The sequence below is a fragment of the Ambystoma mexicanum genome, chromosome 1p (assembly GCF_040938575.1).
Source record: "Ambystoma mexicanum isolate Mex_15411 chromosome 1p, UKY_AmexF1_1, whole genome shotgun sequence".
NCBI lineage: Eukaryota > Metazoa > Chordata > Amphibia > Caudata > Ambystomatidae > Ambystoma > Ambystoma mexicanum.
In genome coordinates, this window is record NC_090921.1 from 855,228,200 (window position 1) to 855,300,288 (window position 72,089).

The following is a 72,089-nucleotide window of genomic DNA, read 5'->3' on the forward strand; positions in this document are numbered from 1 at the left end:
ATTCACAATAACCTATGTGACAATCTGTTTTCTCCAATCCACAGTTTTTGACCCACACAACACACCACTGAAGGGCTCTTTTCAGAGCCACCACTTACTCCCAGCGTACACTTCATTGTGTTTTCTCCCCTTGTACCCTCCTTTTTTTTCCCCTACGATTGTCCGCAAACTTATCCACAACTTCGCCAGGGGTCTACAACGGTGTCTTCATAGTTCTATTGTTGAACTGAAAAAGGTGGCTCTGAAAAGAGCCTTTTCTGTAATTTTTGTTGTTTTCACGTTTCTTGGTTCTCAGAACACGACACACTAGGAGAGGAGGTCAAAGGAGGGTAGTGAAGGGACACCAGCCACGGGGATAAGAAAGGGTAAGTGGACAGAGAAAGATAAAGGGTGAGCTTCACTTAGGTAAGGAGCATATCTTCTGGTGCTCCGTGACCGTAGCCTCAAAAGCACTTTGAAAACTCTCCCCCCTGCAGAGTACTACGTCACAATACATACACACTATTGTCACCTTTGAAAGGTAAGGGTCAACAGTTTTGCAAATGGCTTGTGAGGCAGCTGGAGGGAGGCGCTCCCCCACAGGAGTGTCTCTTGTGGTGGGAGGATCGGACTCGGAGGATGCTGTGGAGGAACTCAATCGACTACACCCTTCACATGGCACCACCTTGTGAATGTCCGCAGAGTGGAACGAAGTGAGGTGTCGCTTCATGGTTGTTGTACCAAATCTATACGCACCAGGTCTCCTGCGACTCAGCACCACCTCTCACTGGTTACAACTTACCAGGTTCACACGTGCTTTTGGTACGTTCCCATAAATGGAAAACAACCGCCACACCCACGACTCCTGGCGAATGCTCCTAGTGCGGAGTTCTTCCACTTCATTCTCTTCCTCCTCTTCTTCCTCGCTCTCTACATCCACACCCGTACATCTCTCTGGAGGCCCTTGGCGAGTTGGTGGTGGCGGGTTTGGGGGTGGTGCAGAGGCTAATGAAGCAAGAGCAGCCATGGAAGCCATGCCGATGACTTTCCTTTTGGTCAATACAGCAGTAAAGGCAATACACCTCAATCTGCTATAGCTAGAAGGACAATGAAGATGAGCTCCGGGGTGTGGCTGTTTATAGGGGTGTAGGGTTGTGCCTTGTGACCGTCTTCATCCCTCCAAAGCGGTATGAAATTTTTACACAACAAGTCCTAAGGTAAGCAATTGTCTGGGATATGTGAAATGATATTTTTACACTCTACAACATTTTGCCTTGTGTCTACACATTCCTTTGTACTGCTGCGGAAGCACACAAACTGCGTAAATTAGTCCATATGCTCAGCGTGGGTGCGGTCATATTATGAAGTCCTGAACACATCCGCGACAGAAATGGGAGTCTGCTGCACAGCAAATGCAGAGTAACAAACGTGCGCATGCGCGCAAGTGTCCTACGGACAGTGTTCGGGTTCTCAAAGTAATTCAAAGTGCGACACTAGTGAGACGGACAGTTAGGGACAGGCACGCTGTTCGCTATACTTATGGTTGTACTGCTCGTGTGCATACATGATATGCTCACTATACATACAGGTCCAGTGTCCTTAGAACAACTCCGTTTTGTTTCACTACGAACTTGCCAGCCATGGCACCTGTTCTACGGATAACCCCATTTTGACTGCAGACGATACGGACAGGTATACTGTCCTTAACACACTCCCGTTTTGCTCATTTACAACCATCCCGGACACCTGGTATGTTCTATGAACATGTTTCATCTTGTTTGTAAGCGACACAGCCAGATATAATGTCCTTAGAACGCCCCTTTCTGTTTATGTGTGAACAACTTGAACAGATGTTTCGGTCAAACAACAACTCCATCTTACTTGACATTAGTAAAGGCAGGTGTACTGCCTTTAGAACACCCACATTCCATTCCTTGTGGATAGGTCGAACAGGCGCACTGTCCGCGCACATTTTAAGTCTTTTTTAAAAAAAAAGTCCACACAACTCTATAACTACAACTACTATACAAAAACATTCCAAACCCACACACACACACACAATTCAATCTAAAGAAATAGCGAGGTAAGAAGATACTCACACAAATATAGGGGAATTAGGATTCAACATGGGGTGGTTATGAGGAGAAGATTTCTGAGGGGAAAAAGGGATGGATATTTTATCAAAATGTCTATTTTCTTCTTGAAGGTTTGGGGATGGTTCACTAGGGAATGGAGAAGTGGGGCAGGTACAGGTGGGACAATGGTAACAAACTTTTCCTCTTACACAGTCCTCCACAAACTCCCTCAAAACTTTCAAAGTTGTCTTTCAGTACATCCATTTTCTGTTCAATCATTTTCATCCTGTTTTCTTTTGTCTCGTTTGTCTGCCTTTCTTCTTTTCTTTCCTTGTCTGTACCAAAAAAATAGACATATATTAAATGTCTATAAAAAAATGATCAGTATTTTGCTTACGCAGAGCAGTGTGTACCATTATTGTCGTTGTCTTCCAACATTTCCCCATGCAGAAAATTCTCCTCCAGCCACTCCAAAGTACTAGCCATTTCTGTGTCAAAACAACAGAAAGAAATTATTATTTCTGTACCACATACTAAAAAAATTACACACACTTACAAAAAAATGACCTTCACTCACTATTTTGATGTAATTTCCCTTCGTCCTACTGCGTCCGTCCACTGTCGGTCCAGGCTCCAGAGTTTCTGTGAAGTGATTACAATGGAGGCACCCTTTCTTTTAATGGTACCATCCATTTCATTCTACATGGTTATTAAATGTGTCCTTTTTATTTCACACCTTTAGGTTTCCATATTTACTTATTACTACTTATAATGTCTTTATGTCCTTCTTCTACGTGGCAGATTTTTGATGTAAGACAATAGTACATTTTCAGAGAGCCCCTGCACCTTTGGATAATGTTCATCCCGTCCGCCCCTGTCCGCAAACAGGCGCTCAGTCCTTCCCTTTGTAATATCAATAGGGAGGGGGTTCTGTATGTTCTATATTAAATGTATATCAAGTATGTACATTATACTACATATCTCCCACAATCACATGATGACAGTGTATATTCAGCACAACAACTTCATTGACACAATGTTATGATTAAGTTCCCCTTCCAAAAACATGTAAAATTCACTACAAAAAAAACTTTGTTGAGGGGACGTTATGGTTAAGTTGCCCTACCAAAAACCTGTGCACTTCACTAAAAAAAATGTTTTCGCCCTCCCCATTATGGTTCAAATTAAAACCAAAAAACCCCTGAAATTCGCCAGTTATGGTAAACTAAGCCCTCATACCTGCCATCACCACTGTGCACTGCTAACACTAACACCCAGAACATGAAAGATGGCATCACAAATGTTTTCATTCCCTGCCACATATATATGTACATTCAGTAAAAAAACTTTGTTAAGGGATATTATACTTCACAGTGAAATCAAAAAACACTGCACATTCCCCCATTATGGTAAGCTCAGCAACCATAACTCGCAGCATCTAGGTGCATTGCTAACACTAACACCCTGGACATCAAATATGACATGACAAATATCATTTGTAACCACCATTTTGCAAGACGTGGCAGTGGACAACGTGCCCAAAAAGACTATTTAAGGAGACACTTGTCTTGTTCTGTAAAAATAACAAATATCAGCACGATGGGTAATACATCCGATACATCTTTCAGAAAAGCCTCCTCGAAATAAAACAATGGATTATCTTCTTTCGGATAACCAGGGAGAGGGCATCCATGGGTTTTTTATGACGATGTTTACATTCACCTTCAGGGGATATCAGCATATCAAATGCAACTGTCAGAGAACATCCAAGATGTTTTTTTTTTTTTACCTTTAGGTAGGAAAAGAATGTGGATTTGCCACAGTAATGATTACGGGTTGCCAAATGTGCAAAATAATGTCCTGGAACAGTAGAGATGTTCTGCCATCCGAGCACCAATTAAAACCAGTGATAGCTGTTACAATGGTAGACGAGTATTACCCATGCACATTTTATTCTGACACTCATCATGCTAATGAGCAGATCAGGTGTTTAAACCACTCTGCCATGCACACTATTTATATACATATATCCTTTGTGTATAATCTATACGTCCAGGTGATCGCATCTGCCAAGTGAAGCGCGAACAGGGAAGTGATTGTCTCACGTTGATCAATGCCTCTCTTCGTAATTCATATTTTTAGAAAAAGTAACAAGGGATCGATGTCAGGAGTATTAAAAACACAAAGCTGTGCTTGTTAGCAGACAGTATGTTTAATAAATCAACCATGTATACCCTGTATGGAAAGAGAGAGAAAGAAATGGATGGCGAGAGGCAAATTATGTTCATCGCGTTTATTTTTTATCATCTGAATGTCATTCAACCTCGCATCTACAGTGCTTTGAATTAGATGGAAGTGATGTATGGACATCCGAACTTTACTATGAGAATTCCATGTTGGTGTAACATAATAGAGATCTGTTAAAACAAACAAAAAAACACAGTAATGGAAAGATCCAAAATTAACAATGTAAAAAAAAAAAATAATCCTTGTGGTTACATGTAAAAAGTTTATCGTGTGGGCCATGGATACCTGTTCCAGTTGCTGACGACCCACCACGCACTCCACAGCCACAGTTTTGGCTCAGGCCTTTGGCTGTCTTCTGGCATAGAGTGGGAGGTGGCTTACACGGGCAGAGGAGATAAGAGCAATGCTGCGTACCCCGTACTAGTGCACTAAAGCTTGTATCCCCATTTAAAGATGGTGCTCTGCTAGAGCCAGTATTTACACAGAACTTTGGAATCACATTAGTACCCGGCAGGAGACAATCAGAATGCAACAAGCATTCTGATTGGCTCTCGCCGGGTCATTACCCGGCCGAGAATCCTTCGATTCTCGGCCGGGATTCCAGCCGCCTTGTCCACGGCGGGGGGCGTGGCAGCCCCTCAGCCAATGTGGAGGCTCGAAGCAGGGCCATCCACGCTCCGAGCCTCCCCGCAGCTGAGAGGCTGCCTTCGCCCCCCGCCGGGGACTCACGGGTAAGCTTTTTCTTTTTGTTTTTTTTTCTCCTCCCTCCCACCCCACTTACCTTTTTGCTTGTGCGTCCCCGCAGTGGAATGATAGCACGCTCCAGCAGTGTGGAGACTCGGAGCGGGGCATCCCTGCTCCGTACCTCCACACGGCTGGAGGCTTCCATCGTCCCCCAGCGGGGACGCAGGTATGTTTTATTTTGTTTTCTTCCCCTCCCTCCCTTCCACCCTCCCAATCCCACTTACCTTCTGCTTCTTTTTTTTTCGCTTCGCTCGGGCCTACAACTCGCCCCGGGGGCATAACCTGGGGCGGTATTGGCCCACCACCTCGTGGCTTATTGCCACAATAATGTTGATGATTAGACGAGATGTGCAGAGCAGTCTCCCAAACCCCCAGATCAACTACGAACAGCAAAGCACTGATATCTGACCCAGTAGCTAAAAAAAAGGATTGCAGTGGCGTTGTGCACTACCCCTGCAGCCTATCTCTGAGACTATCGCAAGTGGACCCTGGTAATCTGTCAGCAGTTTGTAGTATGTAGCCAAGCAACATAAAACACTCTTCCACCAGCGGCCACCACCACCCTCCATCAGAACACCAGCTGACTGACAGAGGAATGCTCACATGATCTGGGCACGTGATAGAATGTCAGGTTATTTTATTTTAATGTTTAAAGGGAGGACCTATCTCTAGAGCAGCAGAGCGCTGTGCACAGTGTAGGTAGCCAGCCTGTGGGCTGACATCTTTTAACAGTAGTGCAGTACTGTGAGTTGAGGTCTGTGCATTGGTATGTGCGTCCATTGGAATAGGCTATAGAGTAAGCCATTTCATGGCATCTAACCCATGTGTCCATAAAGGGGACATTTAATGTCAATAGTCTCTGGTGAGTTTGAGCCTGTTGGAGACTTTGGGGTAAGTAGGTCTTCGTATGCTATGAATGGAGTACCATTAATGTGGGAGTGGAGTTGCAGAATTAATTCCCCTTAAACAGCAGTAGCTTTGCACCCTGTATGAGGAACATACTGCAACTTTAATGGGTCATTTAAACACCCCCGTTTAACAATACAGATATGATGGCCCTGCATGATTTATTAAAAGATAACCATGTGGACCAAATAGCAGTGATTGAATCTTGATATCCCCCCAAATAGCCTAGTTATTCTTAATTAAGTTTTGCCTTCTTTGTTCTCTGAATTTAGTAAGAAGTGATTAGGTAGAATGGGTGAGGAAGGGGGCGCTTTTTCTCTGATGTCTTTCAGATTCTGAGCTTTAATCTAGAGTATTACCCTGCTCCGAACACTGAACTCATTACATCTGGTGCTGATTTTCCAGCAACTGTGCCACGTATTTATGTATTTATTTATTTTTTACATGTGTCTAGCGCAATGGGCATTGTGGCGCTGTTACTTGTAGGAAGCTTAGTTACAATGGGGTCAGAATTCACGCATTTTACATTATAAGTATTATACATATTATGCATTAAAGGTCACCAGTACAGTAGAACAGTTGCAGTAGCAGAACGTTTGCAGATTCTCAGGGATGAGGCAAATAGTCACATCGGCCAGTTAGAGTTGATCAAACACACAGGGCGGTTTTCATAGCTTTGCGGAAGGCAGTGAGTGAGGGTACAGCCCGCAGGGCAGTGGGAAGGACGTTCCAGTGTAGGGAGGCAAGGTAAGGGAAGCTAGCGCCCCCCGCCCTGGCTCTTTTTACCCTCTTTTATCTATCGAAAACTCAAATATTACTCCAGTTTTACTTTTAATTTTCAAGAGTTGTTGAGGATCTGCAATTGCTGGGCTAAAGAGTTGTACTTTAAGGTGATTTTAACTAATACGTTATTCACAAGGTTGTGTCTCCCTGCTGGATATGTAGGATTTTAAGCAACGTTCTTCTTGACCTATCCAAAAGACTAATCATTTATCACACCTGCCTTTAGATCTTGGATTTGAAATATCTTACGCTAGTGCCTGTCTTCTGGTGAGACCTTATGATAATAAAATGTGTATGTGTTACTTGCCATACAAGTGAGATAAACAACATTTTAATACTTTTACCATCAACCTGTTATGATGCTGCCCAAACCATTAGGAATTAGCACAGGCTTGGATCAGCTGACACCTTAATATAAGTGTTGGAATATGTCATGAAAGAGAAATCCAATTCCTGGTTTTGTGCAGATCCGTTAACCTGAACAGGGAAGCTCTCAATGCTTGTGGAGGAAATCCTGCTCCCAGACGTTAGAGTGTAAATGTTGTATGCTGCAGTATAGGCATGGGAAAAGTTTTGACATGTATAGTTGTGCATTTCAACTAAGAGGTAGGAACGACAGCACTGTGCTCCGGGGGTAGGAAGGATGAAAGCACCAGCAGAGAACAGGAAGGAATGAGAGCTCTGGGGGAAAGGGGTGATAGCACCACAGAACATCCAAAAATCCAAAATGATGGATGCCAGGTCAGCAAGAGTAGTCAGGAGCAATTAACAACATTTAAAGGAAGAAATCACAATGCAAGGGGGAAGGAATGACATCAATAGGGGGAAGGAATGACAGTGAAACGGGTAAGGAAAACCACGGCACAGGGGAAGGAATGACAGCACCAGATGTAAGGGAATGCCAATGCAAGGGGAGAGAACAGTGCAAGGTGGAAGCAGCACCAGTGTAAAGGGGGAGGTGCATGACAGTGCAAGCGATAAAGGTGAGTGGGGGCGGGAATAACAACAGAGTGGGTGACGGAGTGACAGGACAAGGGGTAAGGAATGAGTGCATCCGAGAAAAGAAATGGAAATGCAATGGGGCGGTAATACAGCACAGGGGGGATGTAATGAACGTGTGAGGAAGAAGGAATTACATTACGGGGGGATACATTGTTGCACAGAGAAGGATGAGTGACAATCCAGGAGGGCAGGAATGACATTGCAAGTGGGAAGGAATGACAATTCAAATGCGATAAGAATGACAGTGCAATTGGTGGAATGGCAGTGCAAGAGGGATGAGTGACAGTGTTAAATAAACAGATACATAGAAAGAGCATAGTGCACAATCTTCCTGATGGCTATGATCACAATATATGATGAAACAGACACTGTAAATCACATATTTGTATATATGCCAACCTGGTCCAGTTAAACTTGTTTTCATCCAGATTGGGCCCATATACATATGGGAGCAATGGGCCTCATTACGAGTTTGGAGGTAGCCATGATGCTTTTAGCGGCATAGCTACCTCCAAACTCAGGTCCGGGTGCCGCAAAAGGAGACTTACTGGGCCATTCCGACCTTGGAGGGCCCGGTAATTCTCTTTCACGGGACCTTTCCCCGGTACGTCCCCATTCCCATTTGATCTCCCATAGGGCTGAATGGGAATGGGGATGGAGAGGATGCTAACAATGGGCCCGTTAATGATGGGCCCATTGTTAGCATCCTGGTCTGCTAGTGGGTCCCGCTCTGCACGTCTGGTCTGACCAGGCGTGAAGAGCGGGACCCGCTGCATACCTCGTAATGTGGTGGCCCGGAATGAACGGTGCAGCTCCCTTACCGGCACTGTTCATTCCGCAGCCGCCTACGTTGTAATGAGGCCAATGTCTCTGTAATACAAATACAATGATACGCACAATATATGCCAAGCTCATTCTCTCTAATGTACAGGATCATGAGGCCAGTTTCTACAAAGTATGACAGCATTGCCCAGCAAAGCTCTTTTTATGCTTTCTGTGCCCAAATGCTAGTATTCAGAGCAGGGTGGAGATAAGTGAAAACACCCTGAGCAGAAGAACAAATGAAAAGCACAATCATTGTGCGGGTGTGGTGCCCACAGGTTTGGAAAACACACCCATGTATTTTACATACTCTCACATGTGCACATATACACACACCCAAATTGACTCAAACACTCATTCAAACTCTTGCACGTGCACATTTTCACAACAATCACACACAAACTCATGTAACACATGCAAACTAACAGACACGCACACACACATTCACAGCACACACGAACACACATGCTTCCTTTTATTATGAAACGTAGCACTATTTGTGAATCATGTGTGGATTGCTGTAGAGCCTTGTTTCTCTAAGCTTACTCTAGCCTCCTCGACCACAATCTTCAGAGGCTTAAAGCATGTTTAGTCCCTTTCTGGTTGGTATGCTATTAGAAGGCTCAGTGATTTGCTAAACTTGTTCACCACTATCGACCCCTCCTATCCTGCAAGAATTGTAAAAGATATTATCATCTCAGTGGCTGAGGTAGCAATCTTATTAATGGCCCAGCAACAGGGCATGATACCTCCTAGTCATGAAGAGGGCTTGGTCTACGCACTATTACTAATGTTTAAGTTACGGCCTGTACTTCCTGAACACTTTAGGCCTATTTCAAACCTCCCCTTTAATTTTAGGGTTCTAGAAGTTGAGTAAACATATCTTCTATCCAACTACTTAGAAAGGCAGGAGGACCTCTTCACAAACTGTTAGTCTATGTTTCACCCTGAAAGGATAATGGAAGGAAGTGTCCTTCTGATATTTCAGCTTGGGGTAGTTTAGCTGCATTTATTTTGTCAAAGCTACCCGTAGCGTTTGACACTGTGGACCATGATTTTCTGATCTTCTTTGTGGTGGCCAGCATGGTGATCAAATGGGCATTGTTGCACTGAATTTGATCTTTCATGAGGTAAAAGTCTGAGAGTGTGTTTAAACAGGTAGGTCAGCCACATGGTCCCCTGTGAAGTACTGCAGTGTTCCTCTCTCTCTCTCTCTCTCTCTCTCTCTCTCTCTCTCTCTCTCTCTCTCTCCCTCTCTCTCTCTCTGTGTCTCTGTCTCTGTCTCTCTCTCTCTCTCTCTCTGTCTCCCCCTCTCTCTCTCTCTCTCTCTCTCTCTCTTTCTCTCTCTCTTGCTCTCTCGCTCTCTTTCTCCCTCTATGCAACGGCTATGTGATTGGGTACTCCCTAATTTTTGGTGACGGGGGGTCAGATCTGTAGGAAGGGAGAGTCTACGAAGAGAAAAAATGCATAACAGACTGACTACCCCTCTGTAGAAGTCCTATATGGACACAGAATTCAGTACAGAGAAACGGCTTACATATTTGGCAGTATAAACACCTTTTGGGAAAAATTATTTAGACTGCAGAATTTAGCAAAATCATAAATATCTTTAATGACAATTCATAAAAACATCTTAAAACACATTATTAGCATCTATTCGCACCAGTCATACCTTTCATTCCACTCATACTTTTTACAAAAAAGGGGTTCTACAACTTGAATTTTCTTCAAGCATAGTAATTATTCTTAATATGCGTGACATAGGAAAAGAGCATTTGGTTTTCCTTTTAGGTCGACATATGTTTCGGCCCCTGATGGTGTACCACCGTTGTCTGCGGTGGTCAATGAAACAAGTGTTGGGCCATCTTCAGGACATTCATTTTTTCTTAGAAGATTAATTTTGTTCCCCAGTCACATAAAGTGCCAGATCTAAAACATACATTATACATATATTATAATGTGAAAAAGTGTTTCCCAATTTGATTGTTTAAAGGTGACAGCCAGTTTGTTTTATCCTGGACCAATGCACTGTACCCACCTGTGACCCACACTGTGTGGTTAAGACTACTGAGCTGGGACTGCTGGGTATATAATTTATCATCCAGTGTCCAGAACCCTACATCAAAGGGAACAGAAAAACAGTAGGGACCTAGTGAGTTGCCTCTTCATTATTTTTATATAAATGTATAAAGGATTCCTAATCACTAAGGAATTTACGGAGAACACCCGTGTATAGGTATGTCTTCGATGCCACTTTTGGTTCAGTAAAGGTGGATGGTGGATGGCTTCCCTAATCAAAGCGTCTATCCATTGCTGGTATCTGTAATGATACCTGTTGACGAACGGAAAGAATATTACTATTGCCCTTAGCATGTCAGTATGTTTCAAAGCAAAGTCACACTTAACGCATGCTTATTTGAACAGTGTATAATGCTGTCTTACTCAATCTAACTTAGCCAAATAATGGTTAATGTTTTGTTTAATTTTGCATAGAGAACCCCGATTGCCATGTGGGTTATCTAGCTGCCTGTTTCCGTGCAGAGATGCTAAGTAATTATTCTGGCTGGTAACTTAGCCTCGGCGTGTTTATCAGACTATTTGTTGCAGCATGTGATTTGTTGAAATTTTATGGCCAACTAGACTGACATCACATCGCTATGCGACCCGACAGTCCTTATTTAGGTGACTACACGGCTTGTTATGTGTGAGTAGCAATATTATATTGCAGCGTTCTTTTTAAGTGGAACGCGCGTGTGAGATAACAACACGGCTTGTTTTGTAGCGTTCTCAATGGGTAAAAGCGAGAGGGTATGGGCTTACCTATTTTGGAGTTCTGAACTTGCTTGCGTCTTTCTCGCTACATTCGGCGGAACGGCAGCAGTAACGTCCGTGCATGCAACGGTTTGTTTTCAACAAAGAGATCCTTTTAAGGGGTCACCTGATGTCTGAACAAGAAAGCCAGAAACTCCAAAAGAGCCACATGGTGCTGGCCACAGCCCAGGAGGTCCCTTTAAAAAAGAAACAAAAAAGTTCTGTTTGCTGCTTTTTAGAGGTAGCAAGGGGGCCAGAGGGGTAGCAGGGGAGACCTCAGGGGTCGCAGTTGCAACCTCTGGCGACCCCAAATGACATCCCTGCAAGTTATCTGACCCATGTAGAGTATTGATCGAACACATCGACTTGACTGAAACCTGCTGACTGCGTCTGCAGGCATAGTTCTAGCTTACGCATTTGGTATAACAAGTTGGGACGAATTGGGCATAGCTACAGGTCATGCCGTGAGAAAAAGTGACACTCGGCATAGCCACAGTCTATGCCCACAGGCCACTTACTTTGGATAGTTGACATGGTTCATGTGGCAAGTGTTGGGCCACAGAGCAATATTGCAACTGCATTTGCCTGGGCTCAAGACTAAAAGGGACATCATGGGCAAATTAGCAATGTGACATTGTCACAGGCCATACCACCTGGCCACAGTTTGTGTTTGGGGTGCAGCCCATGGCCGATTATCATGCCTCAAGAGACAAGACAAAGACTGGTGCCCAAGGGTGTTTCATGTTATGTTTTGTAATTATTTTGTCATTAATATGTATACTGCACACCACTGCCATGTGCATGGTCTGCAGTCGATCTGGTGGATGTGATAGCGAAAAGGGATTTGGTTAGTGGGGAGAGAGAAAATATGCAAGGTAACTTTACTGTTGTGTTGATGCATGCATATCAGATATACCCTGTGCTCTGGATGCAGCTGTGTTTCTAAGTGTCTTGTGATGAGCGCATAGATTCATTTCTGCCTAAAGAGGACACTTGGGTGCCTGTGACGTAAGGATGCATTGGTCGGGAATGTGGTATGCAAGGTTATTTTGGAAGTGTAGCATTCTGTTGTTTGATGTCTCTTTGGAGGGTTCTGCTTTTGCCTCCAAATGGCATAGATTCACAGGGGCTCTTTATACATATTCAATAAACAGATACATTATATTCAATTGCTGTGTGTGAATAGCTTAGTTGCTATGTCTATAAAGTTTTTGATATTGGAGGTTGCACGTATTGGAGGCTAGTTGTAGTTGATGACCTGTTAGGCAACTTGGAGCATCCATCTGGTGTGGCCAAGGTAACATTACAGAAGGTGTGCCTCTTGGGCGACATCTCATTCATTGCACCCTTTGAATAAGGTATTCAAGAGGACATGACCTAAGGTACACTTGAGAGGGGTGGCATCTCTGTCAGTGGACAGTGGTCTGTGGCTAGTCAAGGCTGAGAGGGGGAGAACACATTGAGGAGCATGAAGCACCGGGTACCAAGTAGGTAGTCTGGGAGCAGAGTTTGAATGTCAAGTCAGAGTAGGAGTTCCAGAGAGAGCAGAGTCCAAGTGGGGTCGCACAGAACAACTCTACATACTAAGAGACCAAAGTGCAGCGTTTATTAGGCCATCAGGCAAATTACATTCATTATTTTATTTATTTTATTTATTTAACATTTATAGAGCACACCAAACCCGTGGGTATCTGGGCACTGGAAAACAGGTAATGCGGTACAGTCAACAATAGAAAACATAAGTTTGGCATATATTATATTGAGCATATTTACAGACATAGGATTATTAACAGATGCATAGGATCCGTGAGTATGATAATCAGTGATATTTACATGTGTAATCATATTCACATAAGTAGCATATTTACAGACACAGGATAATTTACAGATGCACAGGATCCGTAAGTATAATAATCAGTGTATTTACATGTGCAATCTATTCACATAAGCGGTGTACTGATGAAGTAGAGTGGAAGTATTTAGATAGGCAGATTGTATAGTAAATATACTGTAGGTATTGCAGCATCGAGGGCTACACATTGGAAGTGAAGAACCAGGCCTTGAGTTTTCTGCGAAATGAGGTGTGAGAGGGGTCGGCTCTGATGTATAGAGGTAGGGCGTTCCAACCTTTGGCTGCCACAACTGGGAAGTTTGAATTTTGGCACTCTGTGAAGGAATGCTGATGCAGAGTGTATGGGTTTGATGGTTTGGGTTGGAGTAAGCAGATTCGTAAGATATTTAGGAGCAATGTTGGTGAGGCATTTGTGGGCAATGGCTAAGGTTTTGAATTTAATCGGGTCTTGAACTGGAAGCCAACGCACTTTGCGTCTGATTTCAGAGATATGTTCTGTTCTTGGTATGTTCAGTGCTACCAGCAAGGCTTTGTTTTGAGTCGTTTGGTTGCTGTGCCCACCAGGAGGTTATTACAATAGTCAAGTTTTGACAAAATGAGGGTTCTAGCTAAGGTTAGGCACCTGTCTGCTGATAAGTAGGGTCTGCAAGCGTTGATGAGTTTGGCAGTGTAGGCTGCTGATGAGATTATGGAATTAACTTGCCTGCAGAAGGTTAAGGAGGAATCTAGATACACGCCTATCATTTTAACTTCTTTAGAGACGGTAATGGTGTTCCCATCAATAATGAAGTGTTTGTTGTCGTTCAGACAAAGTTCATTTTGTGCCATCCAGGATTGTATCAGCTGGTAAATGTTGTTGAGGATGGAAGAGTCTGTATCGTAGTCTCTGGTTAGGTGTAAGAGAATTTGTGTGTCGTCCACATAGTTTGTATAAGACACTCCATGTCCATCAAGGCAGTCGAATAGCAGCTTGGTGAATATGTTGTAGGGCATTGGGGATATGCAAGATCCTTGAGGTACCCCGCAAGGAACGGGGGCAGAGGCAGCGTTAGCTAAGCTTGAAAAAACTGTCATCATACGAGCTGAAAGGAATGATTTTATCCAGGCGATAGCATTAGGTGAGAAGTGTGCAGCGCTGTCCAGGTGATGACATAGTATTTTGTGATTTACTAAGTCAAATGCTGCAGAGAGGTCCAGGAGAAGTAGTATGGCTAATTTTCCGTTGTCAATTATACTGTACATTGGGAATCAGATAGCAAAAACAAATGAAAACCACTGTGCAGCACTAATTGCATTGGTAACTGGGTGGCCACGTCACAGGGTGACACCAGGGAGCAAAACCCCAATATGGGTAAAATTGCAGCAGGACACCCAGAAGAAAAATCACAGGGGAACACATGGGGGCAAATCCCATACGGTATAATTACAGTGGGGCACCACGGTGCACTGAAGTATGAGATAGAATGTAGAATGTTGAGCACATTTGTGTGAGATGCACATATTCAAGCCCTATGTAGCAAGGTATTACATGGCCTGGCAAATGTATTACGAGGCTTTACAAAGTATGACATCATAGAAAAGCATGCAAAGGACTACCATGGCAAAGCAGTCTGGTCTCTGCCCCATACTTCTACAACTGGCATTTGCAGATAACCCTGATTTCATGTTCTCACTATGCCACTGTCAATACGCCTCTTTGTCTCCCTCTCTCTGTCTCTATCTCTGCCTCTCTCTCACACTCTTTCAGTCTCTCTCTCTCTCTCTCTCTCTCTCTGTCTCTCTCTCTCTCTCTCTCTCTCTCTCTCTTTCTGTCTATCAAATAGATATATTGTCTACATTGTGTACCCATGACTTGGGAATTGGCTGATGATGGGAGGGCACATTCTGGTGACTTCACTCATTACCATAACCAGAGTGCAAAGGGTTACGGGAGGTGGGAACAATAGGCGCAGCCTGAGATAAGTACAACCCAGGCCGCCATATATACCCTTCCTGTGTATTTTGGTTGCGGGTGCCATCTCAAACCTCAGTCTAGCTAAGGTGCTGTGCTTGGTGGACGTTTGGTCAGTGGGCAATGACCATTGGGCATTGTGCATCATTAGTTAGGCATTCATCAGGCCATCAGGACAGTGGCTAGCATCGTTGGTTGTTTCTCTCAGATGTGTACGTCAGTGCCTCCAAAGGCCTCATTTCCATCTCTCATAGGGTATTCTTTCAGTGGGCAAAAAGGTCTGCTCGTAAAAGCCTTCTGGTTCCTTTATCTGGCTTTGAGCAGGATCCATACATTTCCATTTCATAGAGATGCCGGAAAAATGCAGGCAATTCTTCAGGGAAAGCTCGATGACATGAGGAGCTGGCAAGTTAAAAGGTGGAGTGTGGGTTTCTCAAAGTGCCAAAGACAGTTGGGCGCACCAACCACTTCACCTAAAGGGTGATTCAGAGGCTGCAGCAAGGGGATGAATAACATGCTGAAAGTGAACACATGTAGATTGTGGGTAGGAGTGCGGTGGGGATAAGAAATAACCATTGGAAATGTCCAAATGTCACGCCTAATCAGCACACAAGCTATCTATGAAGTGCCTGAAGTATTGCCGAAGGTCATCTCTCAGGCCAAGTATCCACTGTAGATGAACAATATTGGGGATCAGGACAAGGCTGGTCCATGGGCAAAGTCCATGTTCCAGGTACTATAATTACAGAGCATGATCACGGACATTAACTTGGGACATAATGGGTGGGTAGGATGGGCCTGGGACATGGGCAAATACCTTGCTCTGAGCAAAGTGCCCATTGGGGATTCCTGCAGCTCATTGGGCTCATGGGGATTTTGTAGGAGCGCCAGACATTGCCAGTGCCCATACACTGTGCATGGCTTCCTCTTGGCATGGTAGAAAGCCATGCACCATTTGAACTGTTCATAGTACATGTCCTTTAGCTATGCCAATTGTCCACTTATGCCAATGGTAGAAGCACTGGTCCTTGCTGTGCAAAGTGGCCAGTGGACATGGCTACAGCCATGCTAAGTGGGCACATTGGGTGGTTTGGTATGCCCAATGGTTGGTTAAAGTCCATGTCCCAAAGTGGTCAAAGAGCATGGCCAAAGGCTGTGCCCCATCAAATGCCACGTGACTTTAGGGTGATGGGGGTGGGGGGGCTGATGGAGTGTGAAAAGAGGCTATCGAGTTTAGCTGCAGATCTCTCTCTCTGTCTCTCTCTCTCTCCCTCTCTCTCTTTCTCTCTTTCTCTCTCTCTCTTTCTCTCTCTCTCTCTCTCTTGCTTTCTCTGTCTCTCTGTCTCTGTCTCTCTCTCTCTCTCTCTTTGTATATCTCTCTCTCTTATGCCCCTCATTGATGACGCCATTTGTGTTGTCAGAGCAGTGCAAGGTTTGGACATGAGTAATTCCTTTGTAGTATACCATAACCATCAATTGTTGATGTTAATTAAATGTTGAACTTGAACCCTAAAATCTCTTTAACACATTTTTCTCGTTGAATATTACAGGTTGTTTAGGGCACATTAACCAAAGCATCCCTTAATAACGTTTATGTCACCGAATTGCAGAGATAACTAACCATAACATTGCTTTAGCAAAGTGTTTAACTAAACTTGACAGGTTTTATTTGGTCAAACTAATCATTAAATCCCTTTACCAAACTGCCTTCTGACATATTTGAACAATTTCTGAACTAAAAAACACTGTAACATATATAACTATAAAATTAGTCTGCTAATAACTTTTCACTCACTGGAATTTCCCCCAAAAAATATGAAATTCAGCAGTAGTGGAAAGTGTCAACAATCTTCACTCACTGGAATTTCCCCCAAAAAATATGAAATTCAGCAGTAGTGGAAAGTGTCAACAATCTTAACTCAGGGGTCCCCCTCAGATGTCATCCCTGATGTCATATGTTATCACATTGTTGATTCAAGCCGTGATCTCGTGTATATGCTCATGGGCTGAGCAACAAAGGAGGACGCTGTATTATGATTGGCGTCAAACCCCACAGCTACGGATTTTCATGGATTGTTTTGTGATACATTAGTTTATTCTAACACTCGGAATTACATTTTTCTTCTCTGAATTTCAAGTTTTGTTTTCATGCTATATGTTCCCAATGACCACTGGTCTTGGCATTCATCCATGGTCCGTGACCACGGCCAATGTTCACTCTGGTCCAATTAGCAATAAAGTAAGTAACCTGGCACCAGTTTCCACAGCTTTGGACATGGCCACTGCCTTCTTCTACAAATGAACCAGATCCCAGCGGCCCTGATCTTTGGCCATTGCCACTGTCCATGTTGCACAATTAGGATACAAGACTGTGGCCTATATTCCTCTCACTAATACTTAATTAGATTTTACCAGCTATGGACTATCGCCATGGCCAGTGGTCACTCTCCACGTTGCCACAATTAGTTTAAAATATGTTTAGTAATGGCCATTGCCTTGTTTAATTTCCATGATAGTATGCAGAAACATATCCACAAACAATCTGACTCCACCCTCAATTGCCTCAGTTATCATTCCAATGGGAATACAGCATCAACCGATTACCATTGTATTCTGAAAATTCCCAAAAATTAAAAAATCTCACCCGTTCCTACTGCCACTTACCATGTGCACACCTGTTTCTTTTGAGATGCACCCACGTCCTCCCAATATGTACATCCCACTGACGTTCTCTTCTTATCCCCTTTCCCCTATTTCCTGTGACACACCTTTTTTTCTAATCACATCTTGCAATGTACTCATGGGAAACATCTGGGAATTCTAAAGGATTTCCCCAGTAAGAGGAAAATGTTTTACAGCACAAAGGGCTCTCCAGCCTCCCTAAAGTGTTCAGCTCGACATTTGTTCCCCTTCAACCTCCCCAACTCTATCCTGTTGTGAAACCATCCCTTTCCCTGCTCCAACCATAATTTTTAACCCTTTCCTTTTTTGGTTTTCCACATGATTATTGCAACGATCGCTCGCATCGAACAAAAAAAAAAACATGGAAACACTTTAGTGTTGTACAGCTACATGGGAGTTATATAAACGCTGTTTTTGACCCCATTTTCTGTCAAATGTATTAAACACTCTTAAACCAATTTACATCAAATTAAAACACCTAGTATCTGCAAGGCTTTTTACCTAATGACAAGTTTGGTGGTATCTTGCCTGTAAATCCGCTGAGATACCAACAAACAGATTTAGTGTTATCGCCACTTGCTCCAGCAGAATTACAGACTACATTTGGCGGTATGGCTGTGTTAGTCCTCATTAATGGAGTCCACAGGACTCCATGGGTATTTTGGCAGAATTACCACCAGTTGTAATTCCACTGGCAGTAATTCTGCCAGCACCTTCACATTTCCACAGAGGTTTTTCCTCCACCGTACCTCCAAATCCATGGTTTGGCAGTGTGGTAATACGGTGGTAAAGCAGTGTTAACTGTTAAAATATGAAATGTTGTGCTAGTGGTATGCAGAGGTATAATATATATATATATATATATATATATATATATATATATATATATATATATATATATATATATAGTACACTGGTGCCTACAGTCATGTTGAGATTTTGGATATTGTGCTATTAACAGTATGCTAGTGGCTTTATGCCTATTCATATTTATTTAGCATTAGACAGATGTGAATGTTGCTTACCCATTAATTGAAGCTATGCAGCATAAAAAGCACATTAACTGATCCAATTGTTTACTGTGCAAACCTGTATGTTATAATTGTAAGGAGATTAGATGCTACTGCTTACATTTGTATTAACATTTTTCATGTAGTACTATTTATACCATGCTAGTGCCTACATATGTATTTACCTTTGTTGCCTTCTCTGAATGGTTGATGGTTCACCTATACTAAAGAAGACATGTTACAATATAAAATGGTGTACTATTTACTGTAAACACCTGTGTGTTTTAATTTTGAGGATATTTAATGCTACTGCTTACCTTCATAATAACATTTTATATATATTCTTATGTATAGCACACTAGTGCCCAGAGAGATATTTCCATATTAGGTATAGTGCTATTAATAATAAACTAGTAGCTACCTGTGTTATTTTTTTTTAAATGTGTATGCAGCATTGAAGACATTGTATGTACCTTTCTCATCTTCTCTAAATGTTGATGTTTCACCTATAGAAACAAGACATGTTGCAATATAATTTACTGTATACACCCATATGTTTTACTTGTGAGTACATTTATTGTTACTGCTTACATTCATATTAACATTTTGGATATATTGGTATGTACAGTATGCTGGTGCCTAGAGTAGTATTTACATATTAGGTATAGTGCTATTAATGATACGCCAATAGCTGCTTCTATATTATTAGTCATTACATGGTGCTATTAATACTATGCCAGTGCCTACATTTGTATTGACATTTTGTATATCATGCCATCATCATTATGCAAATGGCTGCCCTCGTATTGATGACATTACATGCCACTGTTTATAATTGTATTCATATTTTCTATTAACATTCATAGTACGGTAGTGCCTACATTCAAATATACATTTTGTACATAGTGCTGTTAATACTTCGCTAGTGCCTCCATTTGTGATAACATTTTTTACATCAGTATCCAAGTGGTTACATTTGTATTGATGACATTAGATGCTAATGCGTACATGTGTATTTACATTTTCTATCTAGCACTATTTATAGAATGGTAGTTCCTATATTCTCATTGTAAATTTGCTGATATTAATCATATGTCTGTGCCTTACTGTTATATTGCATTAAGAAATAAGTAAGTACAATTGTACTTTTTATTATTGACAATGTACACATTTAAACAATAGTTGCATTCAGTTGTAAAAGCCTAGTTACACATTTATTTTAAAGTATAAAATTGTAAAATGACAAGTTTAACATTATTTTAAAAGTTAACACATTTATAAAGCATACTTACTTTGCATCTGCACTGGTAACTGTCTTCAATTGAGGTGATTTATATCCATAATAGGCGTGGTCAAATAAGTTGCACGTTTGGGTGAAATGGCAAGTGCCTTTGTTGTAATGTAAGTACAGCGTATGGATTGTTTCATGTACTTCACTCATGTGCAATTGGTTATTATTTGCAAGTGCTGCTTCTTAAAGAAGAAGTTGTGTTTGTATTGAAGATGCATTTTTCTGAAAATGGAACCCAAGGTAGGTTAGTATGCAAAAGTATGTATTTGTGAATTTTGTGTTGTAAAAGTTTGCCACGCAAATATTTGCCATCATTTGCAATGTAAGTATATTTAGAATTACGCCTGCATGCATATTTGTCGTGCTGGTGCATTATTCAAGTCACGTGATTATAAATATAGCTGCATCACTAGTATAGTGTACATGCACACAATGTTTGCAGATGGACTTGTGCATACTGTATATCAGGCATTAGTGCATGTATGTTGCTTTGTATGTAAGATAAATTATTGTAGTTTACATTTTGAATGCTTGTATGCATATGTTTATGTATGCAATTATTACTGTATTATGTATGTATTTTTATATGTGTTTTTAAATCTAGGTAAAACAGTGTTAATTGTTGTAGAGTCGTGGGTCCATTTGCTGGAGCGTTACATTCGGTAAGTGCTGACTGTTTCACCATTTGATGACATCATAGTGGAATAGCTTGGTTTTCGAGGTGCAAATGGCAAGAAATGCTAGATAAACATTTTTGTTATTGTGGCAGTGTTGTCAAACTGCCTGATTTCATGCCGCTGGTAACGTTCTTAGCTACAAAGTTGTACCCGAAATATGTTCTAACATTAAAACGGATCTGCTATGACTAGCAGGTTTTTTTCCTCCAGTAACATTTTTTTATGTGTTTGCCAGCATGCAAAGTGTGGATGCAGGGAAGTGCAAATCAATAAAAAATGTATTATGGTTGCACAGCTGTAAATAGGTGTATATTTACATTTTTAGTTGAATATGGAGTGCATTTTATTTTTCACAGATGCATGCAGTACATTTGATGGATGAGGGGAATATCGTTTTTAGCCAATATTTTTCAAGCCCTACATTATGATTCTTTTTTAAGTATATATCTTTTTGCTAAGAAATTGTTATGTTTTTCATTGGCTAAATGATATACTGCCTTGCATATCTGTGTTTTGTTGCTTGAGTGTATGTGTCAATGTGTACACTCTGGAGTCTGAGTGTATGTTGTAATGCCTTTGCGGTGGGGATTCTGTATTTCTTGCTTGAGTGTATGTTAGACTCTTTTCAGTGTGGATGGATGTCTATGTTGAGGGCGAATTGTGTATTTATTGCTTGAGTTTCTCAGGAGGATAGTTCAGTGGCAACGTGCTCACCTTGAAAACAAGATGACGCGGAGCAAAACAGGTTCAATCGACGGGTCCACGCTTAGAAACCTCTTGGTATTAAGTGTGTTATAAATAACCAATTGTAATTATGCTGGACTGTGTACGCAGTGTGGGTGGGTGAGAACATTGTGCATGCAGAGTCGTATGATATATGCGCATTCAGCACATATAAATATATTTCAAACATTTATATCTGAAAATGGTTGATTTTCAAAATTCTTTATCGGTGCACCAATTCAAACTAAAGTGTAGGTATCTGCAAACAAGTAGTTAAATTGAAGTTGCCAATCTAGAGATATTTGGGGCAACCATTATTTTTGTCTCCATGTTAAAAGTTGTTCAAAACATAATCAAAGTAAAACATTTTTAAACTGTCAAGCCTTTATTGTAGCACAGGCGGCTGTCTCAATGTGTTACTTAGGAATGTTTTCAGATTTTTTCATGCAAGCATTCAAAAGTTATTGAGAAAAGTAATTTTATGAAACACCATAGAGACTTCACTATAACCTTAACAATGCCTTGGGCCTTCCCCTTACAAGAAAGTGTGCAAGACAAACTAGGATTGGACTTTAAAAAAATGTGATGAACACCAGAAAAAAAAAACTGACAGATGAAATGTTCCAATTAAATATGCTGGCAAAGTATAAAAGGTGCTCGCCTATTAAACCAAAGAATCTGTTGTGAAAACTGTCTTGGAAAACAAAATCCCAAATCGAAACCACTGCTCGCCGTCTTGTGAGTAAGTGTCTGCACTGGGTACATGTCGACCTGAGTGAAATCCGAGTAGCCAAATACTTAAGCAAGTTTGACAACCTCATAAAAGAGAGGGGTTGCATCCGCCCTCTGAAAAAAAAAGTTATGCTGTCCATCCACACCTGGCATTTACTTGTGCCCTGAAAAGTAGCCACAATCAGGGGAAAATAACGGCACCAGTGTCAAGGATTGCAAACAGTCTTGCCACATCATGGGCAAATACTCATGACTTACTTGCCCTCTCATCATTTCCCCTCCCCGCGCCCATGTCTGGCTTTCAACAATACTCTGCTTTATAAAGATAAATTAAAAAGTACACATACAATAGTATCACTCAAATATGTAAATACTGATAGAACTCTGTTAGGCAGAAAGTGTACAATAGTGGCATTATTCCCACCATCTTGACTGGGAGACAACTAATACCAGGATGCAATTCAGCAAAAGGCAAACAAATGTTCTCTGAGTGCAAAGCTTTGAAGGGCTGACAGTAGCACTATTAAAAAAAGCATGCAAATGCTGTGTGTTATACGGTATCTAAAACTATGAAAACACAGAACATTTGTTGGGGGACTGCCTCCCATCCATGCAGTGACCGGGACAAACTTGCTTAGCTTCAATGCGAGGAAGGATCTGGCCCCCTCATGCCATGTTGCTCTAATTGGCTTTGTAACTTGGATTAATTTGTTAGGCATCATAGCGTCAGGGTGCTGGCCCTTTCTACGCCTTAAAGCTATGCAGGCTCATTCCTGGTTACTGCATGGATGGGATACCCACTGTAAAAATACAAATATTATTCTATTTTAATTTTAAATAAAAGAGTGCACGCTTTGAGAACTCACAAATTGTTTAAGCAATGTGCAGTGAGATTACATTATTTCTAAAGGATCACACACTTTAGTTAAGAAGTGTGCTACAAGCCACTTGTTTTATGGCTGATCTCTTGGTGACTGTTGTGATGCATCCCACGACCCCAAATAACGGCATTGTAGCAGCACGAAAAAGCAAACAAAATGACCCGCTGCAAGAATAACATATGCCGAAGTACTTTTGCCCCGTAGCGAAAATCAAAAGTTGGCATCCATGAACAGTAAGAGAACATATATCTTAAAGTCAAATATACAAATGTAGTTCATTGGAGCATCTCCTTAGAAGAAAGTGTGCAAGACAAAATAGCATTGGAATTTTAAAAAAGTAAAGAACACCAGAAGAATAACCAGAGAGAGGAAATGTTCCAATAAATATGCTGGAAAAGTATAAAAGGTGCTGAGCTTTTAAACCCAGCAATCTGTCGTGAAATATTTCTTCGAAAACAAAATCCCAAATCGAAACCAGTGCTTGTGATCTTGTGGGTAAGTGTCTGCACTGGGAACATGACAACCTGAATAAAATCCTGGTAGCCAAACACTTGAGCAAGCTTGACAACCTCATAAAACCCGAAGGGGTTGCGTCCGCCCTGTGAAAAAAAGGTTACGCTGTCCCCCCACATCTGGCATTTACTTGTGCCCTGAAGAGCAGTCACAATAAGGGTAAAAGAACTACACCAGTGTCCAGGATTGCAAACTCTGTTACCACATCTTTTTTAAATACTCATGATTTATTTGCCCTCTCTCATCATTTCCCCTCCTCACCCCCATGTCTGTCTTTCAACCATACTCTGCTTTGTAAAGATAACTTGAAAAGTACTCATATCATAGTGTCACTCAAATATATAAATCCTTATAGAACTATGTTAGGCAAAAACTGTACAATTGTGGCATTATCCCCCCCGTCTTGACAGGGAGACTACAAATACCAGAATGCAATTCCACAAAATATAAAACAATATTCTCTGAGTTCAAATCTTTCAAGGACTAACAGTAGCACAGTTTAAAAAGAGATTGGGATGCTCATTCACTCTCCCATGCATGCAGTAACCGTGTACTGACCATGCTTAGCTTCAAAGCGGAACTGACCGTGCTTATCTTTAAAGCAAGGAAAGGGCCAGCCCCCTCAAGCATGTGGTCTTGTAACTTCTTCTCGTTTATTAGTTAACATGGCCTAAAGAGGCTGGCCCCTTTCTAACTTTGAAGTTAAGCAGTGTCTGTCCAGTTTATGGCATGGATGGGAGACCGGGATTGCTTTTGAGGCAGTGGTTTCAACAAAAACTATAACCACAGGTATGGAAACCACACATACCCTCAGTTTACAAATATTTGTGGATGTGTTCATGTTTTGTTGGGCGTTTCTTGGGAATTGTGAATTGAGATGAGTGTGACAGGCAAAAGGTGTATGTTTTTTGAGGTATTTACTAAGTGAACGCAGATCTTGAGAGATGTGTGGGGAGTGTTGTACGTTAAACAATGTTGTTGGTGGTGTAAGTGTGGTGCGTGATGCAGGTATATGTGTTTATGCATGCATTGACAGCAGGGAAGTTTGGCCAAAGTGTTTTGATGCACGGGAATGACATTTGTGGGTGTTGTCGACTTCAATTTTCCTTGAAGCTTTCCCTTACTCTAACGTTTGTACCACAGACGGGAGTTATTGGGGGTATATTTAGTCATGTGCACATTTTCTTAGTGAATCAGGCTTGACTTGTGTCAGTTTTTGTGCATGATGTGGATTATCATGCATTTCCATGTCTTGGCTTCATTACATTTGCGTTTTGACACATGTCCATGTGTTGCGGTACATTCTCATGTGGGTGAGATGAAGTCATTGTAATGGGGTGGGTGTACCCTCCCATACCGTCCTGGAGTTTCGAGGTTATTCCATTTTAGCTCTCTCCCCCTGCTCTCTCATGCCAGGTGGTACAGGTGTGCAGTGTGCATCAGCATTTGTGGTTCGCCGACAGCATTCACTGTCAATGCCCTCAACGGCAGCATTGTAGTGTCATTATGGAATTGTGTTCTCTCTGTTTGCATGAGTTGATACTTGCTGATGTTCAGCTTGTTGTGACCTGCAGTAACCATGCCCCAAGTCGTCTGTGACTTCCATGGTTCTTCCTTGGTGATACACTTCTGGAATCCACGCTCATCTTACCCATGTGCCCCCTCCCAACCACTCTTACAGGGATGATGTGTCTGTTGTCCCACTCTGTACTTGGTGGGACCACTGCATCTCGTTGGATGCTTGGATTTACCTCACCTGGCCATGTTCCATTGTATCTGCATCCAAAGGTCCAGATGTGCAGTGTCCTTTGGGTCCATTATGCACCTCTGGCTTGTGGGTGTCTGCCGGGGATGTCATATACTTCACTTTGCACACGGCATGACAGGTTGGCCAATTTGTTCATGTTAGTCCTCTGGTGTGACTTATTGGTTACGGCACTGGGAGGTCTATGTACTCTGTTTGAGTGCACTGTAGTTGTGTGTGGGGGGTCAGGTGTGTGTTTTTTGTTGCCAATATGTGTGTGTTTTGTATTTTTATTTTCTTTTTTCTGATGGTTGTATTGGCTGCACATTTGATGTGAGAGTATGTGTGTTTGATCTGTTATGTAGTGTGTTACAGGGCATGTGTTGGGTTTGTCCCGTTTCCTCTCTGGTGGCTGTGTGCTGATTGTGAATGTTGTTTTGTATTTTCTGGTATTTTTTGCAGAGATATTGATTTTCATGTGTTTTTGGGGATGTTTTGCCTTTTCCACTTTGTGTAAGTTCCGCCTTTGAGAGGAGTTCCATTTGCCAAACGTTCCTTTTCTTGACTTCCACTTTTCTTTGTTTTGGTTGTAAGTACATTTCGTCCATTTTTGTAAGTTGCCTCCACGTAAATTGCAACTTATTTTGGGAGTAGGTTGGACCCACGACTCGTATTTTACTTGGTAAATCTGGGCCATGCGTGTGAACTACCTGAAAAAAACAAAAAACTTTTACTTTTCTGATTGAAAATAAAATACTTTAATGGAAACATGAAGGTGGAAGACAAAAAGTGAGTAAACAATATTATAATTGTAGATTATTCAAAATAGATGCTGTATCACCATTTTACATTCTATACACTTTCCAATTATGAAGTAATCCAGAGACAATACACTGGATGTTATAATTAATTCTATATTTATGTTTAGAGCCCATGAACAAATATTGGCAAACAACTGTAAGGAGACAACAAACACTATGGGGCGATTCATGGAACAAATGTGCGCCGAAAAAAGTGGCGCAAGCTGGCGCAAGCAGGCACAAGCGTGAAAAAGGAAGCGCATGCGTGGCATTCATGGAAGTCTCTGTGCGTGTTTTTCTCGGGATGTTCACCAAACTCGTGCGTGACGCACATGGGCGCACACGTCATTGCAACATCCCGAACGCCGTGCGCGACGCGCACAGGGAAAGTGTACAACGTCCGCGCACATACCAAAAAGGGGGCGGGACACGGGGCGTAACGCATGGAATGGAGAACAACACGTGAAAAAGAAGGCGTAACTGGGGAAGTACCGCAGGGAAATACACGGAACGCCCACACGCACGCAAACAACTCGTATTCATGGACTTGAATACGGGAAACCCGCGCACGCTAAAAGATGCGCACAGGCGTCAACATGTCTGCCACAGGAAGGCAGGCGGAAGCGTCCCTGCGCACAGTATAAAAGCGTGCACAAACAACAAACACGTACATACCGCTACGATGAATGCCCCATTTGTCGCAGCACTGATCGTGGGACAGCGCAGGAGGAGGAGAGTAGCCAGGGCCCGCATTTTTTCCCCCGGACAAGCCTTTTTGGGATGCCTGATGACCAGGTCTACGGCAGGTATAGGTTTCCACCTCGTATCATCCTAGACCTGGTCAGGGAGTGGGAAGATAATATCACCCAACCTCTGCTCCCAAACATTGAGCCCCTTGGAGAAGGTGCTCAATGTCCTGCATTTTTTGCCCACTGGGTCATTTCGGCGGACTACTGCCATAGTGGGGGGGGGTCTCACAGGCCACGCAGTCACGCTGCCTACACCAGATGTTGGCAATCATGACTGCGCGCCCCTCAGTCCGCAGGCACATATACATGCCCAGAACACCCACAGAAAGGCAAGCTGTTGTCCAGGACTTTTACAGGGTGGCACACTTCCCCAAAGTGCTTGGTGCCATAGATTGCACCCATGTGGCCCTACGTCCACCTAGGGCCACTGAGCACATCTACCAAAACCGCAAGCACTGGCATTCCATCAACGTGCAGGTGGTATGCGATGCCAAGGGAATCATCACCTCTGTCTATGCAAACTACCCTGGCTCCACCCATGATAGTTTCATATACAGAATGTCCGCCCTGAGCCGGGCCCTGGAAGCTGGGCAGCATGGCGACACAGGCTCTTAGGTGAGTACAAATGCCCATCACACACAGACAAATACACAAACCCCAATAATCACAACCATTATCACCTCTCCAGGGGACAGTGCCTATCCTCTGAGCAACCACATGATGACGCCATTCCGGAAACCCACCACACCACCCCAGGTAAGATACAACGCTGCCCATATTGCAACCAGGGCCTTAGTGGAGTGCACATTCGGAGTGCTCAAGTCACGCTTCCGCTCCCTTGACCGCTCTGGCGGGCAGCTACTCTATGCACCCCAAGTAGTGTGCAGGATCATTGTGGCAGCATGTGTCCTGCACAATGTTGCAACACGGCAGGGCGTACCGGTGGACAGGAGGTGCCCCCACATCCCCAACCACAGGCACAGGCACTGCCCATGGGAGGGGATAGGGCAACTGGTGAGGCAGCCCGGACCCAGCTTGTGTCCACATTTTTCACCTAAACTCCCACCCCCGCAGAGTGCACACAGGCCTGGCACATACCAGGTGACAATCGATGATGACAAAGAGACAGTCAGCTGTCACATCCTTACCACCCTGAGAATGTTGCCATGGAAGTGCCACATTGTGTGCATCCCTAGCTACTTTAACCTAACCAATCCTGTGTGACCAAAAGGTACACATGCAAGGTGTGTATCACACAGACTTGCAAAACAGGCCATGACAATCACTGGCATGTCACACAAAGCCACCAAAACCTCAACATGACACGGCAAGCAATAGCAAAACACCAACACAATAACAATAATGTACACATTGACATGTGAAAAATGCAAAGTGGCGTCAGACAATGATGCCTGACATGGAATCAGATGAAATGACTGACCAACAACCTCCCACACAAAGCAAGACATACCCAAATGCATACCAACAGTTGTAGCTTGAACATAACAATGAATGCCTGTTCACGTGCACATTGTGCACAGCAAAATAAACACTGCATAATACGTGTGCTGTGTCCATCTCCTGCAACACACTGCTCAGCACACAGCATAGTGACGAGTCATTGTGTGTGATGCACACCCTGAGCATCACATGAAAATGACAAACTAAATAAAAAAACAAATCACGCATGTGCAGGATCCACAAATGGTCATAGATCATGTGCTGCAGGGACACAGTGGTCCCCAGAAGGCTAACTGTGTGCACATGTGGACATGGAAGGGTGGTTGTACATGTTGTGGATCATAGTGTGAGTGTGCGTGTGTCAGTAAGGACATGCACTCAATACATGCATGTGCAATCAAGTGACCATCAGTGTCCTTATCACATGTGAACATTGCCCATGTGTACACCCCAGCATGTCAAATCACAACTATACCCTCACACCTGAAAGGTAAACACAACACATGAACAGCCATTGATCAGCAGAATACATCATGTACATAGGATACCACAATTACAATGTCAGGGTGCCCATCACACTGTGGGGCAAGGCAACTGTCCAACAACAAAATATTCCCCCCCCTCACATATCACCATGACCCACTGAACAACTGCGCATGGGGTATGTAGCATTCATCCTTGAAGTTCACCTGGCCACAGGATCACCTTCCCCTTTGTCTCCATCTTCCACCTTGCGTGTAAATGTGTCCAGCAACCTCAGAGGCCACCTTGACTTGCAAAAACAACAAATCAAAGACAACTCAAAGCAGGCCAACACATAAGCCAAGCAAAAAGCCTGCAGGCAGCAAAACAAACCAGAAGAGCCTCCAGTAGATGACTTGAAGTAGCAGTACGTCACAAAGCCCAAGTACTAGCACAATGATGAACAACCAAGGTAGCACAGTAAAACAATGTCACAACAGGATGTGTACCATGTGTGGTCTATAATATCGAATGATGCACCACAAAATGATGTGTACTGTCACAGCTCCCGTGTACAGGTGCAGGAGTGGCACAAACCAACCACCACCACTGTGGTCTGGGTGCCTGCAAGGTCAAACTCACACAGGCCTCTGAGACCTTGGTGGGGAAGGAGGGTCAGGGATATGTAGTCGGGACAGGCATTGGTATACTGGATAACCGGAATGATGGGCATGAGAGGAGAGTAGGATTGACAAGGGAAAGTAGGGAATGTACAAAAACATAATAATCACGTTAACACATACACAATCAGACCAAACGTGTACATCATGCACATAGTACCAAATTACTCAAATTGAAGTCAAAGAGAAACTTATCTCTGGGGTGAGTGGTGGCCTCCTGCCTGCGCACTCTCAGGTCCGGTAACATGACCAGTTCAATGCTGCAAAGAGAGCCAGAGTCACTATCTGTGCGTGCCCATAATACACACACACACCACCATGCATGCCCCAAAGTAACAAGATACTCTACAAACTATCTGGTGTGGTGCTTCGTACCCATACGTAAGATTCCCCCCATGATGGTACATACACAGTCAATGCAGTAAGTAAAGCGCCGGTGGGTGCGTGGCAAATGTAAGACCAATGTGTCAAGATTCACACAACATCCAATGTACCCTGGGTAAGCATCCAGATGCATTTAGCAAGGTACGACTTCAGTACAAGTCGTGTTCCAGCACAACCTAAATAAAGTAGGTAGTGCATGTGGCAATTCAAACCTGTAAATGAAATGCACTGCACACGAATCTGTCCCTCGCTGTCTGTCCCTTTGAGCTGCTTCTTTCCCTGTCTTGGAACGCTACATGGCTAATACAACTGCCTCAATGGACCATGTTGGACCGGAAGATATGTGCCTCTGCCCCTGCATGTGCCCCTGACAACTTTCCCATTAACTACCCATTACTCCACCAACGCATCTTAGCTGTACTGTGCGCTTCAACACCAATGTCTGTCCAAGCTCACCATCAGTGGTGCTACTTAGCATGCATGTGCAACTGTCCTGGTGGACGGTTGGCTGTGGTGTGGCCCTCTTCTGCTGCTCACCTTTCCTGGAGTTCCTTGAAACATGTCAGCTTCTGTATGATGTATGAGCGCCATCCCTGTGGTTCTGCCTGCGTACACATGTGCATGTATGCTCCACCGAACGTGGCCAGCTTCCAGACATCCAATGGGCCATGTCTGCTGGGAAAGGTGGTCTGGAGGCTCATCCCCCTGCAGAAAGGGCAGAAAACACATGATTAATGCATGACATTTCCCTGTGTCTGTCTCCTCAGGCATGTCATGAGTGGACCTTGTCAGAGACGTACATCCGAAATCACTCCATCAGTGCAACTTTCCCAGCCAAAGTGTGTCAGCCACTGTCTACAGGATGAATTGCATGAAGCGCATGAACAGCAAAGATATGAAACACACTACACAATGTATAGCAATTAATGCACACATGAATCATGAAACCACCCATCTAGCATAGGAAGAACTGCAATCAAAATCACCCCTATCATCCCCACTAGGGGTGTCAACACAAGTAGTACAGCAGCAGACAAGCCACAGATATGACAGTCCTAAGCCCTTGTGTAATAGGCTGTTACACCGAACCATCCTTGCGAGCCGATAGATAAGGGAAGCAGGAGTGGCATATGTGAGTCAGGACTACAAGCTGCAAACACATTCACGAGACAAGCTTGAAGGGACCAGCTGGAACAGACAGTGGATGCTTTCAAAAGCCACAAAGCACCACACCTTCACATGAAAACACAACAGACAAGCAATTTTAAACTATATTAACTAATTATAATACACGTACCCCGCTCGCACAGGCCCAATCGTGTGTAGAACTTCCCGCGCACTCCCGAAATACAGGTATCCTGCTCGCACAGGGCCAATCGCATGTAAAACTTCCTGCGCGCCCCACAAAATACACGTACCCCAATCACATATAAAACTTCCCGCACACCCCTGAAATACATGCACCCCGCTCACACAGAGCCAATCGTGTGTAAAACTTCCCGCACACCCCCGAAATACACGTACCCCGCTCGCACAGGCCCAATCGCATGTAAAACTTCCTGCGCGCCCCCAAAATACACGTACCCCGCTCGCACAGGGCCAATCACGTGTAAAACTTCCCGTGCACCTTTCGAAATACACGTACCTGGCTTGCACAGGGCCAATCGCGTGTAAAACTTCCCACGCACCCCCGAAATACACATACCCCACTCGCACAGGCCCAATCGCATGTAAAACTTCCTGAGCAGCCCTGAAATACACATACCCCACTCGCACAGGGCCAATCGCGTGTAAAACTTCCCGCGCACCCCCGAAATACACATACCCCGCTCGCACAGGGCCAATCGCGTGGAAAACTTCCTGCACCCCCGAAATACACGTACCCCGCTCGCACAGAGCCAATCGCGTGTAAAACTTCCCGCACACCCCCGAAATACACGTACCCCGCTCGCACAGGCCCAATCGCATGTAAAACTTCCTGCGCACCCCCGAAATACACGTACCCCGCTCGCATAGGGCCAATCACGTGTAAAACTTCCCGTGCACCTCCGAAATACACGTACCTGGCTTGCACAGGGCCAATCGCGTGTAAAACTTCCCACACACCCCCGAAATACACATACCCCACTCGCACAGGCCCAATCGCGTGTAAAACTTCCTGCGCAGCCCTGAAATACACGTACCCCACTCGCACATGGCCAATCGCGTGTAAAACTTCCCGCGCACCCCCGAAATACACGTACCCCGCTCGCACAGGGCCAATCGCGTGTAAAACTTCCTGCACCCCCGAAATACACGTGCCCCGCTCGCACAGAGCCAATCGCGTGTAAATCTTCCCGCGCAGCCCCGAAATACACATACCCCGCTCGCACAGAGCCAATCGCATGTAAAACTTCCCGTGCATCCCCGAAATACACATACCCCGCTCACACAGAGCCAATCGCGTGTAAAACTTCCCGCGCACCTCTGAAATACACGTACCCCACTCGCACAGGCCCAATCGCGTGTAACACTTCCCATGCAGCGGGGTACGTGTATTCGGAGGGGTGCGCAGCGATTTTTACGGACGTTTTCATGGTTGGAGGGCTGTATGCTGGTCCACTGGGCTGTGCGCCATGTACGGGATTTGTGCACTTTTCATGGCGCACGCTGAGGGGTTCGGAGCGTAACTGGCACTGCTGCAGGGTCGCTGCGCTACTCTGCGCCACGGCTGGTTATGGATGTTGAAATCCATGAATACACTGTGCGCGGAAATGGATTTTGGCGCACGTGGCTGGCGCAGACTGCCGCACACGCACACTGTGCGCCAGCCGCGTGCGCCACTTGTGCGCTGAATTCTATGAATTACCCCCTATATACATTAATTTATTTGGATAGTTCAAATTCATCAACATAGGTTTACATATTTAATTATATATGTTTTTATTTAGATAATTTACAGGGTAATCATTTTCATTAAAATCTAACAAATATACTAGGATAAATAACTGAGCCAGCACCATGCACTGCTCATGTTGTCTCTCTTTTAATTCCCTTTGGAAATTGTGATTTTTATTTAATTTATAAATTGACCACGCTGTACTTTTTGTGTTGACACATTCAAATAAGACGTTTCCAAACTACCCAATATGCCAGTAACAAAACGTTTTAGAAAACAGACACCCGGATTAAAGTTAGCGGGCAAACCCTAATAGCACTAATTCATTTTGCATACTTTTGGGCGCATTCAAAAGAAACCATTGAAATGATTTGCAGCATATATGTGGAAGCATGTTTTTGTGACCATATGGCCATTCCATATGAAAGTTTCACTCATATGCATCCAGAATTTTGGGCCATAGATAAAACAGAACATTTGTCTGTGGAATAAAGGAGAAATGTAAAATGTGTAGACTCCCCCTCTAACTTTGCCTTTGCTTTGATGAAATCACATAATGCATTTAATAATTTAGAGTAAGGTCTTTATTATTTTGGAAAATGTCATGTAAATTCATCTAACAACGCTAATCTTAAAAGTAACCCAAAATGAGCTCTTCCCTATGGTGAGTCTATATTATTGACGACCGTTCTTGCCTGCCCTGGGGATTCCACTTTTCCCAGAAACACTGAGACATCCATTTGGCCCATTGGGCAAGCCCTGCAGATAGCCAGTGGCTACTTGGACCAGGTTAGGGTCTATGGTTCTGCCCTCGGAAATGCCAACACACCTTATGGGTGTAGTGGGTAAGACCGGCAGCAATGCCCAGTGCCTGCTTTGTCTCCAAAAGAGTCTTCACCCCTCCCTGTCATACCTCACTTTGACTCCCATAAAAAAAAAAAAAAAAAAAACTTAGCTCACATTAAACCGCTACTTTGCAACACTTGCTTTAAACATTAGGTTACTTTCAACCATGCTAGAGTTAAAGTAAGTCTTGTGAAATAGTGTTGAGGTGTGAGAGGAAGATGCATTTGTAATGTGATGGATTGTGCATTAGGCAAATACTTTGTCTGGGCAGTGGTCTATTGCTGGCATTCCCAACATTTTGACTTCGCCTTTAAATTAGTTTAAATCTTGTTTTTGCCACTGAGTAGATATACAGATATTTTGATTTGTTTTATTTAAGTACTGTTGACTTTTTCTTTGAATGCTGCAATTAATTAACTATTCCATCAACAGGGAATGACACTACTTGAGACAAGAAGGTCTTATGTGGAGACTTCGCCTCATATAATATTTGGCAAATGGATCTACCGTATTATTGACCAACGTTTCATTATCGGGCCGTTGATTGGATGAGATACCAATAAGACAAACGAACCTCTATGATACATGTGGTAATAGGTGGGGCAGTTCATGTGCTAATATATATGACTAATAATTAGCTGATAAGTCAGAGCAATAAAAACAGTCACATATAGGAATGTATTGGAAGCTCACCTAATGAAGCTATTGTCAGAATGAAGCGACATCTTTTGCTGAAATGAAAATTTGTGTTTGAATGGGCATTCTGGATGCCATTTCCCACTGGAATCGTATGATGTATAATGGAGCACTGTTGTGCTGACAGTTATGCTCTGCACTCTTGAGAGGTCATTGACTAATTCAAGCTCATATGTTTGCATTTTTTTGCTAAAGATAGCATTTCTAGTAGAACCCGCTCCAGTCAAGCACGAATATAAATATTCTGAATTTGTACGGATAATGCTCAAAAGTTGTTACCGGGGTTCATGAAAAAGTATTCATCATTAACCTATGAAAGTTGCTATTTCATCCTATGGTAGGGGGAATTACAAACTGATGTTAGCCCTCGTGATGTTATGCTATACTCTCAGGAGAAATGTGATATACCGTGCTTAACATTATTAATCAAAAATTAAATGAAATCAAAATTGTAAAAATGTTAAATGTATTTTGCCTGTGAGGTGAGTGGGTGGTGATAGACATTGCACCAGTTCGCTCATCAGTATTTATTTGATTCCTGTTTTGACAGCAAATCGAAGTGATTTTCATTAATGACATATTGTAGAAATACTACCAACCTAAACCCAGATGCACAACAACGTTTTGTACATCGTCCTGTACATTCACAAGCATGAAACACATCAGAATGTTGCAGGTAGCCTTATTATTAAAGACTGAAGCCCATGTGCACCTCCATTTGAGAATTCAGTTTTCATTACTGGCACACTATTTGGTTTTGGGGTCTACTGGGTTATCCTGGGCACACATTTGGTCATATTATACAACTCCCATACATTGGCTTTGTATCCTGGGTGACCACCAAGCTTACATCCATTACGGTGCTGCAATGTACCTCTACGAGAATGTGAGTTCCTGGAGTTCCAGGTAAGCTGGCCTGGAGGATATAGAAGAAAGGAAATATATTGCTTGGCAGATCAATAAATGGCGTTGCCTACTCTCCTTTGTCCTTGAGGGGTTATCACAACAATTGGGTCGTTCAATAGAAACAAGTAGGACACATTGGGTGGTTTGGGCCAAAGTAGTATAAACAAGTCATGGTAAGTTGCATTTCAGAACCATTCCTTTGTAAACAGGACATACACAGGATTCGGTTGAAGTTGAGGTTGAAAACTGGAATCGGACAAGAGATATTTTTGTGACTGCAAGGGGAGGAGAAAATCACAGTGACCAACTTGCATGACACACATGCATAAGACATTTCTTGTAAGAGTGACGAAGAGAAGATCACAGAATAATTTGATACACATTAGAGGGCACTTGTGTTTGCTGGAATGTAAGTATTTGCTGTCAGAATGTCAATGTAATATTTGATGTAACTCAGTATATCATCTTTTTTATGACAAGGCTATGTGTTGCTTCTAAAGGAAAAGGGTTTCCATTGTTGGCACAAAGATTAATACAATTAGTTACAGAAAAACAATGTATCATTTTTTTTGATTGCTCGCATTACTCTTTGCTTGCAAAGAAAATACCTTTCAGTTCTTTGAAGGAGGATGTTTTATTTGGTGCCTGTAACAGTGTATTCCATCTTTTTGAGATCTAACAAAAGACTTGTGGTTTGCAAAGAAAAACATCTTTCAAAAGAGGGGCTTATACCCAGTTGTTGTAATTGATTAGCTGATGATAGAATATGTAGTGGAAAATAGTTTTCGAATGTAGTGGAGGCATCTTTTTTATGACGAGACGAAATCCTACCTGCTTGCATAATAATTACTTGCACTTCTTTGGTGGAATGTGAGATTATATTCATATTCTGCAAATGAGCGGGTCGTCTGTTTATATGAGAAAAAAAAATGTATGCATGCGCACTGGACGGACACTAGCTCACAGCAGTATACAGCTCCTCAAGGAAACTGCAGCTGTAGATTTTCTGCTTATTGAACGCAAGGAAAAGGCGTAGTGAGAAAAGCACGCACCCAGAGAAGAATAGTGGAGGTTATCAGGAGCGGTGTTCCCGCGGAGCCCAAGGAAAACGAAGCGGAGCGGAGTGGACAGAGTGTTTCCTGTGTTCCCTGGAGGTCCGTGGAGGTCCGTCGGAAATCTCGCCCATAGAAGGAGGAAGGAGGCGTAAAAGAATCGAACGGGTAAGAACAGCTGCGCGTGCGAGCCCCCCCCCCTAGTCCTCCACGTCCATTACCAGCAACTCTACCCTGAGTCGCTACGAGTGAGCCCAGATAAAAGGACTCGAAGGACTCGAAGTGCGCAAAGTGTGCCCCTTGCCCCTTGCGCGACAGGACCGAGTCAGAAGTAGTAAGGATGAGAACGGGGGACACAACTCCCCCGAACATGCGAGCAAACGCAAAACGAGAGAGAGTAACGCGAAATCCGCCGACGGAGGGTGCTCACACCACTCTAACAGCGATGCAGGGGAAGCCAGCAACCGTCGGGAGAGAAGAGAAAAGAGTGAGAGAAATGAGAGCAGAAGTTTTTCATGTATCAAGCTCACTCTCAACGCACCACTGTGCTGATCCGCTGAGATCAAGAAATGAGAGGAATGACGACTCACCATTAACCCGAGAGGACAATGTCTCAATCTTAACCATCGAAGAGTCGAGCACTGTTATTGACCGCGACCGTGAAGGAACAAGCGAATCAGAATACCAAGAGGATGACGACGACTCAGTGGAGGGGGACACCAGTTGCCCGGAGGATTGGATACATGAAAGCGAAGGACGGGGAGGAGACACAAAAGCACAGACTCCCCTCGCCTCCCCTAATGCTTCAACACAAACTGAAGAAATTAAGGACACGATGAGATCTGAAAGAGACGTGATGCAAACACAATTGGAAGAGGAGAGAATGATGGGGGGCGAGACTGAAGATCTGTACTGCTATGATACATGCCGACCCTGTCGCCACAACATCTAATGTTAGAATTCAACGTACCAGGTCCATGAGTGAAATACATACAACAAGGACAGAGAGAGGAAGGTCCATGAAAGCCACCCTGAATCTTACACACATGGACGTCCAGACTAGCAGCAGTGCCCATCCCGAAAAAGTAAAGGGGAGTGCGGACCCAACGAAACAAGATTTACAAGTCAACAAGCAGAAGAGAGATCTGAAGGAAATAACTCGTGTGCCAGCAGAAGAGAGAGCAGCAGAAACGCTCGAGTTAACAAACGAGACATCTACGGGGGGTGCGAGAAGACAAAGCGTGTCCCCATCAGATTGCGCAGATGGTACTTACGAGGCCACACTTAAATCAACACACACTGGCTCTTCTTTAAAGCTACTGGCATGGACAAGAGTGGCTACCATGCATAACAAAGATTGCAAAGCTTCAAATTCACAAACTCAAAAGGAAAAAGATCACGCTTTAGGAAACAGCGAAAAAAGTACATCGAAGTTAAGCGAGGAAAATAGTACCGCTACAACCGAAGGAGATCCCACGGAGACGAAGGCATGCGACGCGAGACGGAAAGAAAGATTCATAATGGAAAGAGCTGCCGAGACACCATGTAGAAGGGACTCAATAGAGCTCGCTGACCAGGTGCTGAGAGGCCTAGTTGAAATGAACTCCAATCTAGCGAAACGACGAAGGAACTCAGAAACACACTCATGTGGAAGAACAACCCCACAAGCAGAGTGGCAAAGATCGAAGGAAAAGAGCCTACACGACGTGATGATACTAGAAGCAAATACTCCCTCCTTCGAGTCTAGAAACGAAGAGATTGCAGTATCACAAAAAAGATGCAGAAGAAAACTAAGCTCTGATCTAGAACTCGAAGGCGGACATAAAAGATTTAAAAGTAACACGAGACGGAGTCTGACCCCTACACCAAAAAGAGTAAGGGAACAAATACAGAGCCAGGTACCACCTGAGTCGGAAGGCGAAGCAGAGTCTCTCCATTCAAAAAAGAAAAGACAACAATATGAGACAACTCCGATGGCTACGCACACTTCGGATGAAGTCACAACACTGGTCGAGACGATAATTGGAAGGCTGAGCCCCGTCTTAATGTCCGCGACGACGATAGCGGTAGCTCCGCTGCTGAAACTCTATGAAAATCTAAATGAGAGCCTTCGCGACCAAACAACATTAGTCGCCCTGTTGAACTCGAAAATTGTAAAGCTCGAAATAGATATGACGGACATGACGGCACAAGTCGTGGAAACTAGAAGAGGCAATGACATATCTCTAACAGCGCTAAGAGAGTCCGTAAAAGCAACAATCGAAGATAAAAGACTCTTGGCAGAAGTGACGAAACAAGCCCTGACTCTATTACAAAAAGATCGTGAACATAGAGCAGAGGCAAACGAGAACCGACTCCCAGCAAAAATCCAATTGAACCCAGACATAACACATGATATGACCACAATTGACAGCAATGTCACAGCGCTGACAAATGAGGAAACAACAAAATTAAAATCTGCACCGACAAGAACAACGAAGCACAAAAGCAGTTGCTCTGTGACGGACTTGGAAACACCAAGTGTGATGAGTGATAGCCCAGAGAAACCAAAAAAGACAAAGGATCCTATGGATGGAGTAAGCGAAAGAGGCAACATAGAGAAAAACAATAAGAAAAAGGAACCCACCAAAGAGAGTAAAGATGGAGGCAAAAATATGAACGAAATCTCCCTCAAAACTGCAACAAAAAAAAAGAGGCCCCAAGAAATGGATATAATTGAGATTATACAGACTGAAAACGAGGAAGAAGGGTGTCAGAGTGTAGCTGTAGACAACGCTAGGACGAATACGAAAGGAAAAGAAATGAGACAGACGTTGTCAATTAACAAAGTCAACACCATAGCTGAAAAGAAGAACGAAGTGGAATGGTTTGACATCTTTGAGCCTAGAAACTCAAATAAGAGGTCCAGCTTAAGTCTTAAAAACAATCCTGCCATTTTAAAGCAGAGCAATCAGAAAAAGAAATCCAAAAATCAGCAAGGGCAGAAAGCCAAAAATTCACGAAGCGCTGCAAACTTCTTCCGAAACATCAAAGCGCTAACCATTACAGTAAACAACACTGAGCCAACGGGCACGAATAACAAAAAAAGCAGCCCAGACTCGAGTGAGGTCAGTACAATAACGGCCATAGAAGAATTACCTAAAGGTAAGACTAGACAGATCGAGAAAACCAAGGATGAAAGAAAAACAAAAACACCAGTGACGATCGAGGAGGAAAGCGAAGACGACGAAAATCTATTAAACATGTCAACCTACAGTTTACAGGCTGATGAAGAAGTCGATGAAAACAACGCCAGTGAGACAATTGACGAGTGTGAACCGATAATCCAACAAGACAAAAGGAGAGGAGAGCCAACTTTGACATGTAAGACACCTACAGAACCCGAACAAGAGGGAGCGACAGGGAAAGTAGGCAAAAGAGTCTTCCAATGGCCGGTGACCCCAAAAAAAGTAGACACAATATCAAAGAACAAAGAGCCCAAAGAGGAAAACGGCAAACATTTCTGCACGTTGGAGGAGAAACGTAAAAGGAGCACACAACAACAAAAAAAAACGTTTGTGGCGAGTAAACCATGTGGGGCATCACCTAATCCAACATTTAAAGACACGAAGTGCCAAAAGAAGAGTGAATTACAACCAATTACAGCACTATTGCCGAAAAACCAAAAAAAAACAGATAAAGCAATCGAGCACAGTTGGAAATCGCCGAAAGAGGAGAACTCCACACGATACAGAATACTAGTAGAAAAAATTGACCACAAACAGAATGACCCCGCTTTAAACAGATACTCGATACTGCAGATATTCCAAAAGATCCCGACGCTAAGAACTCTAAAGAGTCCACAAATTGATAGGGTGGAAATCATAGCAGACTCAAACCAGAAATTTGTATTGCTCCATATTGCTGAGAAAAAAGTTGCCGAAAGGATAATGATGGGTGAGAGACAATTGTTGAACGCTGGCTATCAAGTGTATGAGGTTGACAATGCACTAGGAGGAAACGACTGTGACAATGAAAATGAAAAAGGTGCTCAGCTGACAACCAAAAAAGAAGCGCAAATGAAAAGCCAACAGGAGAAAAACATAGCAAATGAAGCACAGGAAAACAAAATGGAAGAAAACGAGGAAGGTAGCGGCATACAACCCTCGCTGGAAGAGATAAAGCAGAAAAAAATTAGAATAACAGTGGTGAACTTCCAGGATCCAAAGAGGACAAGATGCAAAAACACACCGACCACTGAAGAAGACTCCCAATCATGGAGATGGATAGCAAAATCCTTAAATGAGGCACCTATGAGCTAATGCCAAAAGGGAAAACTGGTAATAACCTCCTGGAACACGAGGGGGTTTAACCACCTACTGAACTCAACACCAGAGGCCTTGAGAAATGCCGACATTGTCTGTATGCAAGAAACATGGCTATCTTGCATACCTTACATAGAAGGCTATGAAATAGCTTTCAATCCGGCGATCTGCAATGGAAAAGGTCGCCCAATGTCAGGACAACTAACTCTAATTAAAAGGAAAAGAGGTATAAGAATTAAAGAAACGTGGAATCTATCATCCCACTTACAAAAAACAAGTATTGAAGCAGTGTGTTCGTCAAAAACTAACAACCAGACAATCTATGTTTTAAATGTGTACTGGAACACAACAGCGAATTCACATCGACAATTTGAGGATGACATCTTAGACGCAATCGACAGCACACTAGAAGGTGACCCAAACGCACTACTAATACTGTGTGGAGATCTCAATATGAAGCTGATTGAGACCGCGAAAGCTAAGGTATTAGTAAATCATAGAGAAAAAACAAATTGCGAACGTTGGTTCAACGAAATGTCCCTGAGAAACCTAGTAATGCTGAACGGAGCGATAAATGGTGACACCCCAGCTAAACCAACCTGGAAACGAGGAACACAAAAATCAATACTAGACTACATCTTTGTCTCTGACAACATATTCCAGGAAATCGACTCCTTCCAGGTAGTCTTGACTAACCACAGCGACCACAACATAGTAGTAGCTGAATGGAACAAGAACATCTCTGAGGAGCGGAAGCAATGGAGACAAGATCCCTCTGTGGTGCCTGGCCGAAACAGATTGCGCTTGAAACGACGCGATATTGAGACAATCACCGAACTAGTAGGGAGATCGCACGAACAGAATCTTCCGACGGCAACAGAATACCAACAATTGCTCGAAATCTATAAAGTCAAAAAGAAAACGTTGTCGTTGAGACTAGAACACAGAAAGCATCAGTTTGATCCGGAAGTCGCACGAAAAAAAAGAGAATTAAGGAAATTAATACGGAAATGCAGGGCACATCAGGCAACCGACATGGAAACTCAGATAAAAAAGGCGAAAAACAAGTACAATAACTGGAACAAACAACGTAGAGTAACAGCAGAACAAAGAGATGCAGAGTCAATGCTGATGGCATTAAATCGAAAGAACACTAGAGGATTTTGGGACATTATTAATAACACACAGAACTCCGACAAGGCACTGCTAGCAAGCATGGTGCAAGAAAAAGAGTGGGTAAAACACTACACAACGTTATTTCAAAGGAGAAAAACATCAGAGACATCAATTAAAGGCACTAGACAGCCGTGGGAAATTGAGATGGAAAAAGATGAAATTCGAGTGACCATCAAAAGATGTAACAATTCCCGTGCGGCGGGACCTGATGGCCTGTCAAATGCAGACCTAAAAGAAAACATCGACGAATGGTCAAATTTTTGTTATACACTGTTCAAAGCAATAAAAAAAGAAGGAAAAATCCCAGGGACATGGAAAGCCGGGATTATAGTTCCAATTTACAAGAAGGGCGCCCGTACTGACCCCGCCAACTATCGCCCAATAGCCCTACTCGATGTTGTGGGAAAAGTGTTCGCATCGATGTTATTAACCCAGTTGAAGAAGTGGATCCAACAAAACAAAGTATATGACGAACGCCAGTCAGGCTTTGTCAAAGGTACAGGCTGTAGTATAAACCTGCTGATACTGAACCTGTTAAAAATTGACGCCATAAGATCAGGAAGAAAAATATATCTCGCCTTTATCGACATGGCGAACGCATTTGATGGTGTGGATAGAGAAATCCTATGGGAAAAACTTAAAGAAAGAGGATGTAATGAGAGCCTCATTCATGCCATCAAAGATCTATACTCTGACACCTATATACAGGTGAGATTAGATCGTGAAGGAAATCTCACCAACCCCATACCAACAGAGAGGGGCGTGAAACAAGGGTGCCCGCTAGGAGCGACCCTGTTTAACTTCTACATATCGGAAGTTGGAACAGCATTATCTTCAGTGGTCGCATTCCCGCCACTCATAAACGGAGTCCCAATAAATCACATCATGTATGCGGATGACATGGTAATTATAGACCAGACTCCCATAGGGCTTCAAAGAAAACTCACAGCTCTAAGAACCTTTGTCGAAGAGTTAGGCATTGAGATTAATGTGGCTAAATCGGAGATCCTAGTATTGGAAAACCAAAGGGGAAGACTCACAAATAAAAAAAAAACAACATGGTCCATAGGAACAAACAAATTAAACAAAGTGCCGCACACAAGATACTTGGGGACAATAATCAACTCGAGTATAAATGACACCCCAATGACAAAAAAACTCTTAAACAGCTGCAAATTATTAACAGCACAAGCCACCATTCTACAGCAAAAATATGGCAAATTCTCCTATGAAGCGGTAAGAAGATTCTACCAAAGTAAAGTATGCCCAATTCTCACGTATGGTGCCGAGAACATGTTCGGGTGCGACCACAAAATATGGGCCCGTTGTGAAAGCATCTTCTGGAAAAAGATTCTCCAGATCCCACTAAGCACACCTACAGCGTGCGTACTGTTTGAGTTGGGACTCTCCACTCTTAACGCGAGAATCACCTGGAACAAATTAGCGCTATTCAGAAAAACCTATGAAGCAGCAAACTTACCCCCCGCCAAATTCCTGACCGAAGACAAAGGACAACGAAAATCAGCATTAGGGGAGTGGAAACACCAATGTAAAGAAATCTTGGCGCAGTTGGGTTCAGATGAAAACACCCTATGGCAGAATCCAGAGCTAGTAAAACGAAAACTACTAGACAGAGACTGGATAGAAACCTACGAAAAAAGAGCTTCGCACAAAAGTATGCTGAATACTCCACCGGAAGCAAAAAGACGCAACACAATAGCGAAATACCTAATGCTATCACCATGCAAACGACTGCGAAGACTATACTTGAAATTTCGCTTAAACATCTATGAAACGAAAGAGATTCTAATAAATCGAAGGAAGATCGCGGCAAGAAATTCGAAATGCAGGTTATGCGCAGAAGAAGATGAAAACCTAAAGCACCTAGTCCTGCACTGTCCTGAACTCAAAGTTCAACGAGAAATATGCTTAAAGAAAGAGAGATGTCGAGTCTTGTCATATGGTACGGAGGAATGGTGGACACACCTCCACATCGGAGAAAGTAAATCCCTGCTGTTCTCAATGATGCGATTCCTCGACCAAATGCAAACGCGGCTAGAGGAAATCTCTCCACACGATAAGGACAAATTAACCACAAACGAATGATTAGACGATTAGTGGAGACACGGATCAAGGAAGTCATCAACTCTACATTCAGAGTTCTGAAAACGGAAGGCACAAAGCGTACAGAACGAAAAGAGAACTAGAAAAATCGCCAGAATATAGAGACATCATTGTGTAGGCGAGATAAGTAAAGGGGAAAAATGTCTTCCAGTGCAAGGTACACTCTTGCTTTTAGAGGCAATTGTTATATTTTAAAAAGTGTTTTGCGATTTTGTAAGAAGTAAGTGTTTAAAAAAAAAAAAAAAAGTTTTCAAAAAGTTTGTAAAAACTGAATGAAAAATAAAAAAAAAAAAAAAAAAAAAAAAATGTATGACAGATACAAGTATTAGAAGTCTGTGGAGGCAGGGGATATCATTTTTTAGGTGGCCATACCTGAGTGGGCCATCTTTTTCTGTGACAAGAGAAAACACATGTTGCTCATGAAGAAAAAATATTAGAATTATGTGGCAGGAGTAGGGGATTATGTGGCTGTAATATCTTCGATATTTCTGGAGGCAGGAGGAAATTATCAATATCTTGTAACCGAGATGACAATTATATTTTGTGACAACATATAATGAAATGCTTGTAAATCAAAAGTGTTCAGTTTTGTTGGTGGCAGCAGGGGCGAGATTACATTTGGCATCTGAAAATGAGGAAGCCATATTTTTGTGATGAAACAAAGTAGTCTTTGCTTGCAAAATCTCTCTCATTCTTTTAAAGAAAATGAGATTTGATAGATTTTTTACGTATCGTAGAGGAAGACATGACAATGAATAAATTAATAGATTGTATGCCTCATCATAATGAGTACCAATTACAGCCACTCCTATTATATCCATCCAGCAATTATATGGCAGTGCTGCAAATTGAACTTTGAAGAACAACTTACATATAGCTCAATGTTGAACAAATAACATAAATGAAAAAAAAATCTTCGTTACAAAAAGGCATTTCCAGATATTGGCATTCACATTAAATAAGAGAGAAGGATTGTAGAGCTAAAGGTTTGTGATGCAGGTCTAGATAATCGTTTTGCTGAACAAACTGAATGAATAATCTCTAGGTTTCAAGATATTGAGGCATCTCGTTCCCTAGCATGATTGTTATTTTATTCATGGCTTCTTTGTACCACATGCATGACCATCAGTCCAGAAAGAGTGCAGTGGAATATCATAACCTGAGCTATGACTAACAAGTGTGTTATCTGTTTCACATCCTTTGCATTTTTTAAAAAATTGGCCTTCCTGGTTTTCATTACCTAGAAGTAGTACTACTGGGTCAAGTGGCAGCTCAATATCCATCACCCTATTAATGTCTGAAAGGATCTCCTTACTAAATATTTAAATCAGTGTGCAACTCCACCAGATATTGAGAATTGCATCAATATGGCATTCTCTTTCAACTGTACACATGTTCAAGACCTTGCAGCTCTCCTCTAGATACAATACCAGGAGATGTCATCTGTATCGTTTCCCAGATCCTCTTCCCATTTAGATATGTGAGAATGATTCATATGGATAGTATTTCAGATCTTTGTAAAGCAGAGCTTCTCTGGGCTGGAGGATCCCCTATAAAAAGGTCTCAAACATCTTGTGTCCCTACCACAGGCTTGTTTGGTTTTGCTGCTATTGTTCCAATGTCCAATCTGGAGGTATGTAAATTTAGCAGCTTCAGGTAGTGTTAATGCTTAACTACATTGATCAAGTGTGAGGAAAACTCCCACTATGCATAATTGTCCTATTCTATCCAGCCCACCCTCCTGCTAATGCCAGAATCTTGTTGAGTGAAGACAGGGGAGAACATTTAAATTTCCCAGTACTGAAGGGAGTGGTGATGAATGAGAGATGGTATGCAATGTCATTACCACCTTATTGCTGTGTTGTAGGGCTACTTTTAGTGACTGAGAGCAAGCTGGTTATTGCAGTTCTCAACCTCAGAGGGGGCCACCCACACTTCCCCAATGGATGGACTAGCCGACTTTGCTCTAATTCCGCCCAAATCTTTGTGAGAGGGTTTCTTTGCAATGAAAGATGGGCACTAATTGGCCCACAAACAGATAGCCCCCTATGTGCAGGACTCCCATTGCAACATTTCACTTAAATGACATCATCATTTTTTTGGGAGAACCTTGGTGTCCCTTTGGCACAAATGAATTGGAACATTTGAGATTGCACTCCTTGTAAGATCTTCTTCGGGAATATTATAGCCTGAAAGATATATAATAGCCTAGGAGGCAACGTCATCTTCAGCAGAGTAATCCTGCCCAGCCATGATTTCTCTTCATTTACCCACAAATCCAGGTCCTTCTTAATTCTGCATGGCAGGTTCGGGATGTTATGTTTTGGAAGAGATTGTGATGAGTTTCACCAGGTTAATCTCCAAGTATTTTAATGTATTTTCCTTCAAAAGGAATTCAAATCTATTCTTAGATTGCCAACTGTCTCCTTGAATTACGAAATGTTTAATATATGTGTTTTCATATAATTAACCTAAAATCCGGCAATTCAGCAAAGGTCCTGCAGGTTAGACACTATGTTCGGTAGAGTGCTGCATACAAAATAAGTGGTTGTCTGCAAATAAAGCTATTTTATGCTGTGAAGGCCCTATGCCAATTCCCTGGACAGTAAGAGTGACAAATCCATTTGCCAGGGGTTCCATAGAAACGGTAAATAGTAGCAGGGTCAATCGGCATCCGTGCCTTGTTCTGCGTTCCAATGGAATATTGTCGCACAATACCCCATACATTTTTTTTATATGAGTTGTGGGATGGACTTAATCTGTCAATATGTAACTCATAAAATTGGGACCAAAGCCAAAATAAGTTAGTGCTTTTTTATATGAATTTACAATCACTATGATCAAATGTTTTTTCAGCGTTAATCGAAAGGAGGGCCAACGATTTCCTACAAGTTTTAGCATAACCAATGACATTGATCGCTCTGTGGTTGTTTTCAAATTTTTGATGTGTAGAAATGAATTCCGTCTGATCTGAGTCTATACAAATCAGTCATTTTGCCATCTTTCTCTGATTTTGCAAATAGTATCAAATTTCACTCTCCTATAGATGGGGGTCACTGTCCATGTAGTAATGGAGCTATTATAGAGTTCCACCCGATATAGGGTTAGTGAAGAATTGAATTGTTTATAAAATACGGTTGACAGACCATCAAGTCTCTGGGGTCTATTAGCTGGAAGATCATGGATTACCCAGGTGACTTCTTCTGGGGTTATGGGCTCTTCTAGATTTGCCCTGTCTGCGGAGGAAAGAGAGGGCAAGCCAGACCCCCAGAGGTAACACTCCTGTTCTGCTTCAACCGGTTGCTCCACCAAATTAAGTGTTGAGTAATACCATGAGAGTATTCCCAGATTAGCAGGTTTCACGGACCAAACAGTGAATGGAGGATAGCAGAGGGGCAACACACTGGTCTTGGAATCCCAGATCCACGCTTAGAAACCAAGTTTAGGTAGGGTATTAGGTGAGTTATAAAAAACCAATAAAATATCTATATTTTTTAAATATTTAAAAAGCATGACCCTCCCCATCCTGAATCTCGATTATTGTGTTTCTAGTTTGGTCTGTTTTTAAATCATAAGGTAATGGTCTGGTGGCTTTGTTAGATGTACTGAAATAAAACGACTTTGTTTTAAGTAATATTTGTGAAATTTCACACAATGCCCTGCATCCAGATCTAATGGTTTTAAGTGATCTCTGTAGTGTATGGGATCCCATAATGTTATAAAGGGATTCTAAAAGTTTAATTTGCTTTTCAGTTCCCACTCATTTAGCTGTTAAGATATGATTTCGATTGGACACCCAACAGATAAGCCCCTCCTTTAGTAGGTTTTGAGTGCCTCCCATCAGGTTTCTATCGAGGTGTCCATGGGAGAATTTTCCTCAAAGAATAGGCATAGGGTAATTTTGAACCTTATTGACTCTGAAATAGCCTGATCTCACAGCAGGGAGTTATTGATCCTCCATTGCTTGGAATTTAATTTGTTGCCACTCGAGGCAAACATCTATGGTGACTGCACATAGTCTGGGACCAATGTGAGCTTAATTGAAGAGGAATCTACATAAGGTAGTAATAATTATGAGATAAAAAAATTATATAGCATGAGACGCTTTGGTGCATGTGTGTGTGATATGTGTACTCTTTGGTATCTGGATGCTGATGTCTCCAAATGATAATCAAGTGTAAATACTCTGTCACTCTAAGAAGAGTCATAGATAACTATTTTTGCTCATCACAAAAACAACATACACTCAGTTAGACACAAAGAATTACAAAATATATGATTTCAAGAAACACATATTTTGTCTCACCAAAGAATATTGTGGTTGGATTTGCAGCCACTGAATGTCATATTCTATCCTGCTCCAAATAATACTTGGATGTACTATTATTACACTGATAAATGCCACTTCCATTTGCAAATTGATCACTGGGATGATCTGATTCCTAGTACTAGTCTTCACTAAAAGATGGCATGTATGTTGCATACTGATTTACAGTCACCATAAATAATTGCTTCCTTCTTCCAAAGAATTCAAAGAGTTTTTCTCCACAAGGGGTAATTCCTCTCATTACAATATGAAGACACACATATTTTTGTCAACTGAGTACAATCTCCTATTGATTTTCAAGGATTATATGATTTTAGTCTCTGTAAAAGTGTTTTGTCTTGCCAAAAAAGATGGCAAACTCAGTTGCAAACAATGAAAATAATATCCATCTGCCCACAACTGGTTTTATAACTGTTTCTTCACAAATAACACGTCTTCTCACATAACATGAAGATTGTGCACTTATGTATAGCTACAGAATATAATCTACACCTGTGTAAAAAACAATTCTAAGACTTTCTTGCAGGCAGAACATGTTCTGCCCTATCACATAAGAGAGGACTCTTTAAATGAAACCCACTGAATTTAATCTACTCCAGTTTCCAAATAATTGAACACATTTTCCTACATACGCAACACTATTTTGCCCTGTGACAAAAATATTGAATACACAAAGTTTGTACACTCAGTTACAGTTAGTCTGCATAACCTCATCCTACCCTCAAATATATTTTAGATTTCTTCATCACAGGCAACATTTAAATTATCTTGTCACAGAAAGATGGATCACTGGTTTACAGTAACCAAATTTTATATCCTCCTTTCACCATTAAAATTAAGACTTTTACTTTGTAGGATGTGTTTTGTCTAGTCACCAAAATATGACCTGGTGTATAACCAGTGAGTACAATTGTCACCGGCTTCTAAAGAACTCTAATAATTATATTTCACAAGTAACACATATTTAGTTTCCTCAAAAAATGAAGGCCTACTCTAATGCATCCAAAGATATTTTTCACAAGCAGTAAGTATTTTCTCGAATCACAAGCAACGTTTATTGTGTCTTGTTATAGAAAGTGGGATCACTGATTTGTGGCCGACGAATATTATACCCTCCTTCCTCCAACGGGGACTAAGACATTTACTTTGCAGTCAAAATGTAAGTTTCCTCATCACAAAATGAGGGTGCAATAATTTAAAGGCACTGGCTAAGTGTTTAGTTTGAATACAAAGCAGGAGACACACTCAGATAGAGCCCCTTATAATTCTATCCTCCTGCATCCAAAGAAATCCAACTAAATTTTCTTCACAAGAAACAAGTATATTTTATCATTACAAATTAATGTCTAGATCGATTACCACCATTTAATATCATATACTCCTACCAAAGAATTCATAGACTTTTTCTTCACAACAGTATTTGTCTTTTCACAAATGGATGCTGCACTAATTCCCTTCTACTGAATATAATCTTTTCCTGCTGCCAAAGAATTCATAGACATGTTGCTCTACACACCAAGTAATTTTTTTCATGTATCAAAAAAGATGGCAAACTAATTTGATCCAGACACCAAATAATTTAAGCTGTCAAGGGTGATTATAACTCTGGCGGTATTACGTCCAGTAATAACGCCAAATGGAATTACCCTTGCAGCATGCAATAACAGTGCATTAACGTGAAGAGTCTGCATGATTCTTAATCATGCCGGCCCTTCAGTTATTTAACATTTTTTGTATGGGATCCCTGTGGGAGGATGAACAAAACTGAAATTGTGCACAAACCAAACAGCCCTTTAACTGTATATTTGGGTCTTGACCTACACACGGCCAATAAACAACATCACAAAGGATCTGCTTTGTATTTAGAAATTCTCTATGACTGTGGCAGTAGCCACATCATAGGTATCGTTTAACATAATACTTCTGAATAAGGTATGGAACCACCCATTGGTCATGGTCACATTGGGATTTCCTACCCATCAATACATCTTGAATATGAAACCTGTACTAAAAATCTATTTGATATTGTCAACTCTACTTTGCCCTGGTAATCTTGATAAAGAGGGAAATGTTTTCTGGGTCTTGTGTGCATTTAGACATGATTCCTTTTATTGTATAACAAAAAATAAAAAAATAAAAATATTATTCCTTTAATAGGGTCTTCTTTTTAAACCATAATTAAAACATAATCCTGAGATTCTCTATTCCATTGACGAGTGGAAAGTTTACTTTCACTTTAAGATTGTGTTCGAGTGACTGCTGTTATTTGTATTTCTCCTAGGAGTTATCCATTATGAATGGATTGCCTTTGTAGAGCTCTACGGTTGGCTAATTGATCTGCCTGTTTTGTCAGGACCCACTATCATAGATTGATCTTTAATCTTTTTCCAATACATCATCATGTTGTTTGTTGCCTAATCTATGGTTTGGATCCGTTTTCCATGTTTCTTGGATTTGTTGATAGCATACCCCTGGCTTTCCAAATTGCCACATCACAAGTTGGACAGAGTGGTGATAATGAAGCGGTAATACTATTACTGACGCATTACCGCTCCGTCCAATCCCAAGTTTGGGTGCACCTCAGAACATTCACCTCCAGCTTTTTAGCTGGCAGTGAATGCACTGACTTTCTTCCCATTTTAGGCACATTTACTGTGGCACAATTACCTCTGCGGCAAATACGCTGAAAATACCCCATTGAGTCCAATGGACTCAAAATAAAGGGGGATTTACCACTGTACCACAACTTGTGATCTGGCTCTATTAGCGCCGGACTAGCTTTGGGTAAGTCTAATTTCATAGGGCAGTATCCCAGCTTATTTACCACTGGGATACCACCAAACTCATGAAGAGGCCACAAATGTTCCTCAAATCTATTTTTGGCTTAATAGGAATTGCTTGTTATCACCAGATCCTGGAGTTGTTGATTTATGTCAGCGAGGATGGCTTAATATATGTCCATCACTTCTGCCTCCTCAATACTTTGGGTACTGATTTTAAAACCACTGACAGTTAAGGTAAGACATTTATCCACATTTTTCTGATGGCAGCTACTAGTTCCTGATCATTATTTTCATTGATATGGTAAGATGATCTGTCCACATAATCTGTGTCCATTCCCTGACAGGTGTTTTCTTCATACACCTTGTGAGGAGAAGCTGGATATGCCTCTATATTAAGAGTTGGTTTTAAAACTCCATGGGCCTCATTCCAAGTCCAGCAGTAACTGAGCTGGAAAAACTGGCAGGTTGCTGCCGGACTTGGAATGAATTACTGCCTCCGTGATTGCTGGGATAACGGGGCATTACAACTCTGGTGACCCGGTAATTCTGGAGGCAGAATTCTGCAAATCCCCATTCCCATGGAGCCGCATAGGACTCCATGGGTATGGGGACAATGGAAACACTGGTTCCATCTATGATGGAGCCAGAGTTTCCATTTCCATCTACAGGCGTGTGGCATTACTCCCATCAGGTCAGACCTTCGCGGGAGTGACACCTTCTGCCTGCAGAACTCATAATCTGCCGGTCTGGAAACAACGGTGGCGGAGGGTTTACCGCCACCGTAGTTTCTGGACCAGCAGGATTGTAATGAGGCCCCATCTCATCTTCTAAACAGTTACCCGCTATGCAATTATGCTTATCTGACTCTGTATATTTTGGCCATATCGTATATCCAAAGGGAAGTATTGCATAGAAAGAATCCATCAAGTGACCCTTATATTAGGGACATCCCCGGTGCATATCTGCTTGTTCTGCAAACAATGTACAGGCTAATTGGAGCTCTCCTCTATAATATGAGCCCTGTGGGAATGCATGCATGCATGTCCATACAGGTGCCTGGGGTGCTTTCCAAAATACATACAATTTTACTTTGACAGGTGATAATGTTTTACTTGCAAATAATGTCATACTTGTATATGAAGTTCATATTAACCTGGTTATGGTTCTAATATGAGACCACAGTTCAACAGGTGTCAGACAATTATGTCCCCAAGAAAAAATATTTGTTTTTAATCGGATAAGCCAACGGTGCGCTAGGAAAAGACTGTTTTAGAATTGTTTCAAAGCCTATGCTTAGGAGTCCCTCCACTCCCAAGTCACCCCTGCCTTCAATATATGCATCAAGGGAAGAGTGGTCTTTGATTTGATTGTCTATGAATTAATGACTGTAGTTGGTCAACCTAAAACCATTTCTAATTTACATACAATCTTGGGGTTCTAAAATTTCAGTAGCTCCAGCCTATTTCTGAGGATGACGGTAATTTGCTGTGATTCCATGACCTAGAAAGATATCTTTGGTTTGCTCTATTGTGCTTTCTGGAGTTATCATTTTGCACCTGGGCTTATTAATTGGGTATATGGCAGATCACGATTGTTTTACATTTCATCTATACGTCTTCCAAGGTCTATGTTCCCTCTTTTTCAAAGATCAGTCATGGGTTTATGTAGGTATTTATGAATTTATTTCCCGCTGTCAATGTACCCAAACTTTACATGAGTCCACATATGCTGCTGCCCACACAGTTAAAGTCACTTTTATATAGAAAGTGGAAGGATTACAGAGACAGTCCAGTATACATGTTAAAATAAATAACCCAGCTTAATGTAATGGAGAGGCCAGCTTGACATGTGTACCAGCTTGCAAAGCGCCTTTGAGCCTGCACAGAGTCTCCATTGTCCATTGGGTTTCAATATCCCTACTACTGAGTTATTATAGGTGGACTGAAAGCATTCCTACAGTATTACACATTATTGAACATCTCTTTGATTGAGTCCATGGATGAGAAAGGCCACATGTAATATTTAAAAATACTGGTTCTACATTGGGGTCCATAGGGATGGTTGCATAATGAAGATATGTGTGTACAAAGTGTTATGAATTGATGTAGTATGCGCTGGAAATCGAGAAACACTTGTGTGTTGTCTTTGTTCATCGTTCTGACAGATATCAGCCAGATGCATATGTTCTTTGACAATCTGACAAAATCCTGGGAATATTTCTGGATTGGCAATTAGTAAAGTAACTTAAAGTTGGTTGGAGAGATCTCTATTTATTGAATATGTCTGGATGTATGATTCTTAAGTATTGAGGTAGTCGCTAGTGATACAGCGAGTATTCTATTAAATCTCCTCTGCTTCTTGTCAAGAGTAGAGAGTCACAGGTGTGGTACCACCAATATTGTTATATAAATCTTCAGATAGTATTGGATTTGTTGGGTCAATTGAAATATGTTTGAAATCCACTTCCATTCTAAGGGAATTATTTTGAGACAATAGGGCAATTTGAGGATCATTTCTGTAAACCTATATTTGAATGGTGTATTCTTTGATATCTAGTATTGGAATCAAATGGAGAGAAAGTCCTAACTGCTGAAGAATACTGTTTTAAATTAGTGATATATTCTGCATTAAACCAGGATCGTCTTTTTCTGATCTTCAAATGCAAAGTATATTGTTTTGGATTTCCAGGAATAATAACTTCTTATTCTACTTGGATATGAACTGCATAAACTAGCATTTGCACAGACCTACATGTTTTCTCACAAGCTCATGGGCATTTAGTAGGTTTCACCTGATTCTTGATCGGACTTTGTTGTTAAAAAAATCTAAATGAATTGCCAATCAATGTAATATGTCATTACCAATATAGAAATCATAAATCCCATCTCTTACATTACAACTACTATGGTTAGTTGTAGTTGTTCCACTTGTCATCTTCAACATACATATGCTAGTAACTAGTTGGCTGAATCCATGGCATTCACATCTACCCATATATCTATCATAGAAAATGTGGCAATCTTTTTTTTTTGCTGTAATTGTCTACACAGTTTTGCAAAGATACAATGTATTTATTGAGTCAAACAGACTTTTGAGAACACTGTATCTATCCTTAATTAAATTAATTATGATGAGGAAGAATATAACCACAGCTTTCCTTTGTATAGTAGCTAGACTGCCTATTTTATCTACTCAGTTATTCGTTGGACTTCACTGAAGGCCCTCATTGAATGACAGCATCAGATTGAACTTAAGTGTATTTTCATTTGCAATTAGTCTTAAATATTCAATGGGTGTCCCTGCATTATGATATTGTCCTTCACAGATATAGTAGTGATGTCAGGGACTGTATCCCCTGCCTCCTTCCATCTCCCAAGGTGTGCACACTTTGGATCCTCTTCAACAGTGTTCGGAACCGCCAGCACAATCGCTTAATGGCAGAAAGTGCAGTGATCTCCTTGGTGTCCTTTTGTTTGTTTTTCAGAGCTGTTGGATTCCTTACTTCATAGATCCATGTGCTCTATGTGATAATCCACTCCAATGATCTAGAATTATTAAAATAACAGGCTTATATATTTTGGAAGGGCCTGGAAGAAAGATGTTTTGAAATCTGACTTTTCAGTATCACCATGACAAGAGTTTTGGGCAAATAATTGCTTTAATTTTAAGGAGACTTCCTAGTAGACTGATCTTCTTCTATGTGTTGAAGCATAATTTAAATTGGATGTTTCTAAAAGGACCATTTATAGTGATTTTGGTCTTCCATTTTCACAAAACAACTTGCAAGATGTGGGGAAAATGTCCATTGTACACATTTGTTTGGGTTGTTTTTCAATACAAATCATGTCATCATCTGTTAATAGAATTCACAACGTTCTTTACTAGAATATTACGATGATAGGGAGTCAGTCATCTGTTTATGGCATTGATCTATTTAATTGGATCAGTCACAAGATATGACTGTGGATTTCATTTCACTTGAGTGCGATTTCCATCATAGATGGGGCTACTACTTGAACTCCCCCCCCCCCCGCGTGCACTCTTCTCTCACTGTATGAAGACTTTGTGCCATCAGGGTGGGTGGATATTGTATGGGCTTAAAGTATTACATTATACCACCATCAAATGTGTTTATGCGTTGCAGTTGAGCATAATGACAAATGTTTCCTTTTCTTTCCATGACATTGGCCTTCATTATGAGGTTGTCGGCAGCCTCGTATTACCATTACCTCCACCTGACATCCTGGTGTTACCGGAATATCACAGGCGGCAGCGGTACAGTAAATTCCCATTCCCTTGGACACTGAAGCACTGGCACCCTTCTTAACGGTGCCGGTGCTTCAGTAAAAAAGCTGCTGGTAGGGGCCTGAACTACCAGCAGGTCAGGCCTGCCGGATGTTCAGTACCACTACCGGTAGTCTCTCAGTGAGCTGGTCCGGAAAAGGAGGCAGTAACTTGTGACTGGCACCTATATTTCTGTTATTAAGTAAAAAGGTTGTTTAAAAGAAAATGCTAAAAAAATACGGATTTCTAAAGACCGCTCTGTGACCACAAACAGCAATCTTTCTAAAGCAAAGTGTCACCCGTTGTGTGTGTGGGAAGGGGCTGACAGACACTTCAGAGGCAGGAAGAGCAGTCGTGGGAGCCCTAGGTGAGTTGTTATGTATGTGTGTGTGAGTGTGTGTGTGCCTCAGCATGTCTGTGTGGTGGGGTTTGTGTGTGTTTATGTGGTAGGGGAATGCTTGGGTGAGGGTTGAGGTGGTTGCTGTGGAAGGGGGGTTTGGGTGTTGTGAAACCCTCGGTTTCTAATACATCCACCACCAGCGTGGGTGGAGTTGTGCGCAAATTAATGTGATATTTTAGCTTTTTGCCGGCTGCCAAAAATTGGCCTAAATAAATCGATCTTTTTTGTAGGTGTCCTGCAAAAAGAAGAAATATCGCATAGAACCTTATCTCCGGACGGGCTCACTCATAATTATGCCCAAACTGTCTTATTTCAGCCCTGTCCACAACTTCAAACCTCCTCGGCCCCATACACAAAAGGGGTCCTTTATACAAATTGCTGGGCCAATGCCCTTTTGTTCTGTGACCCTTCATTCTCTCTTCACACAAACGTGGCTACCAACAGCATCTTAGACAGCCTCCTCCCCCTTCAAAACCACCTCTGGATTCTACTCCTCCTAGATTAGCATCTCACCTGCCCAATGTCCAGATACTCCCCCTAATCTGCATCTGGTTTGTGTTGCACCTGCTGCTGCCCCTACTATGCCTATCACTCAACCGTATCATTGTGTTCCTCCTTCTACCCTTCATATGCCTCCTGCTGTTTGACCTCATCATGTTCCTTCTCCTGCACATGTTCCTATGTTAATTCTGTTGCCCCACCTCAGCTTGCTCCTGTTCTCTGTTCTCCCTGGCCCAAATCCAGCTCTTAGTAGAACCCCTCCTGTTACCACTTTATCTCTGCCTCCTTGGTTTCTACCTGCTGCCTCCCTCTTTTTATCATACCGCCTCTGCAGAATGTATTACCACTGCTTCCCATATTTATTGCAGGATCTCCCCAATGAAAACATACTCCTACTCTGTGCCTCCAAACCCGCAACGTCCTCCGCTCATTCTGACAGTTTATCACTTGGCAGCTTTTCATCTTTATTATCCAACAAGGCATTCACATTTATGCTCCTGGAGGAGAGGTCAAACACAGTTCTAACAGGCTTTGAATCTAAGATTCTAAGAGCACATGTGCCCACCTACACACTACCTCCTCGTCGTCCAAAGACAACATGATCCCAAACAGATCTATTTGTTCTGTGGTAAGAACATTTTGCCAGGGCTTTATTTCCGGAATGGAAGGAGGAAATGTATGGAAAAGGGGTTAAACAAGAAGAAGAATGTTTTTTTTTTAATTTTTTTGAAAAATGTGCAGAACAAGAAGGATATTTAATGATGAGGAATTGAAAAAGCATACAATTACAAGCTGTTTCACAAAGGGTTTCACCAAGGGTTCCTTTTTTCCTTTTTTTTGGTTTTAGGTGTGAAAAAGGAGAAAAGGAGTGGAAGCGTCAAACTGATTGCTCTTTCCTGCCATTGATCTACCATGTCATCTATCCGACATCCAATCACAACCCATAGTGCACTATGAAGTGAGCTCAACATTTTATCAGTCGATCAAACCTCCTCAGAGATTTGAAAGTTGTGATTTCTATCAATGCTCTTTGAAATGTTCAACCTTTCTCATTGGCACACCAAAGTACCACCTGCCAAAACACTCATGCCAGATTAGATCTTGCTTGAATGCTGAATCTTGAACATAATATTCAGCTCATTCACAAGATCGACCAGGTAAGGGTTCACTTCGCCCAAGTACTGGGGCAAGTGAAATGGAACATATATTCTTCTTAATGTCATGTGCACTGCAATGAGGCTCCCCTACAGTTATTTTCCTCCTCACTTCCTGGATGCATTGTGGCAGCCCAATCAGAGGGGAAATAGAATTACAAACAGGAGTATTTCCAGTTTACTGCCTCAATGGCAATTCCCAAAATATAGACGAAGAAAGGTTTGAGGTCATATTACTACAATGTTCAAATCCCACAAAATCAAAGTTGTGATACCTTTTATTGTTCTAAAAAATATGCAGCGCTGTTACACGGCATAAGATTTTAAAGTCAGGCCTTGTTATAATCTAGGTGGGGTTAAATACACATGCAAAGGGATGTGCAAGCTAGGTCAAGCGGCAGTAGAGAGACATTTGCTCGAGAGCATCAGGTAACCTGCTTCCAGTGCCCAGTGAAAGAGTGAGAAGCTGATCTGAGAAGCAAATGTCTTTGCGATTGTCCTGAAGTAATTCTTCACACTTCAGTTATCACTACCCAGGTAATCAAGGATGCTGAGGATTCTATAGGAGGATTCCTTTCCAATATGCACACGAAAGAGACTCTATCTAGCACATGGTTTAATCTCATCATTACTCGAAATGTTTTCTTCAGCGTTTGATGTTAATGTGCAATGACACTTTGGACTAGCATTTCCCAGACAGGCTGCAATGTCATTTTACATGAGGCAATACTGACCTTCTCCAGCAAGCGATGGGTTACCGTTAGGATGCAAGGACAATCATTCTCATGGAAGTTCTGTGAGAAGCATAGAATGTCTGATACCGTGAGGTTATTTGCATTATCCCCACCTTCACCTTGATGCTGGCACCTTATTTCAACTCTGCGAGTAAATCAACTGGAATTGGAAACACACAGTAAATGGGCAGTCAGAATTGATGCCAACTGAATTTTGACCAACTACAGTATCAGGATGCAATGGTTAATCCTTGACTCACACATTTTGCCCACTTCTGCCCTCATTATGAGTGTGATAGTACATGAAAATTGCCAGTCAAACGTCCAGTAATATTGGATCCTGGATTTTAGCCAGACCAGCACACTCTGATTTTGACGGTAGGAGCAGTGAATTACCAGCAGATCTACCGGGAGTTCAGGCCCCTACCAGCAAAGAATTGCCCCTATCACTGGCACTGCTACTACAGGTGCCAGTGATAGGGACAACCCCATTCCATGGAGTCATATGGGACTACATGGAATCAGAATGTACCTCCTTATTGTGCTTGTAATATCCCAGTAGCACTGGGATATCGAGTCAGCAGTAATGGTAAGGTGAGTCTGCCCTAGCGGGTTACCGGCCCACTCTTAATGAGGGCCTTGCAGGTGTTTTTCAAGTCCAATGAATTTGGGAAATTTTGGTTGCTAAGTAATATAATTGTACAGTATCAGATTCTTAGTTAGGCAGAGAAGGATTTGTATTAGAGAGACCATGTGAAACATGAGTGATCACATCTATATATAAGTCAAAATGTGTCTGTGGGTTTGTGGTAGGATTTGTGGGTTTGTGGCTTGACGAAGCATGCTTCCTTATATAATTCCACACCGTTTCACCAATCCACACCAAATTGTGCATAGTTACCTGTTAGGACCCTCCGGACAATACTGGCTACATGACATTTGGACATCCCACCCTGTTCCCCGGATTTCAGCACAAGTCAACATTTGTTGGTGGGTTTGTGGCTGAACAAAAGGTTGTCCCTTATACAATTCCACACCATTTTATCAATCTGCGCTAAATGTTGCATACTTACCTGTTAGGACCATCCAGACATTACTGGCTAAATGACATTTATACACCCCCACCCCATAACCCAGATTTCACAAAGAAGTTAAAAAATGTAACATTTGGTTGTGGGTTAATGGGTTGGCAAAGTGTTGTTCGTAATGCAATTCCACACTGTTTCAGCAAAATTTTGCATAGTTACCTGTTAGGAGCCTTCGGACATTACTGGCTGCTTGACATTTGGACACCCCACCCCTTTCCCCGGATTTCTACAAAAGTACAAATTTATTTGTGGGTTTGTGGCCTGCCGACGAATCCGTAAACCATGTTCACCGGGAAGAGAAACAAAAAATGCATGAGAGGCGAATGGACCTGAGAGGCGAAGGTGAAGGTTGGTAGAATTGCAGACGTTTCCACGTTTTTGCAGCATCAGGTGAAATTAGTTTTTCAGAAGATTTTTGCTAGATGGTGCCTGGCGACGAAGCCGTAAACCATGTTCACCGGGAAGGGAAACAAAAATGTTTACCTCATCAGGTGAAATTACTTTTCCAGAGGATTTTTGGGAAATGGTGCCTACCAACGAAGTCGTAAACCATATTCGCCAGGAAGGGAAACAAAAAATGTTGTTTCTCAGCTGGTGCTGACGGGAGGAACAAAACGCAGGGTCCATTGGAACCTCAAAACCACATTTCAAGGCCCTAAGATGCACGGTTTTTGAGATATTTGCACTGCAGCGAATTGCACCACGCCAGGGTGAGGCAGAACAACATCTTACAGGATCATTCATTTTCAACAATTGATGAGAGTGTTATCATGTCTGTCTACAGAACCTTTTCAGAAAATGGGCGCTTCTGCTAATGTTCGATAAAACGTAAGTCATGGACCGTGGTAACACCAGGAGTGACAATTGGAGTGTGGAGAATGATGACATTGTACAAGGTGTCCATTTATAGGCATGCACAGACCACATTAAAGACTGGCCTGCATGTGAACCACATAGACATTTGGAGGTGTATATGCACACAAGGGATACAACAATTGCCATCTCCTAATCAGTGCAAAGCATTTCTCAATGAGCCATGGTTGCTGATAGGGTTGCTTCCCTTGAGCTGTTGTGTGACTGGATGGTAATGCTGCGAGTGTCGATGCTGCTTTCCTGTATTTTTACAGCAATGGTATCATTTTCCAATGTTTTTTCCTTCACCAATGGTAGCATTTTGGTTTCCTCCCTACGCCCGAAACACCAGTGGCGTTTCATTTCCATTAGCGTCATCCCATCAAAACAAATACCAAAAATATGCAAGAAATAATGTAAATGCTGCGCTGCCTTTGTTACTATAAATGAAGTCACCCAGCAGTAGCAGACTATGTGATAATTACCAAAGTGGAGGTGAAGGAATTCTGTAACAAGCATTGATCATTGGCGACGATTAGCTTATGGGGAGTAAGAGCTGAGACGTCATTCTGGCATGACATGTACATCTAAAAAAAGGTCACAGTGGTTACCACTAACAGGTAACTGTCTTTTCAGTAAAAACCCAGAGTCAGTAATGCTGGATAGAAGTGTACAGCAAGTATGTATATCATGTTTTATTGTATAGCAGTCGAAAATGTGTAGGTTTAAATGTGATGTTTGTTTCAGGGGAATTGTGTGAAAATAAGGTAAAGAAAGCGCACATAACACACCAACAAGAGCAGGGTGCATAACTGTTAGTCCATGGAGGTATATGTCGGCCAATTCTCTTTAAAACGAAACAAGCACAGTTTTGCAGCAAGATTAAAGAGTTAATGAACTTTCGATGTTAAGATTCATGCAGGCCTGACCCCTATGGTAATGTTTCATTTTAGATTACTGCTGGGAGAGAAATCAAATTTGAACTGTGCACATGATTGACAGGCCAGCGAAAGGAACAAAAGTGCATGTGCTCAGATGGGAAATTTGGGAAAAGGGAAGGGCAATGCTGGGAAGTTTATTTGGCTGAAAATTTGTTTAACAAAAATCAATTGATTACATTTAAATCTAAAGTCAAACACATATTTCAAATAGTGATATTTTAGATTGCAGAGTGTATGAAACAATTAGGAAACATTTATAATGAGGAACAGGAATAGGAAAAGCAAGCATTCATTAAAACCAAGACTTTTAACTGTGTGTTGTTGGCATTTGAACCCATTCTAAACAAAGGAAACTTGTTTCCATCCATGACTTCTTCTTATATTCATAAATCATAGACATCTGCTATGATCAACCCCATTGGCACGCATTTCTAATTCCAATATTTTTCCGAACACCTACCTACATTTCGAAGAATGATGCGAAATCACACTTTTTATTGTATCTTAAAGTGGGGTCACGTGAAGTCAACCTCTAATGTGATGGCATTCAGGGCCATGCGGGTTACCAGGCAACAACAACACCATCTCAGATGATGACAATCAATATTGCTGTGATCTGTATGTCTACATACCCTTTTTTATTATTTGTTTTGAATGTATCAATTACAATGACCAACTATGTACCAAAGTGTAATTCACACCTTGCAAATAAGTAAGAAACAGAAGAGAGAAAAAACAGAAATGAAACAAACTCTGACCAGGCTCACTAACGTGCTTTCTCCACTTAATTGTACTTGCCGAAGAATTATTATGCTGCAAAATACTGTTTACAATGTTGTGCTATACAAAATATTCAAAAGTAGAGACATCTTCTGCATTCTATAGTAACACTGTCTTTATGAATGCACAAGTGTATCTGTGTGTACGAGAGAGAGATAGTGCAGAGTACTGTTGCAGGAAATATTCTCACATCATTCAGGGCAGAAACCATGTTGGAGGAGGTCTGACTTCCACAGTTGGACATGAATCTCTATCTGTTTACTATCTACGTTAGGAAACAACCCTGATCCACTTTTACATGTCTGACACATACTGGGTAAAATGATATTGTGCCTCATTACACTTTCAGTGGTATTGCGCCGGTAAATCCGGCGGGATACCACCAACTGGAATTATGGTTGCCAGACCTTGGTCTGCCGGAATTACCTGTAAATTCCAAGTGCCGCCAAGGGTGGTTCATCCCCATTCCATGGAGTCCCATAGGCAATACCGGTCCCATTAATTCTGGCTGTTTTTTGCCAGAGGGGGGCCTGAGTTATCTCCAGCTTTGCTGGAGGTAAATTAGATCCCCCACTGGCAAACTTGTAGTTTGCGGTTCCAGGAACGTGCCGTTAACGGAATTACCAACACGTTAATTCCAGACCGGCAAACATGTAATGAGGCTGATTGTCTTCATCCCAGCAAGTGTGCAGGATATGAGTATGTGTAATTCCATGTTTTTTTATACATTTTATAAATGTCAGTTGTTCACCATGTGACACTTAGTGGTTTCTCATGTGGTTAGAGACATCAGCTCTGACCACATTAAAACCTTCTGTCCCATGGGAGAGTGGGTTTTAATTCTCCAACAGCATGGGAACTATGCCCTCCAACAGCTCCCATGCTGTTGGAGGGCCCCTTATCCATTCAATTACACTTAACTGTCTTTGAACATCTGATGAAGTAGGTAGTTGGGACCTTCGAAAGATAATGTATTTACCATTGCAGCTTAACACTCTCATGCCAATGCAAGTTATCAAAACTCAAACCTTTTTGTTTTAATACCAACTCTCAACATTGTCAATGGTCAAATGCACAGCTTTCTGACCCAATACTCTACGGGGTCATCATTACTTTCCTCAGGTAAAGTGGTGTCTAGTATATAGTCATCACACATGCATGCAGATGTCTCTTTCTCTAGATGACCCATCAGGATTAAAGATGTCTAAGTCACAGAGGAGAGTGTTCCACAGCATCTACACCCCATAGTCTATGTATGCACTGCTTACAAATCTTCCAACAGCTGTCAGTGATGAAATGTCCATTGATGCAATCCATCATGGGCTTCACTTAAAGGATGTAGTTGGCAAAGTGTCGGCTGGTTAATATGTTTCCTATTGCTTGCATTATTTCTCCAATCGTTGTAACAGTTGCTGCAGCAAAGGATTTTTGCACGTGTTCACACTACCTTCTACTTGTGATGTTTGCTGTGAGCCATCCTTCTGTTAAACGGACACATGCTATAACAAGCAGCCACTTATAGTTTTAGATGTGGATCTATAAAAGAAGAAAACAGATAATCCATGCTACCATAAAATATAGGGCAGGTGCTCTCACAATGTTGGGAATGTTCAAAGAGTAGGTACACTAGAAGTTGAACCTCACTGAATGATGCTAACCCACTTGGTGGTCTCAAAAGGTCATAATACAGAGCAGACCTTTGACAGCAATTGCAACTAATACAGTTAAAAATGGGCCTTATCTTGAGGTCTGCGGTGAGTCTTAGAGTAATCTGTTATGACCTTACAATAGTCGCATTGCTTGTACAACATGTGCAAAGTAGAGTTTAAATGTATGATGTGACAAATCCAGGGCTATCATCACCTCTCCTCAAGGGAGAGCCCTGCCTTTAGGACTGGGGAGGTAAGCATACTACACTTAACACCACGTAGGGGGCAGGGTAAGTGAGATTCCTCTAGAGGTGACTCCCTTTTAGGGGACAGGAACACCCCAGACAGGAGTAGAAGTTACCATCCCACCCCCTCAGATGATAAAAACATTATGGGCTATGTAGGGGCTGTCATGGCTGACTCAGCTTCTGACCATTATTGTGCCCAAACTCAATAAAAGAAGCTGAAGGGATGAATGGACCTGCCCCCTGGATGAGCCATCGGAGAAGAACCAATCTGAAGATAGTCTATGCAGGTCCCGGGAGTTTAACAACATCAAGAAGATCACAGGAAGTGTTCCAGATGAAAGAGCGAGAACGACATTCTTGGTGTGCAGCACCATGACACACACTGTAAGATTCAAGCAAGGCAAGGAGGACAAGTAGCCAGAGCAGCTCAGAGAGACTGTGAGAACAAAGACCAAGCTCCTTGCAGAGCTGAACCACAAGGCATCATAAAAGATGCCGACACAGCCCTGAACCGAGTGAATGGGAGGAAAGACTCACAAGATGCCAGCATGGAGTCTATTTGAAGAGTCACATAAGCAGCTCTGCATCATCAGGAAACCCGATCCGACTCAATGCCCTTCCTAAGAAGCCCCAGTCTCAGCAACCAGGTAAACAGTGGCTTCCGTGTAGAGGGAGGTTGGCGGATGAGAGAGGAAGAAAAGATAGGGTTTCAGAGGGTGGAGAGTGAAAACTATTAAAGTCCCAGAATGGGAAAAAACAGAAGAAGCCCCTGAGTGTGGATTGAGATCAAGGAAAGCCCCTTAGAGGGGAGAGCACGAAGAAAGATGCCTAGAGTGGGGAGTGAGAAAGAATATAAAAGTGGGGAGAGAGTGAAAGAACTCCCAAGTGGGGAGTGAGAAGGGCAGAATTCCCAAAGTTGGGAGAGGCAGAAAGAACTCGTTCATGGGGAGTTGGAAGGAGGAAAACCCCAGAGTGGGGGAGAGAGGGACTGAAAGAAAACCCAAAAAGAGACCACACCCAGGGAGGAATGGGCTGGTGAACCCTTACAACATTCAAGTTGCCAAGAACTGTATAAGCCTGGACTGCGCTCATACCGAATATACTATGATAAAGAGGGATAAGGGTAGGTTTTGAAAGCCAGCAGCTATCCCTTTAAGAGGGTAGTTCCCTGATCTACCTGTTTGTTTTGTTGTTTTCTTTTTTAGAATGGGGAGAGTGGTTCGGTTGAATACGATTCTTGATTGAGTACTTATTTATGTATAGACATCCTTGACATTCTGTTGTTATGGAATAGAGCTTGATCATGTAGATTAGGGAACAAGTAGGCTTAGACTTTAAACGAGAGAAAATAAAAACCCCTTGAACCATGCCTCAGTGTCAGAGTCTTGATTCTGATATACCACATTGACTATACTTTCTTCAGTTTGTTCTTTTCCAAATTGTGATACACCTGCAATTAGTGTGTTTTTGGCATGGGAGTCCATCTGAAATGTAAGAAGAGCTTCCATCTCTTTCACAGGCTGACAAATGATGATGACACATATGATGATGAGGTTAAGGACATGTGAAACACATCGTGTTGCATTGCCTTGCACATGTGTTAGCTGCACGGATATTTAATTTATGTCCTGCCACTACAAACCTCAAAAGCAAAATACTATGGCATCCCTGGGGCTTCTGCCCTGAAGGAAGTGGAGGGAGTGTATCATTGATTCACAAATATCTCTAATTATAAAGGCTCTACCAGGATGTGTTATATCTATGGGGGACATGCTAGAAGCATGTATACAGTCTCACACATCATATAACCTCCGATTAATGAATATATATCGACAACCAAAACCGAATGTTCAATTTGTAAGATGTCTAGTGGATATGCAATTATCCCAGACTGAGTTATCAGCCCCATTGATTTTGGCAGGGGGCCTTAATATCGACTTTCATGACCAATTGAACTCCAGAGCAACACAACTTAATCAACATTTAGTTGATATGTGCTTTACATATTTGGACCTGCTCAAGACTCACATTAAGGGGAGAACATTGAATTGGTTATCTAACATAGCCTTCAGAGTAGCTAACTATCATGGTTGGATTGGAGTGATCATGTTATGACCTCATCGAATAACAATAAGATGGTTATCAAATAAAGAAACCAATACTGATTATCGGTAGAGGTGATCAATCCTATTTTATAAAATATGATATTTGGTCAGATCCTCTAGAAGCACTGGGGTAGACAATCTTGTACAATTTTATAATCTGTCCATTACTCAATGCATTGTGAAGGTAACTTCTATTAGATACAACCTACCTCATTATGAGTTTGCCAGTAATTAGGCCGTAAATCTGCCAAATTACCACAAAAACGGTTTACTTGTACTGCTAATTGGTTGTGTGGGCCTACCATGCTACTAGGAGCGGTGGTAGGGTGGTGATATTCCCAATTTCTGAAGTTCATAGGACTCAATGGGGATTTTGGTGGATTTATCCCAAGCGGTAAACCAACTGCAGTAAATCTGCCAATTCCTGGATGAAAAGTGGAGGAGTTACCTTCAGCTTTGAACCCCCCACATTTCCTCCAAACTCAGAACTCGGCGGTGCAGTAAAAAATGCCCAGATTCTGTTGCCCCCAAAGAAAGTGGCAGTAACATAATTACCATCAGTTGTTTACTACAACACAAAACTCATAAAGAGTCCCAAAGTCATTAAGGCTAAACAATATAGAAATAAATGGTATGACAAAATGGTGGGAGGACTAAAAAAGGATGTCAGAAGGCCAGAACATAAATGGAGGCCTGAACCAATCCCTCAACGTGCCACAATCCTGAAGTTTTGTAGAGCAAAATACAAGTTGGCCATCAGTACAGCAAAAAAGATGTTTATTGTAATGCAGATGTGAAGAGCCCCGAATTCCAGACAGGCTATTTTAAAATTCCCACAGGAACAGAAAAACACTCTCAAGAAAACAAAAATGGCAAGAGACGAAAAATTGTGTAATCCAATGCAACAAGCTTTCAGGATTTGTATCTCCCCACCTTCAATTTGAATCTTGCATGAAAACCCTGAACGTTACCTGATGATGAAGTTTGGAATCATGAGTTAATTGGTGACCTTATGGAACTGCAATGGGAGAGTAGCACATGTTGAAGGAATATGGTTTTAGGAAAACATCTTTAGAAGAGACAATAAGTATACTGGCACAATTGAATCCCACTAACTATACGGGAGATCCTTATAATTCACAGATCATAAAGTCTTGTGTTAATGCACTGGCTCCTATGGTCAATATGATTGGGAACAACTCGTTTTGTGAGTCCACTGTTCTCGATTTTCTAAAACATCTCTGGGGCACAACTCCTAAGACTCAGATAACCCAGGGAATTCTAGACCGATTTCCAATGTGCCATTTCTTGTGAAAGTAATGTGCAAGGCCTCTAGAATCCAACTGCAAGATCACCTGGAATACACGTTGTTTCTAGAAGATGAACAGTTTGGATGTTGGCCTTATAAGGGGACATAAATGGCACTAGTGGATGTTAAAGACATTTTGCTACTGCTCTCTGATCTCTGATGTCAGTGAAATAGGCATTTTGATGCTTCTAGTTTTTTTGGCATTGTTCAACACCCTACACTATTCTACTTTGCCCAGTCATTTGGGGGTGGTCACTGTACTATCTAATCAGGCTTCTAGAGTTAAAGTGGGGGATTGCTGTTCGGACCCAGAGCTACCCACCTTTGGAGTTCCAGCGGGTTCTTGCACATCACCATTTTATTTTCAACACATATATTATTCCATTATATGACCTATTAGAAGAAAGAGGTGTCTTATTCGAGAGTTATGCAACAATACCCAATTGATATGCATGGCTAGCTAGCTCTCATGAGGACAACATGAGATTTACTAGAGAGATTTATGTGGAAAACTCTGGATGGATGCCAGCAAACTGACTGTGCCCTAATCAAGCCAATACAGAAATCATCTTTGTACCAACCTCCAAGAGCATTCCGCAAAATCCTCCATAGGTTATTTTTATTAGATGGAATGGGATGCACTGTGCATGTCTGTGACCATGACAAATCATTTGGTATCAAATTTGACTCCTCTTTGTCATTTGCTGCCCGTTTTGGCAAACGTTTGAGATCAGCACATTATTATCTGATTATATTGCAACACATGAGGCCTCTAATATCAGAGGATAATTGTGCCACAATAACCCGTGCCATAATAGGGGTGAAATTGGACTAGTGCAAATGTCTCCTTGCAGGGTTGACAAAGCAGTCCATTCAACAAATCCAGATTCTGAAAAATGCGGTGACCTGTGTCCTTACAAACTCTAGCTGTCAAACTCATATGTCCCTGATCTTGCGAAAGCTGCATTGGCTTCCCATTGCTGCCCGAATTAAGGTTTAACTTTTCACACTCATTCATAAAACACTCTATGAGAAGTTCCCAGAATTTTTAAAACAGAGATTTGTGTGATCTACTTCTAATAGAATACACTTGTCTCTGATAGTTCCAAGATACAAGAACGCAATATCCCTTGGTCGTTTGAGTACAATTGTCGGTATCAAACTTCAGTGAAAGAATATCTCTATACGAATTTAGGAAAAAAGTGAACACTTTTATTTTTTGATTTATTCCTTCAACATTCTGGTCTGTAACCATGAATGATGGGGGAGTGCTGTGAATCCCAAGAATAGTAGTGCCAGTCTGGATAAATATGAACATAAACTTAAACATGGAAGCCAGGTGCCAAACTAAGGGCGGGCTTGGTATCCAAAGAAATGACATAGCTGCAGAATTTTCAGAGGTAAAGGTGCAGACCAGCAGTGCTATGCTGCTTGTCTGATGGTATAAGGCGGGTTGCACTTCAATATTTTCACGTCTTCCCATTTCTGTGCATGGTCCTGCAGCATATGGGACTGCAGATATATGGCACTGAAGTTGGTCCAGTGTCTTTCGTTGGCACACCATTTCCTGGCAGAGTGTGCAAGTAGCTGTTTTATTGCTGCTTTTTCTCATTGAAGTATTGGCAAAACGTTGATTTGTACCGTGGGCTAACACCACACAGACTGGGGTCATGTTAGTCTGATGGTGCTGATGGTGGTGGTATTCTAGAAGACACTTAAAGATATGCTGTAATTGCTTATCTGTGACAGGAATGCTGTTTTTCAAAAGGATTCTATAAAAATAGGGGGCACTCTTCTATTATTATCATAGCCTTTGTTTCTGTGGTTGCATTCTCCTCTGCCTCCGTGCCAGCACGTTTTAGCTGCAATACACAATCCTGTCTGGACACTGCTAGATCATAATTGATATCTTGGTTATCATCCGTATCCTCACAATTATCGTCATTATTGTTTGGCTTATCAGTGGATGGAGATGAGGAGATGGAGACCTGGAAGTTTACAGTCACATCTCATTCCACTGCACCATACATTATTCATACCTGATCCTTAGCAGACAAGAACCACACATATACCCCTTCTGCCCACCGGATAGCAGATGGAACTGAAAGTACAACCTCCTCTATTGTCTCAGTGGATGCTCATCATTGTGGTACAACCTGTGCATGTATTTCTATTGGTGCACATACTGCATGATAACTTGTGACAGGGGTGTTGAACGTCGGTATAATGATACCTTCAATGCATCATTTGCAATGCTGGCATGTTGTGGAAATGTGTTTTTCACTCACTGAATGGTAGCTCAGGCCTACATGAATCTCTGCTAATTTCTCTTGTGAGAGACTCACACAAGATGCTCTTGGTGTTTCTCAGCTCCTCCTCCCATTTGCCACCAAAAGAAACAAGTGCTGTTTGCCTACTTAAGAGATACTCACTGAATTGTAAATCCTGCTTCCATAAACCTCTGCTACTTTCTCTCGCTTTAATAGACGTACAGTGAATGCTATGTCCCTTCTCTGTGAATATCTGCTTTAATCCCCAATATAAATCACACATGTGGGGGCTTGCACACGCTGAACTCATGGATTCTGTGATCCCCAAAGTAAAGCTCAAGCTGGAAAAAAAATGTGTTTTCTGTTGTCAGGTGTTTTTACACCCACTTAAGCACAGAAAGCCTGGTATATATTCCCGTCTCCAACAATCATTGGTATTTTGTCCAGATTTATTTTGATGTCATACACATTCAAGAGCCAACCACAGAAGTATGAATCTCACAGCCCCTCTTGCTGCTCTCATTATCTTTATCAGAGATGCCCTCTCTATAGACTCATGGGATGGCACTTGCATTGTTCCCACACCTCAAATCACTGAATGCTTTATATAAATCTAACTGTTGATTACTCTGCTACTCACTTCCTCGAAATATACGTTTCGCTCTAAATTGCTCTATTTTCACTCCAGCATACTAGCTCTTCCCTACATTTCCCTAGCCTACCCGTGCAACAAACACTTGGCCCAATACATTTCTTCCAAAGTTTGACAGACGCTCGACCTGCCCGAATCATGTGAAATTTGGGTGATTTGAGGTTTTACCGATAGATTTCTTCCAGCCATAGTGAAAAGCTAGATTGCAGTGATATTCAACTTTGTTATAGATTTAACAATATTTACTCCAAGACGTAGGGATGACTCAAGGGTCTTTATTTACTTTTTTGTGAAATCTACGGTCCCCCCTCCCTTGTCTTGAATAGACCATTTTCCCTAACACTCTGTCTGTAACTTCCGGATAGTGCTATTGAATATTGAACCCCACTGTCTAAAATGCTAAGATGATGGTTTATATGCCGGCTATCTAAGCTCCCTCAGGTACTGTATAACTATCCCTACTTTATCCAAAGGTTAGTGCTCTAATGGGACATTGGGATAGTGCCTTGAAATCACTCAATTGAAATCAAGCTTGTTGTAATACGCCCACACTCCCCTCCTGCTTTCTACTCTCACTACTTCATCCCTCCACCACACTCCAGCCAGCAAACTCCCATCTTAGTTATGTTTCACTCGTCCAAGCTCTCGCCTCCAGTCTTTGATGTTACTTCTCCTCCTCATTTCCTCTCTCCTTTGTGCTACTACTCTTTCCTCCGCACTAGGACTACTATGCTACACTACCAAGTCCTTCATACTATTACTCCTGCCTCATACCATTTTTCCCGCCTACTACTCCCACCTCCACACCACTACTCCCTCCACCAGTCCACTACTCCCTCCGGCACACTACCAGTCCCTCCTCCCCATTACCACTCCTTCCAACCTACCACTCCTCCCTCCAAACCACTACTGAAGGACGCTCAATTCAATCAGACACAATCTTTTCACAGTCACTCTTTACAATAATTCCTCTTAACACTTGCCACACAAACAGGCACACTCAATCTGCAGCACCACTTCCACTTCATAGCCAATACCTTGCCTGCTTCACAGTTCCGCCTACACAATGTCATGCTCCTTCCTTCCTCCTGGTGGTCTCTTCTTCATACTCCACCTCCAGCTGTGACGTCACCCGGTTAACCCGAATTTCCAGCTTGCTGCCCCCGGCATAAATCTTTCTTTGGCTAATCTGGCCCAGACTTTTACACCCTGGATGTGTATGTATAAGAAAGTCACAAGTACGGATCTAAACTCTACCCATTTTATTCACACGTGATTTCTGCATATCAAAGCTAATGGCACTGGTAGGCTAATGTTGCTATTCGTGCTCCAGGATTCATTTCCAGAGGGTCATCCAGTATGTTTGTTTGGGGAAGGCAGAGCCTTCTCCAACTTTAGACGCTGGTGGTCTACGTGACCTTTAGTTTTTTATGGAGGTCTTCTACCAAGTAAGTGTTTCCGCAAATGGCCCGGGCATCTCTTTCTCTGTTGCAGCTCCTTGGTGTACATCTGTAATGGGACTATAACTGTGTTTCTTCGGTGCAGTGCTCTCCCTTCAGGCGACCGGGCAGAATTCTGCATACAGAATTCTGATGCTCTCTTCTTCTACTTTATTGCCTGACAGGTTTTCTCCCCTTCTGGTACAGGCAGGTGGATTCTACAGGAAATGAAAGCAGACTGGCATGCAACTTGCAAGTTTGCAGTGTTCTGCAGACCAACATTAATGCAGAAGGGTAGGCAGGAATTTGGGCCCTCTCTGGTGACATAGTCCATACAAGGGTAGAACTGGCTCTGGATTTCTCCCTACACCTCTCACCACCTATGAAAGTGTTTCTCAATGTCTGTTTGACAAAGGCAAGGATTGAGCCTTGTCACATGCTTCCATCCTTTTTTTTAAACCTGTCCTTTTAATTTTGTTTATCAACTCACTGATTCCCCCCATCCCAGAAGATTTACTGTTAAAAATTAATTGAACTTCCCTGAGACATTTTTCAAAAACTGTAAATCCTTGCTGAATAATAAATTCCTAGGGGAGTTCAGGTATTATTATCATCAGAATCCATACCTCA

The 72,089-nt window shown here is 42.2% G+C and overlaps 1 protein-coding gene across 1 annotated transcript; it reads left to right on the forward strand.

Annotated features, from left to right (window-relative positions):
* The first annotated feature begins 37,385 nt into the window (after positions 1–37,385).
* Positions 37,386–40,640, forward strand: LOC138514589 (muscle M-line assembly protein unc-89-like). Its single transcript, XM_069630062.1, has one exon. It carries the CDS (start codon positions 37,386–37,388, stop codon positions 40,638–40,640), a length of 3,255 nt encoding a protein of 1,084 aa, XP_069486163.1.
* Positions 40,641–72,089: the final 31,449 nt, after the last annotated feature.

Bases quoted from the DNA above. Each gene is read 5' to 3' on its own strand.
- LOC138514589 (XM_069630062.1), top strand. From the start codon at position 37,386: ATGGACGTCCAGACTAGCAGCAGTGCCCATCCCGAAAAAGTAAAGGGG.